Source organism: Cottoperca gobio, chromosome 7 (assembly GCF_900634415.1).
Source record: "Cottoperca gobio chromosome 7, fCotGob3.1, whole genome shotgun sequence".
NCBI classification, from domain to species: Eukaryota; Metazoa; Chordata; class Actinopteri; order Perciformes; family Bovichtidae; genus Cottoperca; species Cottoperca gobio.
In genome coordinates this window covers 10,422-82,510 of record NC_041361.1, presented here as the reverse complement: position 1 = coordinate 82,510, position 72,089 = coordinate 10,422, and the positions used below count along the sequence as shown (strand labels likewise).

The window sequence follows — 72,089 nt, the reverse complement described above, 5'->3', positions numbered from 1 at the left end:
TGTTGTTGTACACACTACAGGTGAACAGAGTCATACATGTTGTACCACACTACAGGGTGAAACAAGAATCTACACCATCTATACATCTACACCATCTATACATCTACACCATCTATACATCTACACCATCTATACATCTACACCATCTATACATCTACACCATCTATACATCTACACCATCTTACACCATCTATACATCTACACCATCTATACCATTCTATCATCTACACCATCTATACATCTACACCATCTACACCATCTAATACATCTACACCATCTATACATCTACACCATCTACACCATCTATACATCTACACCATCTATACATCTACACCATCTATACACATCTAACACCAATCTATCACACCACTATACATCTAATCACCATCTTATACCAATCATCTACAACCATCTATACATCTATACATCGACACCATCTATACATCTACACCATCTACCTACACCATCGATACATCTACAACCATCTACAACACATCTATACATCTACAACCTCTACACCATCATACATCTACATCTATACACCATCTATACATCTATAACATCTACACAATCTATACATCTATACATCTACACCATCTATACATCGACACCATCTATAATCACTCTACACCATCTACACCATCTATACATCTAATCTACACCAATCTATACATATATAGCATCTACTCCATCTATGACATCTACACAAAACCATCTATACATCTACACCCATCTATACATCTACACCATCTACAACCATCTATACATCTACAACCAATCTATAACATCTACAACAATCTATACAGCATACTATACATCCTATACATCTACACATCTATACATCTACACCATCTATACATCTACCCATCTATACATCTACAACCAGCTTACAAACAGACACCATCTACAACCAGCTATACATCTAACACCATCTATACATCTACACAATCTATACATTCTAACAACCATCTATACATCTACACCATCTATACATCTACACAACCATCCAGCAGTCTTTCATATGAAGGACACGCTTGAATAGCTGTGATGTAAAGTTTTTCACAGGAAGTGAAATGTTCGTTGCTGTGGAAACTGAAAAGATGTCCTCACGGCAGTTACAGTCATTTATATCCGTCCACCCTCCTTAGGAGTTATAGGAGTGCCATAAAAAAGAATCAATCTGTAAAGAATAAGCAAATAATGTGCAAATATAAAGAGAAATAAATAAAAAGAAGAACATTACATTAACAACGCGTCTACTTCCTGTTGTTTGCGCTAAAAAGTTCCCGCCAAAGCAAAATTCATGCGTGGAGGGAATTCAATACTCAGCCTGGGCAGGAAGGCCAGAGCCAGGTGAGTGACACCTTCAAGAAATGGCAAATATAATATGGAAAAGGATAAGGACAAATAAATTTATAAAAATACACAAATGGCATTATAGAAAAATAGAAACATTATAGAGTAATTATACAGAAAAAAGTAATTTATATGCAAAAAAAGAATAAATATATATTAAAAAAGAATATATATATATATATATATATATATATATATATATAGTTTCTTTATTTCCACATTTTATTTCCTATCATCTTACATATTTTATTTATTTATTATGGCACACCTATGACTCCATAAAAGGCCAGTTATACTGAAATAAATGAACAAATAAAAGTGAAAAATATATAAAAATGCTTCGGATTATTATTTTATATTTTGCCATTGGTCTTTATATCTAACATTTATTTATTCTTTATATATCCGTCCCTCCACCTCCAACTTACCTCACTTACCGCGGGGTGGGAGGGGAAGAGTAGGGGGCGCTATCCTGACCTGGACACAACCTCCTCTTCCTTCCAGCTGTGTACAGAGAACAGTGGTGTCCGAACAGCCGTGGTAAATTAGCGCAGAGATTAGTGGTCTTGCTTTGTTATTAGCGAGGATGGCAGATCGCCAAGTCTTTGTCCATTCATCCGGGGGTTAAACATCACTGTGCGTCTCTTCAACCCACCCTGCCGTGTATACTATGTTTATATAGTATGTTTACTGTATGTTTACAGTATGTTTATATAGTATGTTTATATAGTATGTTTACAGTATGTTTACATAGTATGTTTAAAGTATGTTTACAGTATGTTTACAGTATGTTTATATAGTATGTTTATATAGTATGTTTACAGTATGTTTACATAGTATGTTTACAGTATGTTTACATAGTATGTTTAAAGTATGTTTACAGTATGTTTACAGTATGTTTATATAGTGTGTGTGTGTGTGTGTGTGTGTGTGTAGTATGATCGCTCCCTCTACAGGTCAGTGTTTCCTCACCACAGGTGCATTGTCCACATTGTCCACAGTCTCCTCCCGGCTCTTGGCTTTACGGGTTCACATGCAGATAAGTGTCACTTCTCGAGGGTGTTTGTCAAACACGCGTTCCGCGGAGCAGAATAAGGAGACTGGTTACCGTGGGAACGCTGTGAGCTCTTCTGTGAAGAAGTCTGTGGGCGAGAGACGGAGAGAGAATAGAGAGGATGGAGAGGAGAGAGGGGTAGGAGTGGGAACAGGGTGAAGACAGAAGCAGGGTTGAATGACGGCTCGATGGGGATGGATGAGACATATTGGAGACAGACGAGCGCTTCATTTATTCATCACTTGTTGCAGGTTTTTCCGTCATTGAAAAGTTGTGTGATGTGGTTCCTCTGGCCCGGCAGACATTAAGCCATGCTTCATGATCCAGCTCTGTTTCAGGCTGCAGGAACATCATCTTCTTGGATTACTGTGTCGCCCACGTCACGTTCAAATGAACTGTAATTGCATGAATCATATCCAGCTGAAATCAAACGCACCTCTGCACACACAAACGCACAGCAGTAACTGTAACTGTGCCCCTCCTTGTCAGTGCTTTCGCCTGGCATTCAACGGCAAACGCCCACACAGGCAGTCCGCACTGTTGCCAAGCAGCAGGAGACTCAAGCTCACATTGGAAGAGCTGGTGAAAGGGGGGGGGTTGTGGAAGAGCTGGTGAAAGGGAGGGAGGGATATATAAAAAGTTAAATGTGTATTTATTTTAGTTAAAGCTACAACGCAGCATGTGCTTATCAAACGTCTCTGACTGAGCAGGAGTCAGCTGGTCACACGCTGGAGGTGGATGACGCAGTGCGCTCCTACACTCCTGTTCACACACAAAAGAAACACCAAAAGCACAATTTGAAGTGTGTTGCAGCGCGACTGAAGTGGCAGAGTTTTAATAATTGTTTTAATTATACCGCCAGAAAAGCCTCGTGGATGTAAATGGAAGTGCTTAACGAAACAGTTGTTGTGTGTGAACGTGCAGAGGAACGCTCCGCGGCGGACAGGTGAAGTCTTCCTCTCCTCGCTCGTCTATACATAGACTCACCTACGCGCTGACACCTCATGCCGTTTTCCAATCTCACATCCGTCCTCCCCTCTCCGTCCTCCCTTCCTCCTCTCTTGATTATTTTCACCCTTGCCCTCCTCCGTATTCAAGCTCTCCCACTCTCGCGTAGCTCGCTCTCCTCCCACTCTTCTTCCTGCCTCCAGCCTCTGTCAACTCACCGCTTTAAATACACGCCACCTCATACATCACAAATGTTTCTCTTCTGTCCTCTCAGGCTCGACTCCCTGCGTGCTCTCCGCACACTAAACATCACAAACCTCCTTGGACCTGCGTTGACTCACATCTCCATCTCTGTGTCATGTTGTTAATCTGCCTGCTAATGGCAGAAAGAGAGACGTGCACATGCTAAGAGTGTGTGTGGGTTGTATGTGTGCTTTGTTTTCTATGGCGGAGGAGGAGGGCGATCGGGGCATTGTGTTGGGTTGGTTTTGTTGGTGCTCAGGGATTCAGGCGTAACTGCTCATGAGGCAGAAATGAGATCGTAGATGAGTCTGGCAACACTCGGCACGTTGGGGAGGAAACAGTTACCGCCGGGGAAACACACACACGAGGATTTTCAGCAGCTTCCACATGAGGCCTGAAACTTCTCAAGGCTTCCACTTAACCTCGGTGTAATCTTTATGAATGGGAATCATCAAGCCACTGACGGTTGTTCTAATTTATTGTGACTTCTTTATCATGTGCGCTGAGAAGACGAGGTCTCTGCCGACATGATTACACCGCTGTCGTTCCTCTCCGTTTAGAAACCCTCGTCTCCTGCTAGCAGCTCCGTTTAGTTTGTGTGATCAGTCGGATTAAAGGATGAGGCTGATGATACTCTGTGTCTTTGGTATTTTTAACTAATCCCATGAAAAGGTCAAAAACCAACATTGCGTTTGTTTTTCTCTCACTATTTCTAACGTCCATGTCTGTTCCTCTCAGGAAGCTGAATCTTTAAACCTGCGAGAACTTATTTATTTGTATCTTTCGTGAATATTTTGTGGCGAAAAAGCGGCATCATTTATTTACGGAACAAGGTTGAGATTTTCCAAGAATAAACTGACCTCAACTGACCACCTGTATCACCTCTAAACGTATTTGTATTGTAACTTTATTGTATTTCACCTAATATAGTCATGAGGATTATAAAACAACATGGAGGCTCCAAAGCCAACCGTATTACTCCTTTCAACCTGGACAAAGGCAGTGCACTCCTTCAGTTCTTACCTTTCACAATAAAAGCCGCGGACATTTACACTGCCGAAGTGTTTACCAGAGGGAACTCACTGGAGAACCCGAGAAGGAAACTCAATGAAAATAGAGAATGATGTTGGATCCATCTTTGTTTATCTGAAGAAAGACGTGGCGCAAATCTTTTTGGAACCTTTTATTGAACAAGGCTTTTTACAGCTTTCATTCTGAAAAAGACGCGATGAGAGCAGCGGGAGTGAAGCATAACAGTGAAGCTTTGGGTCGGACAGATAAACAATGTTTGATAAACTGCTATCATAAAGATATTGGTTATAGTTATTTATTGGTTTCAAAAGGCTCAGTAATTTCCGTGTGTGTGTGTGTGTGTGTGTGTGTGTGGCTCATTGGCACTTTGACAACACTCGTTAAAAGAATCAATCCACTGTCGGTTTGTGTTTTTATTGATAATAAAAAGAAAATCACCAAACGTATTCTTTAGCAGAATTGTTTTTTAAGTGGATAACACATTCTGAAATCCAATTAAGTCTCCTCGTCTGACACAGCTGGCCATAAAACAAGCCGGTTAACTGCTTAAGTGTTGCAGTGTTTCGCTTCCTTTCTCGCTCTCTTTGCTGCGTCTCGTCTCAGAGTGCTTCCACGCTGACATGACGGGGACTGCGTGTCCTTGACAGCAGCTGGCCTCCAGTGAAAACCAGCCATTTACATGGTAATCTCAACCACTGTTCACTCTTCAGCTGCTCACTCACAATCTGCAGATGGAACATCTCTAATTCCTGCCAGAGTAGAAGGGGAGCTGAGAGGCTTTTGTGTTGGATGTGCACTTTTGCATCCATTACAGAAAGTGGTTTCACATTTTCATACAGGATGATCTTTATATAATCCATCAGAGTGGTTGGAAGTTTCTCGCAAAAAACTCTCATTTAACAACTCTTTCTTAAAAGTATAAAATGTAACTCTAGAAAAGACGAGACTTAGTTTATATATTTTGTGGAGTTTTGCACTTACATTACTTTTAGATTTCCACATCTGTATATATATATATATTGTAACATCCTGGTGGTTTTAACTCTATATTTGAAGCGGATGCGGATTTTAGTCCTCGGACGTCTAGATTTTAAATTCTCAGAGAAACAAGCTAAGTTAGCTTTTAGCTTGTAGCTGCTCCACCCAGGGTCCACCGGGAAAACACTGACTTTAATAGTGAAACTCCTTTATTCATTGTTTGTAGCGTTTTAATCAGCGGGTCTGTTTGTATTTGAGAGGAAGAGACCTCTGTGGAGGATTCTGCAACTGAACCAGGGACACTAAAGGAATCCTAACGGGAGAAGAACTCCCATGATGCACCACTGCTGCACCACTACAGCAAACTCCAGCTTTTACTGTTGTTTTTATTCAGAGACCCCGAGTGGCAGAAAGTTACATATTGTGCGTTAAAACCTTGAACGCTCCATCTTACACACTTAACTATGCAACAGGATTTCAGCAGAAGCTGGGTGGTGTTTGTGGCGGTGTTCGTCACCTTGGTGTCGTCAGAGTCTGTCACACATCTACTTCTCTTTTCTCCTTTTAAATGTGTCATTCATTGTGCTCCCATTGACGCTGTATGATTTGTATCAATGTGCAGCTTCAGATCAATGCTCTCTCTCTCTCTTGTGCCGTTTCTCTTTCTGCTTTGCCGCTGACTGTTTGTGTGTCTGTTTCTCTGCTTTCTCCATGTCTGTGTGTGTGTGTGTGTGTGTGTGTGTGTGTGTGTCGTCCGTCTCTGGTCCGTCAAGTGTCCGGCCGCTGTCTATCTCAGGGCAGCCCATCTCGGCTCCCGCCACTCCCACGGCAGCGGGCAGCTATGCCTCTCTGCTCCCCACCAGTGTGACTGTTCACAGCTTCGTCAGTCTCCATCAGTACTGCTGCCCCTCTACTGACCCAAGCTTTCAGCAGCAGGACAGGTAAGGGCCACGCAGGGCCTGAGTACAGTGAGTACGGCACCATGAGAATAAACAATACCCCTTCAACCTCCATAAGACTTCTTGCAAGTCCCCTCCGGATCTCTCCCCCACGCAGTAACATCACGTTCTTCACACTTCATCCTTTACCTCCCGCCCCCTCCCCTCTTAACCCTAATTTAAGATGGACATACACTGTACGATTTGAGCATTTTCTCCCCCGATTTGTGAGCCAAACTCACTTTCAGAGTTAAATTTCAGCTTTGGCGGACAATTTCCGAAGTTGTAGTCGGCCGTCATCTGTTGAAGCAGAGCCTCGAGTTGTCCGATGCAGTGAAACGCAGATAGCTGCAGAGATGACGGGTTTTTATTGGACGTCTGGAAGTTAGCATCGTCTTGGTTCCATCGACAAAAAGCCAATAAGTTTCTTTTTATTGGATTTTGAATTATTGCAGAAATAAACTCTGCGGCGAACAAACGTTTATGATCATTAGTCTAGTTCAGAAGTAAAAACGTTAATTATGATTATGATCGCCTGATTTCTACACCACCACTGAGCTAATGTGACGTTTAGTTTTGTTCAAACTTCACGAGCGGGGTATTTCGTGACATTTAAACCTCTTCATCTTGTGTTAACCACCGTCTCAGCACACGGGAGACACGTGGTTGTTAGCATTACTCAGCTAGCGAACAAACTTCTACCTGCCTTGGAGCTTTCAAACTAATCTTTATTGACAACTGTAAAAAGACAGAACGGCTCATTTAAATGTATATTTTACATCGTGAGCTTCGGCTTTACATCGCAGATGATTAACATTTACAACCGCATTTTTAAATCGTCCAGTGTATGCCCATCTTAAAGGGACAGTCCACCTCAAACTCAAATATACATATTTTTCCTGCAGTTTATAAATCTAGATGTCGGACTTCTCTGTAATAGAACTCGAGGGCACTCGGCATGTTTTGTTTTGGCACTTTTAGCACCACGAGTGCCCTGTAGCTTTATTATATTACAGAGAAGACTGACATCTTTACAGCTGATATCTCCGACACTAAAATAAGAATCAGAAATACTTTATTTATCCCGGGGGAAATAAGATTTCATCCCAATTGCTCCATTTTACAATAAAAAATGTAATTAAAGAAGTCAAAGTCTAAAGGTGCACACTGCACTACAGCATATAATAACATTATATATGTAAACGTATGTACATGACAATATATACAGCAGTGTCATAATATTAATAATGATATCAATGCTAGTACTGATGATAGTGATGTGAATAATTGTCCAATATTTCTGGAGTTACGGCTGCTGACGGGTGTAAGAAACATCCAGATTGATAAACAGCACTACAGGTAAGAGGAAAAGGGTGAACTGTCCCTTTAAGGCGCCTGTGCTTCAGTCTCCTTCCACTCCCAGGTGTGACTCCAGTAATATGTGGAGTTAAGCCCTTCTAGCAGCTTCACAGAGCGAGAGGACAGCTGAGGGAGCTGAGTCACAAACCTTCCTCTCACAGACACATCGTGACGCTCCAACACTGCCCTCTCATGGCACACGCCAGCTGTCATGTGCACACACCTCCCCGCCATCTTTAATAAAGGTGCCTGTTGTAGCTGAACATGCAACTGTTTTGCTTTCTGCTTTCTCTTCACGTGTCTCACTCTGTCCTCCTCTTTCTCTCTCCGTCTCATCCGTCTGCCTTCCTCGTGTTTGTGTTTTGACTCGTCCCGCGTTGCTTTCCAAGAGAGGGGGGCGAGGACGAGGGTGCCCATCAGTTCTGCTGTCCTGCCTCAGGCTGCAGCAGCCCCTCCTCTCGCTGAGGCTGACTTTACCTGTGACTGAAACCGGAGACCTCACTGTGACTGTGTTACCAAAAAGGCAAAAGTGTTGCTGCATTTCAGCCGGACAAAATAGAAAAGCATGCAGCTTGTAGTCGCTGTGAGCGTTGGTGTTCTACATGTGCTCTCGTGGATTTATTCATCGTGTATATGTTTTGTGCATTAATTCACATTTTGACGGAACTCGGTGTTGTCTTCTCTCTGTGTTCTTTGCTGTTTATTTCTTTTCTTGGAGCCATAACAAGCTGTCAGGACGCATCAGCATCGTCTGCTCATTACTGTCGCGCTCGTGCTTCTCGCTCGTGGGGTCACGTCAGTGCTCCGTGGTCACCGTTAGTTATCTGTGCAGATAAAGTCAGTTTGTATTACATGTTGGTGTGATCCATCCTTCACGTCTGATCATTAATGCTGTTATCTATCATGTTTATTCATAAAGAGATTTATCTTGTTGGTTTAGCTCTGAACAAAATAAAGATCTCTACTTCCTTCATTTCTGTCTTTTTAAATGTCTGCCGCTCAAGTGTTTGTTGTTTCAGTCCTGCAGGAATGCTGCTGGCCCCCACCTCCAGCACAGTGACACGTGTGCACATGCACAACGTGTGATATCATCAGTTATATCTTGAGTGTGAAAGGTTTCCCCTGCAGAACACAGTTATTGTTGGAAACCTGATCAGCATTCGGTGTAAAAAATATCTTTTCTTTTAAGCCAGAGGTTTTCTAAACGTACAGGAGTGTGTGTGTTTGAAGGTAAATTATTAAAACCTGTTGATGTTGTTTCTCAGGACATTTATCATCTGTTCTCTGCGGCTGCACTCGACTAACTCGACACATTATTAATATTTAATATTACAGAAGATACTTATTTGTGACACATCACGAGACAAAGAATATAAATAGTTGTTCTGCTGCTAGATTAATGGAAAACATTACTAACACTGTGACTTTCATCTCTTTAAAGGTAGATGTGTATATTTTCATTCATTATATTTTGCATTAAAGAAAAGTCTTGTTTTCAGCTGCCTTCCTGCAGACAGCAGCACAGACATCCAGGTGAACGTCACTTAATCTCCAGACTGGACGATGTAAAAGATAAACGAGCTCCAAACATTTCTTATATTTCTCCTTCCACATCTTCCCAATAAAGGAAAGCACTTCCTGTTCGTGTGTCTTCGTGTCTGCTCCCAGCATTGTGTTTCTGTTTGCTGTTATGTAATAAAAGTGACTGCATGCGTCGGTGATGTGGCGCAGGGAGGAGGAAGTTCATCGCTGTCAAAAGCCTGTCAAGAATGTAGCCTGTACAGGTGTGTGTGTGTGTGTGTGTGTGTGTGTGTGTGTGTGTGTGTGTGTGTGTGCAGAAGAGAGAGGGAGCGTGTGTTTGCTGTTACGATGCTCCAGTTAATGTGGAACCTTTCTTTGACTGAAGCAGGATGGTAAGAACTTTAATTTCACTTGTAAAACGGTCATAAAAGAACATGTTGTTGGTGACGTTACTCGTGACACCACGCTGCCCACTGTGTGTGTGTGTGTGTGTGTGTGTGTGCGCGTGAGACATGAACTAGTTGAACTTTCATGGGCTCATAAAAGGAAAGGAAGGATTAGTATTTTTTAATTAACCATTGCTGTAATGAAACCTCTTTGACTCTGCTCTGATCAGCTGTTCATACTGAGGGAAAAGCTGCAAGCTGAAGTTTTAGTCAGATGTTTCTCTATGACCTGTAACATGCTGCAATGTGACTTTATGTACATTGTCAATTTGATAAAGTTATTACAAAGCAGTACTTTTATCTAAACAGCGTTCTGGCGGAAGCTGTTGCTCCACTTCAGTGTGAAACAATTAGTATGAAGTATCTTCTCCAACGCTTTGTGTGTAAACTGAAGCTGCATCATCACAGACGGACAGAAAGAGCTGAGCTCATTCATACTGAAGATAAATAATGTGTTGATGACTAATGAGGGCAGTTTGGAACAGAAACAGACACATCACGGTGAGAACAGGTGTGTGTGAGAACAGGTGTGTGTGACACATCACATACCTGTCGTGGGTTTCGCCTGTCACCGTCATTAAATATCAGATTATTGTAGCATACATGACAACGACCTCGATCATTGTTACGTACTTACGTCCACAGCACTGGCATGGGAACATTTCAGGTTCAAGGTGAAAGAGTTGTTATTGTATATATATTTATTGTTATTGTAATTTCTTGAGATAATACTATAATAATAATAATAATAAGCTTTATTTGTATAGCACCTTTCATACAAGAATTGGAGCCCAAAGTGCTTCACAGCAAAACATAACAATTAGTACAAGATTAGACAGAATAAGAGCATTTACAGAACAATAATCACAGTGAAGATGTACATGAGTCTGAAGTACCATTATACAAATAGCAGAATTAAAATAGTATAAAATAACATTGGCACACCCTTCTTGTTAATGTTTTAAACTATCAGAGCCATGTTTTGAAAGCATGAGATCAACAATGGGCCCTGTGGCCCTTCAACTGGTTTACTCCCTTTGCGACACATTTTTTACGTTTACAGCGTCGACCTCTTTATTGACCTTTTAACGTATAAAACACAGACGTCTCCGTGAGTCCACATTCTTTTGGCAAAATCTTGGTTAAAGCCCGCTTCATAAACAAACCCCTGTTTGTTAAGTTTTATGAAACCTATCGGTTAAAGACAGTTCTTCTCCAATATATTCTTTAATCTTTCACTTTTCCACTAATTGTGTAAAGAACATGTAAACACATTTATCAGAGAAACTTCCTCTTGTTCTCGTGGTAACACCGTCTGTTTGATCTCAAGTTTTTCAAAAATACACAGATATAAAATATCACCATTAAAAGGCTAAAGTGAAGAGATATAAAATACCACTATTAAAAGGCTAAAGTAAAAAGATATAAAATATCACTATTAAAAGGCTAAAGTGAAGAGATATAAAATATCACCATTAAAAGGCTAAAGTAAAGAGATATAAAATATCACCATTAAAAGGCTAAAGTAAAGAGATATAAAATATCACTATTAAAAGGCTAAAGTGAAGAGATATAAAATACCACTATTAAAAGGCTAAAGTAAAAGATATAAAATATCACTATTAAAAGGCTAAAGTGAAGAGATATAAAATACCACTATTAAAAGGCTAAAGTAAAGAGATATAAAATACCACTATTAAAAGGCTAAAGTAAAGAGATATAAAATATCACTATTAAAAGGCTATTAAAAGTAAAGAGATTTACTTTTGAAGATATTGAGCGAGCTTGCCTCCCTAATGTCTGCAGGTAAAGTGTTTCATAGCTTTGGTGCATAATTGCACAAGTTATTGATGTTACATCTTTTCGAGATAGTTTTCTCGAGATGACAAAATGAACTTGAGATCACAAAGTAAACGTAAAAGGCTTAGTGAGAGTCTTATATCTCAGTATTTCAGGAAAACAACATTTGTTATTTCAGGATAATGACGTTAAATAACTTGTTATGACGGGAAACGGAGGAAATCAAATGTTTGAATCAGTGGCCATTCAGGGCTCCCGTAGATGTTATGTATATTATCAGACATTAGTGGCATAAAATTGTCTTAAGATGACAATACTGTTGTTTATCCTCCAACAAAATGCATGTACAGAAGTAGAATAATTGCTTCCTGCTAAATGTTTGCAAGTTTTTAAAGCCTGTTAGGAGGATGTGTCCGCTCCACTGGAGGTCTGCACTTTGATATGAGGCTGAAGCTTTGGTCTCAAACGTGTAATACAGACGGACCACCTGTGAAGTACCTGCCTGTTTACACAACACACGACTTATCTCTGCGTTCTGCTTCATGTGCCGGAGATCATCGGATAAGTTTGTGCTTATTACCAACTACATCACCCTGAAGCCTGCAGACAGCTCAGTCCTGCAGGGCTTTTTATGCGTGTGTGTGTGTGTGTGTGTGTGTGTGTGTGTGTGTGTGTGTGTGTGTGTGTGTGTATAGAAGTGGCAGAAGAGTGTTGGCGGTGGAGGAATGCTCCGATTTGACCCGTGAATGATTTGATTGTTTGCTTTTGGTTTCGCCTTTTGGAAGAATGGGATCATGAGACAAAGAGAACACAAAGTAGTTGTTCTGCAGCTAGATTTATTTTTGTGATGGTAAACATTACAAACACTGTGTTTTTTACATCTCTTTAAAGGTAGAAATATGTAACATTTCCGCATTGAAAAGTCTAAAAAGGACTAGACCTGTGTTATATATTTAGTTTAGTGTTCAGAGAAATGTGCAATGTTCCTGAAGGTAACGTTTCCTCTCTCACCTGTCATGGTGTCATCAGTCCTGTGTTGTATATGTAGTGAGACAGAGAAATGTGTAATGTTCCTGAAGGTAACGTTTCCTCTCTCTCCTGTCATGGTGTCATCAGTCCTGTATTGTAGTGAGACAGAGACATATGTAATGTCCCTGAAGGTAATGTTTCCTCTCTCACCTGTCACGGTGTCATCAGTCCTGTGTTGTAGTGAGACAGAGACATGTGTAATGTCCCTGAAGGTAACGTTTCCTCTCTCCTGTCATGGTGTCATCAGTCCTGTGTTGTATATGTAGTGAGACAGAGACATGTGTAATGTTCCTGAAGGTAACGTTTCCTCTTTCTCCTGTCATGGTGTCATCAGTCCTGTGTTGTATATGTAGTGAGACAGAGAAATGTGTAATGTTCCTGAAGGTAACGTTTCCTCTCTCTCCTGTCATGGTGTCATCAGTCCTGTGTTGTATATGTAGTGAGACAGAGACATGTGTAATGTTCCTGAAGGTAACGTTTCCTCTCTCCTGTCATGGTGTCATCAGTCCTGTGTTGTATATGTAGTGAGACAGAGACATGTGTAATGTTCCTGAAGGTAACGTTTCCTCTCTCTCCTGTCATGGTGTCATCAGTCCTGTGTTGTATATGTAGTGAGACAGAGACATGTGTAATGTCCCTGAAGGTAACGTTTCCTCTCTCCTGTCATGGTGTCATCAGTCCTGTGTTGTATATGTAGTGAGACAGAGACATGTGTAATGTCCCTGAAGGTAACGTTTCCTCTCTCTCCTGTCATGGTGTCATCAGTCCTGTGTTGTATATGTAGTGAGACAGAGACATGTGTAATGTCCCTGAAGGTAACGTTTCCTCTCTCTCCTGTCATGGTGTCATCAGTCCTGTGTTGTATATGTAGTGAGACAGAGACATGTGTAATGTTCCTGAAGGTAACGTTTCCTCTCTCTCCTGTCATGGTGTCATCAGTCCTGTGTTGTATATGTAGTGAGACAGAGACATGTGTAATGTCCCTGAAGGTAACGTTTCCTCTCTCTCCTGTCATGGCGTCTTCTCCCCTTTGAGCAGTGTCAGCATTGTGTTTGTCTGCAGAAGCTTCATAAACTGACTGTTTATCCAGTTTTAAGACACTTTTTACATCTTGGTGTTTTTAACTCTATATTTGAAGGATTAAGGATTTTAGTCCTCAGACGTCTGGATCTTAAGTTCTCAGAGAAACAAGCTGAGCGAACGTTGGTGGCAGCCGAACAGCGTGCAGGAGAAACTCTGATGTTTAACCTTTGAATCAGAGGAGAGAAGAAGACCTCTTTTTTTCTAAAATGTTCGACTTTTTTCTGTATATTTTAAAGAGTAGTAGCAGAAAGTTACATACTCTGTGTAGGGTTGTACTGAATAGGTTGAAGTGTTGTTCATAACGAGAGATAAAGACTATTCTACACTAATATTATTAATATTATACCATCTGTAGAGTTAGACTCCAGCGGTGCTGCGATTGTTTCAGATGTGATCCAAACATTTCTAATAACTCGTTTAAAGTCCAAAAGTCAACATTTATTGAAAACAGATGTCATCACCTAAATTCACAACATGTTTTTATTTTATGAAATATTCTGATTCAATCCATATTTGTTGGTGTTTAACCTCGAAAAGAAATCTCCCTGCAGCTCACAGAGAGAGAGACGCACCTGAATGAACTAACAGCACCTGAAATACTTTTATATAACCACAATAACAAACGACAGACGTGTGAAGCTTCATTCGAAAACCTCAATAGAAGCTTTGAATGTAACAAACATGACTTTGTGCGTTTAAGTGACATGAAGGTAAATATTATCACATCATTAAAGTAATTATCTGAGATCTTCTGCTCTCCACACTTACGTCGCAGGGGTTACTTATAATGGCAGAATATCTTTGGAGCAAAGGGCAAAGATTCCTACAGAAGTTGGCGATGACGGCAGACAAGAGAAGTAGTCGACGCTCAAGTGAGTCAACAGACAGGTCGATGCAATTCTTGGCTCCTCTGTGGCGAGTTAATCTCCCGGCCTCCTCGTCCTGCTGTGGGTTCGATGGCAGCGTCAGACCTACTGCTGCTCTTTCTCACACACACACACACACACACACACACACACACACACACACACACACACACACACACACACACACACACACACACAGCCCTTCAATAATATATGAGGGAGGGACAGGAGGGGACTGCATGGAGTTGACATTGTACTTCACTTTTCTCTCACTGGAGCTCTCGTCAATTTCCTGCCCACGTCTCTTATTCTCAGGACACTCAGCGATCACTTTTCTGCTTATTAGATTCACACCATCTGTTTCAGCTCCAATTAAATGGTTGGAGGTAGTTTACCTCTTTATGAGGGATCCTCTGGAGAGAACCTCTATCTGGTACTGTAACAGGAATACACGCTTTCTTACATTAGTAATGAGATGCCAGCTGCGATATGGCCACACTCATGTTTTATACAGCAAACTTTCTCCCTTGCATATCGCCCTCACCTCGCCACATCTTTTCTCGCTGCAGGCAAAAACAAATGCATGCACGCATGCGGGTGGGTTGCAAGGCCTCGCATAGAAGCACAGAGAAAGAAAATCAATGCTGAAACCAAATTCATTTATTTAGTTCACCCAGCTTGCAGAGTTTTAATCGGAGCCTCTCAACTCCGAATGATGCATGTAGACTGTGGAGATGAAAACCACAGAACACAGACTGACTTCTGCAGAAAATCACTGTTTTGGTTTTCCTCCTCTATGGGATGTGAGGTTTATGAGATGTGAGGTTTATAAGGATTATTATGGAGGTAAAAATCCACCCAAGGAACAGCTGTGAATATTCAGAGAGCAGGCTTGTGACTCTAATGTCGCGATGCATGTATTTCAGCTTTCTGTGAAAATACCATCTGCTCGTGCTGATGTGCAGGAAGCTACAGGAAGCTACAGTGAAGCTACAATGGAGCTACATAGAAGATACATGGAAGATACATGGAAGCTACAGTGAAGTTACAGTGGAGCCAGAGTGAAGATACAGGAAGTTACAGTGAAGATACAGGAAGTTACAGTGAAGTTACAGTGAAGCTACAGGAAGTTACAGTGAAGTTACAGTGAAGATACAGGAAGTTACAGTGAAGCCACAGTGAAGCTACAGGAAGTTACAGTGAAGCTACAAGAAGTTACAGTGAAGCTACAGGAAGTTACAGTGAAGCTACAAGAAGTTACAGTGAAGCTACAAGAAGTTATAGTGAAGCTACAAGAAGTTCCAGTGAAGCTACAGGAAGTTACAGTGAAGCTACAGGAAGTTACAGTGAAGCTACAAGAAGTTACAGTGAAGTTACAGTGAAGCTACGGGAAGTTCCAGTGAAGCTACAGGAAGTTACAGTGAAGCTACAAGCAGTTACAGTGAAGTTACAGTGAAGCTACGGGAAGTTACAGTGAAGCTACAGTGAAGTTACAGTGAAGATACATGGAAGCTACAGTGAAGATACATGGAAGCTACGGGAAGTTACAGTGAAGCTACAGGAAGTTACAGTGAAGCTACAGGAAGTTACAGTGGAGCTACAGGAAGCTACAGGAAGCTACCTGTTGGCAGTGTGCGGAGGCTCTCAGGTGTCTGCTTTTCAGTCCTTAAAAGGAGAGAAGACAGAATCTGCCAAATCACCACCAAATTTCAGATAAAAAGGATAAAAACTTAATTTATTAGACAGGTTTGTCCAAGAGTAACACCGGGCGTTCACCAACTGTGCAATATGTAAATGTACTGTACATATTATAATATTTATTAAATAATGTTATTTTTATCTTTTACATTTATAAATAACTATTATATACCCATATTCCCTGTTAGTAGTAATCACACAGAGTAAGTGAAGTATAAAGACATTTCTTTCTAATATTTGTATGTATTTTTTGTATTTTTTCTTTACAATAAATAATGAATATTATTTTGGAAATACATTTTATTTTGAAAAAACAAACCAAGGGAAGTGACGCATCTAACGAAAGAAATGCACGTTTCCTATACGATGCGCGCGCCACCAGGACGCTGAGCTGTTCCAGGGTCAGTCTGTAACAAAAGAAGTTCAAGTTGACACCCATTGGCTCATGAAGGTTGTAAAAAACCCATCGAAGCTCCGATTGGCTCAAATGAAGTGTCAATCTAACGCTAAACTTCCGCCTAACATTCAGGAAGTGGACAGCGCTGAACGCACGAGATATTCGTTATGACTGTTTATGATCACACAATGTAAACATCCATCAGCTGATTTCACAGATTGCAACAGCTGTTCATGGACTTTTATCGATGTGACGATGTTCACAGTGGATATCTTTTTACCGGAAACGAACGTGTGGACCTCTGGCAAAGCCTTAGGAGCGTCTTTTTCAAACTATTGCTGAAAAGAGAATATTTATGAGGCTTTATAGGTAAGTGGGCTCAAAGTTATGATTTTGATTTTGAGTGTACTTGCTAGTTTGGGGAGCTGATTGTACCGCTGTTGTGATTTTCATCTCCATATTAAAATAGACGAGATTCTAAGCTTTCCAAAAATATAATTTTGTTTTTTGTTTTTTCATAATTCAAAAATGTCCATGTACAGGCGCAATAAAACACCTGCTGGGCCCGCCGGCGGGCCGCACACGGGAAGAGGTTTTAACACCTCAATGGTGATAACAGTCAATGCATCGTCATGGCAACTATGCTTCTCGTCCTAACAACTGCCTCGCCACCCACAAAGGTCCCACGGCAACCGTTACTTAGCAACCCCCTTCCCGCTTCTCAGTTTCTCTATTTAAGGAGCAGAGGAGGAGGAATGATAAATGATGCTGCACAGAGACATGGAGTCGTCTTGTAGATGTAGATATGGGATGTTTGAGATGGTGTTTGTTTAACACCATCAAGAAGCAAACACAAGAAACACAAGAAGCAAGATGTGCAGGGGAGATTTTAAAAACAACCTCTGGAGTTAGAGGAGGATGTTCAATAAGACATCATCAACAAACATAAACAAACTTAAAGTAAGCAAAGACATCAAATAGTGTGTGTGTGTGTGTGTGTGTGTGTGTGTGTGTGTGTGTGTGTGTGTGTGTGTGTGTGTGTACGAGACAGTGTGTGGAGCTGCTGTTGGATATGTAGATGTGGTGATATGTTCTTTCCTGCAGATGTCAGACTTGTGTGGCTGCAGCTGGAGTCTTGTGTTGCGTAACAGAGTCGACCTCAGTGACCTCGTGTGCTGCTGCACGGCGCAGGATGTCCTGCTGCATTGTGCCACGTTTCCGCCTCCAACTGAGATTCTTTATAGGAATGGACATGTTTTTATTTCAGCACCACCAACAACAACAACCTTTATTCTTTAACTGAGTCATTGTATGGATCTTTCATATTATATTCAATGCATAACAAGTACAGATCAATTAATAAACTGTAACAATTCACCCAAATAATGATTATATCCTCTGAATAATGCATCTTTAGGACATTTTAATACAATTATCTATCTTTATTATGTTTATTTGTAACAATCATACACTCTAATTAAGCTCACTGATGCTTTTCTGTTTGCTCTTTGGTTGTTTGTGTCCAGGCAGTGAGCATGCAGTATAAATATATACTTATATATATTCAAGTTATACTTTAACTTACACCCCATAAAATCACGCCCTCACGAGCGCTGGTAGGTTGGGAACCAGTGACCGACAAGATTAAAACTAATTAAAATACCTACAAGTTACTTCCTGGTTCCCTGAGGAGCCTTTTCCTTCTTGTCCTGTGTTTTCCAACCAAACAGGAACACAGGAAGTGTGTGCGGTCCACAGGGAGGGGCCGACGCTCACAGTCTCCATGACATTACTGTGACACAGAGCTTCCACTATGCTCAGCTCCATGTGCTGTAACTGTAACGCTCCCACATCCCGACCTTCTGTCCCAGCTCGGTGTGCTCTGCCCTGTTATGGGACCGCTGACAGAAGGGGGGTGCGGCTAACACAGGGAGGAAATGTAGGCAGGAGCATGTGACTGCTGTCCCAAACTCAGACTGACGAGTTGACTCGGGGTGGATGTTGTCTAAGCAAACGTTCGTGACAGGATCTCTGGATTTAAAAAAGTTTTGTGGTTATTTGCTGTTTTCTTTTGAAACTTTGTCGGTCGTTTGCAAATCTTAGCTTTGACTTGTGACTGAGTGGAATCTGGGAGGAGATGTGCTTTGTCGTGTGTTTTAACGATATTTGAGCTGCTGTGTTTTACTCCTGCTCACCTACCTGGTGTTTCCTGTCAGCATGGTGCTGCTGGTGTGTGGCTTTAGTGTGTTTAGTGGTTGATGACTCCTCAAGATGTGCTGCTGTGTGTGTCACACAAAGACGTAGAAAGAAGGAAGCAGACAAAGACAGTCCATAAACTCTGGTAGTATATTAACTATCTAAAGGGAGGACAGAGACCTTTGTGTCTGTTGGATCATTCAGTCACAACGTAGACCATGAACGTGTAAGATCTTTGGCACTGCTCTGAAGAAGTTCACCATGAGTTCCAGGAAGAGATGGTTAACTCCCCGCCGCTCTAAACTTTACATGTAAGTCCTTTTCTGTAGCTCTGAAGGCGAAACACTACAGGATACAACATGTTTACAAGCTCTGGTCTATTCAGAGACTTTAGGTTATTTATCTTCTATAAGTCGTCTTCTTCAGACGAGAGGAAACATGAGAACATCAGAGTGTGTGTGTGTAACTGTGTGTAGATTTAACCTCTCCACAAATTTCCACTTCAGTAGCACTTACATACACCAAACTTTCCACTTTCATTCCTCTCTATATTCTGAAGCTTTGTGCAGAGGGCTTTGTTCACATGTCACTCACAGCTCATGTTATACACGCTACACTCACTACATGCAGGAGATGCACAGAGTTCTGTGTGTTGACAGGATTTAGTGATTTATGGAGTGATACAAAGACAGATCCAGAATCTGTACAAACCTTTGACATGTGAACAACATGAAACACTCTGAACCTGCTTCATCCAGACTTCTCTTTAGATCTGGACATGGAGCACATCAGCACAAATGTAATAATAAGATTAATAAGAAGGAAGTTTCATGCTGATATCTATTAGAGATGTTTCAGCCTGTTCACCTGCAGAGTCTCCTCTTAAGTACTACGCTACATAATTTAGTGAACTTACTCAATCATTCATTCAGTCTGTAATTTGCACTTAACAAACTTCAGAGTGTTTACTGTAATATGTTCTCAAGCTTTATGACTCCTTCTGAAAGTGTCTGCTCCCCCCCCCCCTCCCCTGCAGTGTGGAAGGGGACGCCCAGTGTCCGGAGACGGGCGCCCGCAAAGACAGCTCGTTCAGCCAGGCGCCGTACCTGCGCGGCTTGGATCGCTACACTGACAGCAGCACCGCAGCCCCTGGACCCAGGGAACCTTCGTGCGTGTCGGTCTCCAATTCGGCCAGCTTGGCCTGGGCGCTGCGAACACGCCACCAGCCTGCGAGTCTGGCTCTCCGCAAGCAAGAGGAAGAGGAGAACAAGAGATGCAAGGCGCTGTCAGACACCTACGAACTGTCCACAGATCTGCAGGATAAGAAGGTAACAATACCGAGGACATTTACTCCAGAACTGAAGAGGCAGATATTTATATTTCATTTATCATCTATTGTTATAGGTTAAGATAAAACATTTTTGATACCTGGGGGGGAATCCACAAGGTACCTGGTAGTATGTCGTTGTTTATACACAAAGGCAATTTTATCTTAATTAAAAACAGACGGGAAACACACACATGCACATCCAGACATTTACACGCAGAAGAGCTGTTTATTGTCGGGCTGATTAGTTAATAATTAAGCATAAAGTCCTCCATATTAATGAATCAATAACATATATTATGTTATTCTTTCTCCTGGTAAACTCATCCCCCTCATTTGTATTGCATCTTGTGCGTACATCTTTCAATGTATTTGCATTTATGTTTCTTTGTATGCTTGTATGAAATATTTTTCTATTGTAAAGCGTATTTAAATGAAATATATTATAATAATTATTATTATTATTATGAAATGTCCTGTTGTGCAGAGTGAGCACATGTTGATGCTGATACTAAAGTGCTTTTATTTGAGTAAGGTTTTGAATGCAGGAACTACTTTTACTTTAGTACTTCGTCCATCTTTATCTAAAACTTTAAAAACAACCAGAATCACGAGGTTGTTTTATTTAAACCCTGAACATCATGACATGAGAGGAAAAGGCTGTGCTTGACATGTCATCCGCGTTAAATCAATTCATATTTATTTATACAGCCCAATATACCAAATTGCACGTTTGCTTCAGAATGAAATTGAGAATAAACAACATAGTAAAAATACGGAGACTGAAAAGAGGATGTGATCGTATATGAAAAAGATCCTGGAGGATGTCGCAATAAGCTTCCCAGTGTCTCCAACAAAATAAAAATGACATTTTTTTGAATGCAGGACTTTCAGAGTATCTTACTTCTCAAGATTTGAATAGTTCGTCGACTTCTGGCTGAGGATGCTGTTGGTCAGAGGGTTTGTGTCGTTGAGTAGGAGCAAACAATATGCAGATGATGCAGCCCTCTCAGTAACACATGTTCCTCTTCCCTCTGCCAGGTGGACATGCTGGAGAGAAAGTACGGTGGCTCCTTCGTAAGTCGCAGAGCAGCCAGGATCATCCAGACAGCCTTCAGACAATATCGTATGAACAAGAACTTCGAGCGTCTCAGAAGCTCCGCGTCGGAGAGCCGCATGACCCGCCGCATCATCCTGTCCAACATGAGACTGCAGTATTCCTTCGACGAGCGCCAGCCTCAGCAGCAGGCCCAGACACAGACCAGCTTCACCCACAACGTGGCCATCGGGCCTCCTCACTCCCCCGACCCAGACCGCCCAGGAGACTACACCCACTTGGAGGACTCCTTCTCCAAACAGGTAACATTTATTTACACAACTCTTTAGGACACGCACGTCTTAAAGGTCTTTACAGGGACACAGGAAGAACAGGAAGACAGGCTAAACTGGCCCTCAAAGCAGACACGGATTGTATTACAGATAAATAATAATGTACAATAATAACAAGTCATAGCGTGCGTGCGTGCGTGCGTGCGTGCGACGTGGGTAGGAAATTGACGGGAGCTCCAGTGAGAGAAATTGAAAAGTGAAGTACAATGTCAACTCCATGCAGTCCCCCCTGTCCCTCCCTCATATATTATTGAAGGTGTGTGTGTGTGTGTGTGTGTGTGTGTGTGTGTGTGTGTGTGTGTGTGTCTCATGACAGATGCATTATACTTGTGCAACAGATGGATGCATTGTACTTTGCTAAACTATGTTTTGTTTTTCACTTTGTCTAAATGTATATATAGAGACACATGGTGTGTATGACATTACTGTTATTATTATTATTATTATTATTATATTATTGTGATGCTACTTTTCAAGCCCCAATTTTCTCCTGTAACTTATATATTGTATTTTGTTTAATATTTTTATACATGTAAATAAAAAAACAAACCCCTCTTTGTGTCCCCTGCAGGTCAAGTCCTTAGCTGACTCCATAGACGACGCCCTCACCTGCCGCGGGGGTCGCGATGACTCCCAGGAGGGCAGCAGGGAGGGCGGAGGGATTAGTGAAGACTTTGGAGAGTGTGTGTGGAGCAGCAGCAGCAACCCCTCCTCCCAAAGAGGTCTGGGAGAGCGTGCCAGGGGAGCAGGTGGAGGACTCAGCATGCACGGCGACAGCACCGCCACCTCGTACAGTGACGTCACGCTTTACATGGATGATGGCATGCCGTCATCCCCGCTGTCCCTGGATCGGGCTCCCAGCAGCACAGATACAGAGTACTGGGGCCCCGGTGGGGGTGTGGGAGGGCGTGAGGACAGCAGGGACACAGAGGGAGGGGGCAGCAGCAACAGTCGGCGCAGCACCCCGTGCACCGAGTGCAGGGATTATCGTCTCAGGGGCGCACATCTGCCTCTCCTCACTATCGAGCCGCCCAGCGACAGCTCAGTGGACATGAGTGACCGCTCAGATCGTGGCTCTCTGAACAGACAGCTGGTGTACGAGCAGGAGCCGGGGGTCGGAGTCGGCTCCCCTCAGGGAACCCTCAAACACTCCCCCAACACAGGCACCCGCCCTCCCTCCACGGCAGCTGCCCAGGGTCAGACCCGGGCGCCTGGCAGACCCATACCCACACACATCCCTCAGCAGGTGGCGGCACACCACCACCACCACCACCACCCCATCCACCACCATCAGTACCCTGACACACCCTCGTCCTCCTCCTCCCCCCCAGCAGCCCCCCACCACCCCTCTGTCCTCCTCCTCCTCTACAGCGCTGCCCCCTGGTGGCCTGGAGCAGCCGTGCTGCTCGGACGGAGACAACGACTCGCTCAACTCCACCACCAACTCCAACGAGACGGTAAACTGCAGCTCCGGCTCCTCGTCCCAGGACAGCCTGAGGGAGCCTCTGCCTCCCTTGGGGAAGCAGACGTACCAGAGAGAAAGTCGCCATAGCTGGGACTCCCCGCCCTTCAACAGTGATGTGGTGCAGAGACGCCAGTATCGCATCGGCCTCAACCTCTTCAACAAGTGAGATGCTTGAAAACATTAACCCGCATAGTTTCTATCCAAACCCGTCCCGTGCCTGAACCACGGCAGCAGTTTTGGATCCGAGCCCGATTTAAAAATCTGAATTTCCACTGTAAAATAACTGGTGACGTTGTATTGAGAAAGTTATTTTTCATCCACTCTAGGAAACCAGAGAAAGGGATCCAGTACCTGATAGAGAGAGGCTTTGTGTCGGACACTCCGGTTGGGATTGCTCGCTTCATCCTGGAGAGGAAAGGCCTCAGCAGGCAGATGATCGGAGAGTTCCTGGGAAACAGACAGAGACAATTCAACAAAGATGTTTTAGAGTGAGTATGGGAATAGAAAGCACAGAAAAGATCATTTCATCTTCGTTGTGTTAGTTTAGAAAATGCAAACATGTCAAAACAAGATTCAGATGAATGTGTGTCTGTATCTACAGAAGGGAAGAACAATTTCACCCTTTAAATGATCAATTATATATCAATTACTCGCCCTGTGTTGAATTATTTAAGAACACAAATGATTAAAAAAACATGTGACTTTCCACTAAAACCTTACTATTTATTCAGTTTAAATATAATAATATAATATAATAAATAAAATGTGTTAATTTAAAACACTTTGGACTTGAAAGGACGAGCAGCGGGCCTATTTAAGCGGAAGTGTAGAGTTTTACCAAGATCTGTATGTTTGTGAAATAGTAGCATTATTATTAGTAGTAGTAGCAGTAGGAGTAGGAGTAGCAGTGGTAAACAGCAGTAGCATTAGAAGTAAGCTAGTAGTAGCCTACTTCTAATGCTACTGCTACTACTGCTACACTACTACTACTACTGCTACACTACTACTACTTCTAATGCTACTGCTACTACTGCTACTGCTACTACTACTACTACTACTACTACTACTACTACTACTACTACTACTACTACTACTACTACCACTACTAGTAGTGGTAGTAGTAGTAGTTGCATTAGCAGTAGTAGGCTAGTAGCAGTAGCATTAGAAGTAGTAGTAGCATTAGAAGTAGCCTAATAGTAGTAGTAGTAGTAGTAGTAGTGGTAGCATTAGAAGTAGTAGTAGTAGTAGTAGTAGCATTATAAGTAGTAATAGCAGTAGCATTAGAAGTAGTAGTAGCATTAGAAGTAGCCTAATAGTAGTAGCAGTAGTAGTAGTGGTAGCATTAGAAGTAGTAGTAGTATTAGTAGTAGTAATAGCAGTAGCAGTAGCATTAGAAGTAGTAGTAGCATTAGAAGTAGCCTAATAGTAGTAGCAGTAGTAGTAGTGGTAGCATTAGAAGTAGTAGTAGTAGCATTAGTAGTAGTAATAGCAGTAGCAGTAGCATTAGAAGTAGTAGTAGCATTAGAAGTAGCCTAATAGTAGTAGCAGTAGTAGTAGTGGTAGCATTAGAAGTAGTAGTAGCATTAGTAGTAGTAATAGCAGTAGCAGTAGCATTAGAAGTAGTAGTAGTAGCATTAGTAGTAGTAATAGCAGTAGCAGTAGCATTAGAAGTAGTAGTAGTAGCATTAGTAGTAGTAGTAGCAGTAGCATTAGAAGTAGTAGTAGTAGCATTAGTAGTAGTAATAGCAGTAGCAGTAGCATTAGAAGTAGTAGTAGTAGTAGCATTAGTAGTAGTAATAGCAGTAGCAGTAGCATTAGAAGTAGTAGTAGTAGCATTAGTAGTAGTAATAGCAGTAGCAGTAGCATTAGAAGTAGTAGTAGTAGCATTAGTAGTAGTAATAACAGTAGCAGTAGCATTAGAAGTAGTAGTAGTAGTAGCATTAGTAGTAGTAATAGCAGTAGCAGTAGCATTAGTAGTAGTAGCATTAGTAGTAGTAATAGCAGTAGCAGTAGCATTAGAAGTAGTAGTAGTAGTTTTATCTGTTTTTTGATTCTTCATTCACCGTGGAGGCATGCGATTAAAAACTATGTTTTCTTCAGGTAACATGGCGGTTAGTAATTAATATACAAATGATCATTTTGTGGGTGAAGTACACATCCTTTAAAGTCAGTTTGTACACAGATCAGAATATGTGAACACCACATTTTCAGATCACATGTTTCATGCATAAGTCTGAATGGATGCAGCCTTCAGGCAATCCGCTACACACACACACACACACACACACACACACACACACACACACACACACACACACACACACACACACACACACACACACACACACATATGGTATATAACAAGATGTGACTGAGCTTCCAGAGGAGAGGGGAGCCTGACCTCTGCTGTGTGTGTTTCAGCTGTGTGGTGGATGAGATGGACTTCTCAGGGATGGACCTGGATGATGCTCTCAGGAAGTTCCAGGCTCAGATTAAAGTTCAAGGAGAAGCCCAGAAAGTGGAGCGGCTCATCGAGGCTTTCAGGTTTGTGTTGTGTTGTATGTAGAGGAGTTACAGTGCAGAGAGGCCTGACTGATATACAACTAAAGATGATGTTCTGTCTCTTCTGCAGTCAGAGATACTGTGTGTGTAATCCAACACTGGTTCGGCAGTTCCAGAACCCGGACACCATCTTCATCTTGGCCTTCGCCATCATCCTCCTCAACACAGACATGTACAGTCCCAACGTGAAAGCTGAGAGGAAGATGAAGCTGGAAGATTTCATCAAGAATCTGAGAGGTGCTTCAGGACAGAAAAGACACTTGATACACAACACACATTAGGCAGTAATAATAATGTCTTTATGCAATATGTAAGGAAGGGGACTTTTAAACATTTAAGTATAATAATACATCTGATTTATAGAGAGAGGAGTTCTCAGAGATGTTTTACCTACTGTAGGATAAGAAAAACAAGCTGTCAACTTTCATATGGAATAGAATGGTGTCGACTTGGATAGAATTAGGGGGGAAGAAGTTGGGTTTAGTAGAAAAGACAGCAATGTAAAAATAATAAAATCACACAAGCTGGATAGAAACGGCGCCAGCGTCCTCTCACAGATGCCTCAGATTAATAAGAAAAGTGATTAAAGTCCAACTGAAATGACGTTTCTCTGTCTGCTGCAGCTGCTCTGTAAATCTGTGTTCTCCTTTTGAGAAACACAAAACATTTACATTTGTTTCATGAGTTTATACCGTTCCAGTATCATATCTGCCGACGTAGATGGAGATCTTGATGCAGCCAATCAAATCTTCATGAAGCAGTAACGCCGCAGATCACAAGATTGTTGTTTAACCTGCAGACGTGAACACACGTCTTCTCCTGCAGCGCGTTGAACTGAGCTCAGCAGCAGCAGCACATTAAACAACACGTCTTTACTCTGCAGGATCATAAACAACATGGTGGCATGTTGGTGACATTGCAAGTTTGTTTACTTTCTCTCGTGCTCCCTACGGTGCGACACCGACGCTTGCCTGCTGGCTGCTGTCAATCAAACAGACAAAAAGAGTATTTCTAATATTTCCCCAAAAATACCTTTTCTTCCTTTTGATAAACTATTTACATTATTTAGCTATTCGGCAATAATTACTCAGTTAAACGTATTATTTAAATATTATTATTTAAATTATTATTATTTTAGGGCGAAAATGGATCAAAGGTGACGTCTCGTGAAATAGGCATTTAAACACGATTTATTCATAAACAAATGTCTAAAGATTTTAAATGGCTCTTATAATATGTGCAATATTTCTTCTGACAATGTTTGACATTATAGATCAAATTGTGCTGAATTCTGACATTCAAAGTAGTCCAGCGGTCCCCAACCTTTCTATCATTGAGTAAACGGATGACTTCTGACCAAGTGAATTATATTTTATGGATATTTCAATGCTTAACAATGAGAGTACACACAAACTGATAAACTGCGCAATTAACTGGAATAGTGAACGCACTAACTGCAGGAGGTTTTGTTCATTTTGAGCAGATTTCTTCCTGTGAAGATTCTCCAGATTATCTGATTTACATCTAAATTAATCCAGACTTCAGAAATAAAAAGACTTCACAGAAATCTTGCGACCCCCCCTTTGAAGCTTTGGCGACCCCTAATAGGGGTCGGGATCCCCAGGTTGGGAACCAGTGAAGTTTAAAGGTCATTAGGAACGTCCCGAGACTAAACGTGATTTCAGTTGGACTTTAAGTGTTAAGCTTTCATGCGTCTCGCTGCCTCGTGTGTGTGAAAACTGCGAAACGTTTCGCACCAGATAAACTGTTTTGTGATTTTGTTTTTCGATAAACAATCATTTCCTAAAAACCCCCCTTCTCCCTGTCTCCCCCAAGGTGTAGACAACGGTCAGGACATACCCAGGGACCTGCTGGTTGGGATCTACCAGCGGATACAGAAATGGGAGCTGCGGACCAACGATGACCACGTGTCCCAAGTGCAGGCAGTGGAGAGAGTCATTGTGGGCAAGAAGCCTGTGAGCAACATGCAATGCTTTGTAATATGTTGTCACTACCAGTTTAAATTTTATTCATTTATTTGTACTGTCTTTGTCTATAGGTGCTGTCCCTTCCTCACCGCAGGCTGGTATGTTGCTGCAGCTGTACGAGGTGCCTGACCCCCAACAGACCTCAGAGGACAGGAGTTCACCACGAGAGGTCTTCCTCTTCAACGACCTGCTGGTGGTAAGACTCACATTCACTACAGAGGAATAGAGTAAAAGATTAACTGACAGATATCAGCATGAAGCTTCCCCACTCATGACTCACATCAACACAAGTTTATATTACAAGTGTTTAATATGTACATGAGGCGTTATGTAATGTAGCTGTGGAGAGTTTACATCTACACACACAGTTACAAACACACACTCTGATGTTCTCATGTTCCTCTCGTCTGAAGAAGACACCGTTTAAGCAACATTTAAAAAGTTGACCAGTGCATAATAAAGGATGTTTCTGACTGTAAAGGCAGATAAGAAGTCTATTTAATTTAAATCCCGTCTATTTCTCCCCACAGGTGACCAAGATCTTCCAGAAGAAGAAAACCTCAGTGACTTATAGTTTCAGACAATCGTTCCCTTTGGTTGAGATGCAAGTGCACATGTTCCAGAACTCTTGTAAGAAACTTTTACTTCCACTATTACTTAATTACCCTTCCTGATTATTATGATTATCATAAAGTGTTTTATTCTGTGCATCTCTCAGACTACCCTCACGGTATCCGCCTGACCACAGCGGTGCTGGGCGGGGAGAGGAAGGTCCTTATCGAGTACAGGAAGTTTACAGTGAAGCTACAAGAAGTTACAGTGAAGCTACAAGAAGTTATAGGAGCTACAAGAAGTTCCAGTGAAGCTACAGGAAGTACAGTGAAGCTACAGGAAGTTACAGTGAAGCTACAAGAAGGTTACAGTGAAGTTACAGTGAAGCTACGGCGAAGTCTCAGTTGTACGTACAGGAAGTTACGTGAAGCTACAAGCAGTACAGTGAAGTTACAGTGAAGCTACGGGAAGTACAGTGAAGCTACAGTGGAGTTACAGTGAAGATTACATGAAGCATACAGTGAAGATACATGGAAGCTACGGGAAGTTACAGTGAAGACTACAGGAAGTTACAGTGAAGCTACAGGAAGTTACAGTGGAGCTACAGGAAGCTACAGGAAGCTACCTGGTTGGCAGGTGTGCGGAGGCTCTCAGTGTCTGCTTTTCAGTCCTAAAAGGAGAGAGACAGAATCTGCCAAATCACCACCAAAATTTCAGATAAAAAGGATAAAACTTAATTTATTAGACAGGTTTGTCCAAGAGTAACACGGGCGTTCACCAACTGTGCAATATGTAAATGTACTGTACATATTATAATATTTATTAAATAATGTTATTTTTATCTTTACATTTATAAATAACTATTTATACCCATATTCCCGTTAGTAGTAATCACACAGAGTAAGTGAAGTATAAAGACATTTCTTTCTATATTTGTATGTATTTTTTGTATTTTTCTTTACAATAAATAATGAATATTATTTGGAAATACATTTTATTTTGAAAAAACAAACCCCAGGGAAGTGACGCATCTAACGAAAGAAATGCACGTTTCCTATACGATGCGCGCGCCACCAGGACGCTGAGCTGTTCCAGGGTCAGTCTGTAACAAAAGAAGTTCAAGGTGACACCCATTGGCTCATGAAGGTTGTAAAAAACCCATCGAAGCTCCGATTGGCTCAAATGAAGTGTCAATCTAACGCTAAACTTCGCAACATTCAGGAAGTGACAGCGCTGAACGCACGAGAATATCGTTATGACTGTTTTGATCACACAATGTAAACATCCACAGCGATTTACACAGATTGCAACAGCTGTTCATGGACTTTTATCGATGTGACGGTTCACAGTGGAATCTTTTACCGGAAACGAACGTGTGGACCTCTGGCAAAGCCTTAGGAGCGTCTTTTTCAAACTATTGCTGAAAAGAGAATATTTATGAGGCTTATAGGTAAGTGGGCTCAAGTTATGATTTTGATTTTGAGTGTACTTGCTAGTTTGGGGAGCTGATTGTACCGCTGTTGTGATTTCATCTCCATATTAAAATAGACGAGATCTAAGCTTTCAAAAATATAATTTTGTTTTTTGTTTTTCATAATTCAAAATGTCACGGTACAGGCGCATAAAACACCTGCTGGGCCGCCGGCGGGCCGCACACGGGAGAGGTTGTTAAACACCTCAATGGTGATAACGTCAATGCATCGTCATGGCAACTATGCTTCTCGTCCTAACATGCCTCGCACCCACAAAGGTCCCACGGAACCGTTACTTAGCAACCCCTTCCCGCTCTCAGTTTCTCTATTAAGGAGCAGAGGAGGAGGAATGATAAATGATGCTGCACAGAGACATGGAGTCGTCGTAGATGTAGATATGGGATGTTGAGATGGTGTTTGTTTAACACCATCAAGAAGCAACCAAGAAACACAAGAAGCAAGATGTGAGGGGAGATTTTAAAAACAACTCTGGAGTTAGAGGAGGATGTTCAAAAGACATCATCAACAAACAACAAACTTAAAGTAAGCAAAGACATCAAATAGGTGTGTGTGTGTGTGTGTGTGGGGGTGTGTGTGTGTGTGTGTGTGTGTGTGGTGTGTACGAGCAGTGTGTGGAGCTGCTGTTGGATATGTGATGTGGTGATATGTTCTTTCCTGCAGATGTCAGACTTGTGTGGCTGCAGATGGAGTCTTGTGTTGCGTAACAGAGTCGACAACTCAGTGACCTCGTGTGCGCTGCACGGCGCAGGAGTCTCTGCTGCATTGTGCCACGTTTCCGCCTCCAACTGAGATCTCTTAAGGAATGGACATGTTTTTATTTCAAGCACCACCAACAACAACAACCTTTATTCTTTACTGAGTCATTGTATGGATTTTCATATTATATTCAATGCATAACAAGTACAGATCAATTAATAACTGTAACAAATTCAACCAAATAATGATTATATCCTCTGAATAATGCATTTTTAGGACATTTTAATACCATTACTATCTTCTTATTAGTGTTATTTGTAACAAATCATACACTCTAATTAGCTCACTGATGCTTTTTGTTTGCTCTTTGGGTGTTTGTGTCCAGGCGCAGTGAGATGCAGTATAAAATATACTTATTATTCAAGTTATACTTTAACTTACACCCATAAAATCACGCCCTCACGAGCGCTGGTAGGTTGGGAACCAGTGACCGACAAGATTTAAAAATATAAAATACCTACAAGTTACTTCCTGGTTCCCTGAGGAGCCTTTTCTTCTTGTCCTGGTTTTCCAACCAACAGGAACACAGGAAGTGTGTGCGGTCCACAGGGAGGGGCCGACGCTCACAGTCTCCATGACATTACTGTGACACAGAGCTTTCCACATGCTCAGTCCATGTGTGTAACTGTAACGCTCCCACATCCCGACCTCTGTCCCAGCTCGGTGTGCTTGCCCTGTTTTGGGACCGCTGACAGAAGGGGGTGCGGCTAAACACAGGGAGGAAAGTAGGCAGGAGAGTGTGACTGCTGTCCCAAACTCAGACTGACGAGTTGACTCGGGGTGGATGTTGTTAAGCAAACGTTCGTGACAGGATCTATGGATTTAAAAAAGTTTTGTGGTTATTTGCTGTTTCTTTTGAAACTTTGTCGGTCGTTTGCAATCTAGCTTTGACTTGTGACTGAGTGGAATCTGGGGGAGATGTGCTTTGTCGTGTGTTTAACGATTTTGAGCTGCTGTGTTTTACTCTGCTCACCTACCTGTGTTTCCGTCAGCATGGTGCTGCTGGTGTGTGGCTTTAGGTGTTTAGTGGTTGATGACTCCTCAAGATGTGCTGCTGTGTGTGTCACCAAAGACGTAGAAAGAAGGAAGCAGACAAGACAGTCCATAAACTCTGGTAGTATATTAAATCTCTAAGGGAGGACAGAGACCGTTGTGTCTGTTGGATCATTCAGTCACAACGTAGACCATGAACGTGTAAGATCTTTGGCACTGCTCTGAAGAGTTCACCATGGTTCCAGGAAGAGATGGGTAACTCCCCGCCGCTCTAAACTTTACATGTAGTCCTTTCTGTAGCTCTGAAGGCGAAACACTAAAGGATCAACATGTTTACAAGCTCTGGTCTATTCAGAGACTTTAGGTTATTTATCTTCTATAAGTCGTCTTTCAGACGAGAGGAAACATGAGAACATCAGAGTGTGTGTGTAACTGTGTGTAGATTTAACCTCTCCACAAATTTCCACTTCCGTAGCACTTAATACACACAAACCTTCCCACTTTCATTCCTCTCTATATTCTGAAGCTTTGTGCAGGGCTTTGTCAACATGTCACTCACAGCTCATGTTATAACGCTACACTCACTACATGCAGGAGATGCAAGAGTCTGTGTGTGACAGGATTTAGTGATTTATGGAGTGATACAAGACAGATCAGAATCTGTACAAACCTTTGACATGTGAACAACATGAAACACTCTGAACCTGCTTCATCCAGACTTCTCTTAGATCTGGACATGGAGCACATCAGCACAAATGTAATAATAAGATTAATAAGAAGGAAGTTTCATGCTGATATCTATTAGAGATGTTTCGCCTGTTCACCTGCAGAGTCTCCTCTTAAGTACTACGCTACATAATTTAGTGAACTTACTCAATCATTCATTCAGTCTGTAATTTGCACTTAACAAAATTCAGAGTGTTTCTGTAATATGTTCTCAAGCTTTATGATCCTTCTGAAAGTGTCTGCTTCCCCCCCCCTCCCCTGCAGTGTGGAGGGGACGCCCAGTGTCGGAGACGGGCGCCCGCAAAGACAGCTCGTTCAGCCAGGCGCCGTACCTGCGCGGCTTGGATCGTACACCGACAGCAGCACCGCAGCCCCTGGACCCAGGGAACTTGTGCGTGTCGGTCTCCAATTCGGCCAGCTTGGCCGGGCGCTGCGAACACGCCACCCGCTGCGAGTCTGGCTCTCCGCAAGCAAGAGGAAGAGGAGAACAAGAGATGCAAGGCGCTGTCAGACACCATCGAACTGTCCACAGATCTGCAGGATAGAAGGACAATACCGAGGACATTTACTCCAGAAACTGAAGAGGCAGATATTTATATTTTTTTATCATCTATTGTTATAGGTAAGATAAAACATTTTGATACCTGGGGGGGAATCCACAAGGTACCTGGTAGTATGTCGTTGTTTATACACAAAGCAATTTTATATTAATTAAAACAGACGGGAAACAACACACATGCACATCCAGACATTACACGCAGAAGAGCTGTTTATTGGGCTGATTAGTTAATAATTAAGCATAAAGTCCTCCATATTAATGAATCAATAACATATATTAGTTATTCTTTCTCTGGTAAACTCATCCCCCTCATGTATTGCATCTTGTGGGAATCTTTCAATGTATTTGCAGTTATGTTTCTTGTATGCTGTATGAAAATTTTTTCTATTGTAAAGCGTATTTAAATGAAATATATATATAATATATTATTTATTATGAAAGTCCTGTTGTGCAGAGTGAGCACTGTTGATGCTGATACTAAAGTGCTTTATTTGAGTAAGGTTTTGAATGCAGGAACTACTTTTTCTTTAGACTTCGTCCATCTTCTATTAAAAACTTAAAAACAACCAGAACCGAGGTTGTTTTATTTAAACCCTGAACATCATGACATGAGAGAAAAGGTGTGCTGACATGTCATCCGCGTTAAATCAATTCATATTTATTATACAGCCAATATACCAAATTGCACGTTTGCTTCAGAATGAAATTGAGAATAAACAAAATAGTAAAAATACGGAAGACTGAAAGAGATTGTGATGTATATGAAAAGATCCTGGAGGATGTCGCAATAAGCTTCCCAGTGTCTCCAACAAAATAAAAATGACATTTTTTTGAATGCAGGACTTTCAGAGTATCTTACTTCTCAAGATTTGAATAGTTCGTCGACTTCTGGCTGAGGATGCGTTGGTCAGAGGGTTGTGTCGTTGAGTAGGAGCAAACAATATGCAGATGATGCAGCCCTCTCAGTAACACATGTTCCTCTTCCTCTGCCAGGTGGACATGCTGGGAGAAGTACGGTGGCTCCTTCGTAAGTCGCAGAGCAGCCAGGATCATCCAGACAGCCTTCAGACAAATCGTATGAACAAGAACTTCGGCGTCTCAGAAGCTCCGCGTCGGAGAGCCGCATGACCGCACGCATCATCGTGTCCAACATGAGACTGCAGTATTCCTTCGACGAGGCGCCAGCCTCAGCAGCAGGCCAGACACAGAACAGCTTACCCACAACGTGGCCATCGGGCCTCCTCACTCCCCCGACCCAGACCGCCCAGGAGACTACACCCACTTGGAGGACTCTTCTCCAAAAGGTAACATTTATTTAACAAACTCTTTAGGACACGCACGTCTTTAAAGGTTCTTTACAGGGACACAGGAAGAACAGGAAGACAGCTAAACTGGCCCTCAAAGCAGACACGGATTGTATACAGATAAAAATAATGTACAATAATAACAAGTCATAGCGTGCGTGCGTGCTGGTGCTGAGTGCGTGCGGCGTGGTTAGAAATTGACGGAGCTCCAGTGAGAGAAATTGAAAAGTGAAGTACAATGTCAACTCATGCAGTTCCACCCTTCCTCCCTCATATATATTGAAGTGTGTGTGTGTGTGTGTGTGTGGTGTGTGTGTGTGTGTGTGTGTGTGTGTCTCATGACAGATGCACTTATACTTGTGCAACGATGGGTGCATTGTACTTTGCTAAACTATGTTTTGTTTTTACTTGTCTAAATGTATATATAGAGACACATGGTGTGTATACATTACGTTATTATTATTATTTTATTATATATAATTGTGATGCTACTTTCAAGCCCCAATTTTCTCTGTAACTATATATTGTATTTGTTTAATATTTTTATAATGTAAAAATAAAAAAACAAACCCCTTTGTGTCCCCTGCAGGTCAAGTCCTAGCTGACTCCATAGACGACGCCCTCACCTGCCGCGGGGGTCGCGATGACTCCCAGGAGGGCAGCAGGGAGGGCGAGGGATTAGTGAAGACTTTGGAGATGTGTGTGGCAGCAGCAGCAACCCCTCCTCCAAAGAGGTCTGGGAGAGCGTGCCAGGGGGAGCGGGGAGGACTCAGCATGCACGGCGACAGCAAGCCACCTCGTACAGTGACGTCACGTTTACATGGATGATGGCATGCCGTCATCCCGCTGTCCCTGGATCGGGCTCCCAGCAGCACAGTACAGAGTACTGGGGCCCCGGTGGGGGTGTGGGAGGGCGTGAGGACAGCAGGGACACAGAGGGAGGGGGCAGCAGCAACAGTCGCGCAGCACACCGTGCACGAGTGCAGGGATTATCGTCTCAGGGGCGACATCTGCCTCTCCTCACTATCGAGCCGCCCAGCGACAGCTCAGTGGACATGAGTGACCGCTCAGATCGTGGCTCTCGAACAGACAGCTGTGTACGAGCAGGAGCCGGGGTCGGAGCGGCTCCCCTCAGGGAACCATAAACACTCCCCCAACACAGGCACCCGCCCTCCCTCCACGGCAGCTGCCCAGGGTCAGACCCGGGGCCTGGGAGACCATACCCACACATCCCTCAGCAGGTGGCGGCACACCACACACCACCAACCACCCCATCCACACCATCAGTACCCTGACACACCCTCGTCTCCTCCTCCCCCAGCAGCCCCCCACCACCCCTCTGTCCCTCCTCCTCTACAGCGCTGCCCCCTGGTGGCCTGAGCAGCCGTGCTGCTCGGACGGAGACAACGACTCGCTCAACCACACCACAACTCAACGACGGTAAACTGCAGCTCCGGCTCCTGTCCCAGGACAGCCTGAGGGAGCCTCTGCCTCCCTTGGGAAGCAGACGTACCAGAGAGAAAGTGCCATAGCTGGGACTCCCCGCCCTTCAACAGTGATGTGGGCAGAGACGCAGTATCGCATCGGCCTCAACCTCTTCAACAGTGAGATGCTGAAAACATTAACCCGCTAGTTTCTATCCAAACCCGTCCCGTGCCTGAACCACGGCAGCAGTTTTGGATCCGAGCCGATTTAAAAATCTGAATTTCCACTGTAAAATAACTGGTGACGTTGTATGAGAAAGTTATTTTTCATCCACTCTAGGAAACCAGAGAAAGGGATCCAGTACCTGATAGAGAGAGGCTTTGTGTCAGGACACTCCGGTTGGGATTGCTCGCTCATCTGGAGAGGAAAGGCCTCAGCAGGAGATGATCGGAGAGTTCCTGGGAAACAGACAAGACAATTCAACAAAGATGTTTAGAGTGAGTTGGAATAGAAAGCACAGAAAGATCATTTCATCTTTCGTTGTGTTGTTTAGAAAATGCAAACATGTCCAAACAAGTTCAGATGATGTGTTGTCTGTATCTACAGAAGGGAAGAACTTTCACCCTTTAAATGATCAATTATATACAATTACTCGCCCTGTGTTGAATTATTTAAGCACAAATGATAAAAAAACAGTGTGACTTCCACTAAAACCTTACTTTATTCAGTTTAAATATAATAAATATAATATAATAAATAAAATGTGTTAATTAAAACACTTTGGACTTGAAAGGACGAGCAGCGGGCCTATTTAAGCGGAAGTGTAGAGTTTTACCAAGATCTGTATGTTTGTGAAATAGTAGCATTATTATTAGTAGAGTAGCAGTAGGAGTAGGAGTAGCGTGGTAAACAGCAGTAGCATTAGAAGTAAGCTAGGAGTAGCCTCTTCTAATGCTACTGCTACTACTGCTACACTACTACTACTATGCTACATACTACTACTTCTAATGCTACTGCTACTACTGCTACTGCTACTACTACTACTTACTACATACTACTACTAATCTACTAATACTACTACTACTACCACTATAGTAGTGGTAGTAGTAGGAGTGATTAGGCAGTAGTAGGCTAGTAGCAGTAGCATTAGAAGTAGTAGTAGATTAGAAGTAGCCTAATAGTAGTAGTAGTAGTAGTAGTAGTGGTAGCATTAGAAAGTAGTAGTAGTAGTAGTAGTAGCATTATAGTAGTAATAGGTAGCATTAGAAGTAGGAGTAGCATTAGAAGTAGCCAATAGTAGTAGCATAGTAGTAGTGGTGCATTAGAAGTAGTAGTAGATAGTAGTAGTAATAGCAGTAGCAGTAGCATTAGAAGTAGTAGTAGCATAGAAGTAGCCTAATGTAGTAGCAGTAGTAGTAGTGGTAGCATTGAAGGTAGTAGTAGTAGCATTAGTAGTAGTAATAGCAGTAGCGTAGCATTAGAAGTAGTGTAGTATAGAAGTGCCTAATAGTGTAGCAGTAGTAGTAGTGGTAGCATGAGAAGTAGTAGTAGCATTGTAGTAGAATAGCAGTAGAGTAGCTTAGAAGTAGTAGTAGTAGCATAGTAGTAGTAATAGCGTAGCAGTACTTAGCGTATAGTAGTAGTATGTAGTAGTAGTAGTAGCAGTAGCATTAGAAGTAGTAGTAGTAGCATTAGTAGTAGTAATAGCAGTGAAGTAGCATCTAGAAAGTGTAGTAGTAGTAGCATTAGTAGTAGTACTAGCAGTGCCAGTATTAGAAGTAGTAGTAGTAGCATTAGTAGTAGAATAGCAGTAGCAGTAGATTAGAAGTAGTAGTAGTAGCATTAGTAGTGTAATAACAGTAGCAGTAGCATTAGAAGTAGTAGTAGTAGTAGCATTAGTAGTAGTAATAGCAGTAGCGTAGCATTAGTAGTAGTAGCATAGTAGAGTAATAGCAGTAGCAGTAGATTAGAGTAGTAGTAGTAGGTTTTATCTGTTTTTTGATGTCTTCATTCACGTGGAGGCATGCGATTAAAAACTATGTTTTCTTCAGGTAACATGGCGGTTAGTAATTAATATACAATGATCATTTGTGTGGTGAAGTACACATCCTTTAAAGTCAGTTGTACACAGATCAGATATGTGAACACCACATTTTCAGATCACATGTTCATGCATAAGTCTGAATGGAGCAGCCTCAGGCAATCCGCTACACACACAAACACACACAAACACACACACACACCACACACACACACACACACACACAACCACACACAAACACACACACACATATGGTATATAACAAAAGAGTGAATGAGCTTCCAGAGGAGAGGGGAGCCTGACCTTGCTGTGTGTGTTTCAGCTGTGTGGTGGATGAGATGGACTTCTCAGGGATGGACCTGGAGATGCTCTCAGGAAGTTCCAGGCTCAGATTAAAGTTCAAGGAGAAGCCAGAAAGTGGAGCGGTCATCGAGGCTTTCAGGTTGTGTTGTGTTGTATGTAGAGGAGGTACAGTGCAGAGAGGCCTGACTGATATACAACTAAAGATGATGTTCTGTCTCTTCTGCAGTCAGAGTACTGTGTGGTAATACAACACTGGGTCGGCAGTTCCAGAACCCGGACACCATCTTCATTCTGGCTTCGCCATCATCCTCCTCAACACAGACATGTACAGTCCCAACGTGAAAGTGAGAGGAGAGGAAGCTGGAAGATTCATCAAGAATCTGAGAGGTGCTTCAGGACAGAAAAGACATTGATACACAACACATGGTGTCATCAGTCCTGTGTTGTATATGTAGTGAGACAGAGACATGTGTAATGTTCCTGAAGGTAACGTTTCTCTCTCTCATGGTTTGCTCATCAAGTCCTGTGTTGTTATATGTAGTGTACAGGACATGTGTAATGTCCCTGAAGGGTAGTAACGTTCCTCTCTTCCTTGTTATTGTGTAATCAGTCCTGTGTTGTATATGTAGGTGAGACAGAGACATGTGTAATGTCCCTGAAGGCGTAACGTTTCCTCTCTCATCCTGTCATGGTGTCATCAGAATCTGCTGTTGTATATGTAGAGTGAGACATGAGGACATGTGTAATGTCCCTGAAGGTAACGTTTCCTCTCTCTCCTGTCATGGTGTCATCAGTCCTGTGTTGTATATGTAGTGAGACAGAGACATGTGTAATGTCCCTGAAGGTAACGTTTCCTCTCTCTCCTGTCATGGCGTCTTCTCCCCTTTGAGCAGCGTCAGCATTGTGTTTGTCTGCAGAAGCTTCATAAACTGACTGTTTATCCAGTTTTAAGACACTTTCTACATCCTGGTGTTTTTAACTCTATATTTGAAGGATTAAGGATTTTAGTCCTCAGACGTCTGGATCTTAAGTTCTCAGAGAAACAAGCTGAGCGAACGTTGGTGGCAGCCGAACAGCGTGCAGGAGAAACTCTGATGTTTAACCTTTGAATCAGAGGAGAGAAGAAGACCTCTTTTTTTCTAAAATGTTCGACTTTTTTCTGTATATTTTAAAGAGTAGTAGCAGAAAGTTACATACTCTGTGTAGGGTTGTACTGAATAGGTTGAAGTGTTGTTCATAACGAGAGATAAAGACTATTCTACACTAATATTATTAATATTATACCATCTGTAGAGTTAGACTCCAGCGGTGCTGCGATTGTTTCAGATGTGATCCAAACATTTCTAATAACTCGTTTAAAGTCCAAAAGTCAACATTTATTGAAAACAGATGTCATCACCTAAATTCACAACATGTTTTTATTTTATGAAATATTCTGATTCAATCCATATTTGTTGGTGTTTAACCTCGAAAAGAAATCTCCCTGCAGCTCACAGAGAGAGAGACGCACCTGAATGAACTAACAGCACCTGAAATACTTTTATATAACCACAATAACAAACGACAGACGTGTGAAGCTTCATTCGAAAACCTCAATAGAAGCTTTGAATGTAACAAACATGACTTTGTGCGTTTAAGTGACATGAAGGTAAATATTATCACATCATTAAAGTAATTATCTGAGATCTTCTGCTCTCCACACTTACGTCGCAGGGGTTACTTATAATGGCAGAATATCTTTGGAGCAAATGGCAAAGATTCCTACAGAAGTTGGCGATGACGGCAGACAAGAGAAGTAGTCGACGCTCAAGTGAGTCAACAGACAGGTCGATGCAATTCTTGGCTCCTCCGTGGCGAGTTAATCCCCCGGCCTCCTCGTCCTGCTGTGGGTTCGATGGCAGCGTCAGACCTACTGCTGCTCTTTCACACACACAACACACACACACACACACACACACACACACACACAGCCCTTCAATAATATATGAGGGAGGGACAGGAGGGGACTGCATGGAGTTGACATTGTACTTCACTTTTCTCTCACTGGAGCTCTCGTCAATTTCCTGCCCACGTCTCTTATTCTCAGGACACTCAGCGATCACTTTTCTGCTTATTAGATTCACACCATCTGTTTCAGCTCCAATTAAATGGTTGGAGGTAGTTTACCTCTTTATGAGGGATCCTCTGGAGAGAACCTCTATCTGGCACTGTAACAGGAATACACGCTTTCTTACATTAGTAATGAGATGCCAGCTGCGATATGGCCACACTCATGTTTTATACAGCAAACTTTCTCCCTTGCATATCGCCCTCACCTCGCCACATCTTTTCTCGCTGCAGGCAAAAACAAATGCATGCACGCATGCGGGTGGGTTGCAAGGCCTCGCATAGAAGCACAGAGAAAGAAAATCAATACTGAAACCAAATTCATTTATTTAGTTCACCCAGCTTGCAGAGTTTTAATCGGAGCCTCTCAACTCCGAATGATGCATGTAGACTGTGGAGATGAAAACCACAGAACACAGACTGACTTCTGCAGAAAATCACTGTTTTGGTTTTCCTCCTCTATGGGATGTGAGGTTTATGAGATGTGAGGTTTATAAGGATTATTATGGAGGTAAAAATCCACCCAAGGAACAGCTGTGAATATTCAGAGAGCAGGCTTGTGACTCTAATGTCGCGATGCATGTATTTCAGCTTTCTGTGAAAATACCATCTGCTCGTGCTGATGTGCAGGAAGCTACAGGAAGCTACAGTGAAGCTACAATGGAGCTACATAGAAGATACATGGAAGATACATGGAAGCTACAGTGAAGTTACAGTGGAGCCAGAGTGAAGATACAGGAAGTTACAGTGAAGATACAGGAAGTTACAGTGAAGTTACAGTGAAGCTACAGGAAGTTACAGTGAAGATACAGGAAGTTACAGTGAAGCCACAGTGAAGCTACAGGAAGTTACAGTGAAGCTACAAGAAGTTACAGTGGAGCCAGAGTGAAGATACAGGAAGTTACAGTGAAGATACAGGAAGTTACAGTGAAGTTACAGTGAAGCTACAGGAAGTTACAGTGAAGTTACAGTGAAGATACAGGAAGTTACAGTGAAGCCACAGTGAAGCTACAGGAAGTTACAGTGAAGCTACAAGAAGTTACAGTGAAGCTACAGGAAGTTACAGTGAAGCTACAAGAAGTTACAGTGAAGCTACAAGAAGTTATAGTGAAGCTACAAGAAGTTACAGTGAAGCTACAGTGAAGCTACAGGAAGTTACAGTGAAGCTACAAGAAGTTACAGTGAAGTTACAGTGAAGCTACGGGAAGTTACAGTGAAGCTACAGGAAGTTACAGTGAAGTTCCAGTGAAGCTACAAGAAGTTACAGTGAAGTTACAGTGAAGCTACAGGAAGTTACAGTGAAGCTACAGGAAGTTACAGTGAAGTTCCAGTGAAGCTACAGGAAGTTACAGTGAAGCTACAGGAAGTTACAGTGAAGTTCCAGTGAAGCTACAGGAAGTTACAGTGAAGCTACAGGAAGTTACAGTGAAGTTCCAGTGAAGCTACAGGAAGTTACAGTGAAGCTACAGGAAGTTACAGTGAAGTTCCAGTGAAGCTACAGGAAGTTACAGTGAAGCTACAAGCAGTTACAGTGAAGTTACAGTGAAGCTACGGGAAGTTACAGTGAAGCTACAGTGAAGTTACAGTGAAGATACATGGAAGCTACAGTGAAGATACATGGAAGCTACGGGAAGTTACAGTGAAGCTACAGGAAGTTACAGTGAAGCTACAGGAAGTTCCAGTGGAGCTACAGTGAAGTTACAGTGAAGATACATGGAAGCTACAGTGAAGATACATGGAAGCTACGGGAAGTTACAGTGAAGCTACAGGAAGTTACAGTGAAGCTACAGGAAGTTACAGTGGAGCTACAGGAAGTTACAGTGAAGCTACGGGAAGTTACAGTGAAGCTACAGGAAGTTACAGTGAAGCTACAGGAAGTTACAGTGGAGCTACAGGAAGCTACAGGAAGCTACCTGTTGGCAGTGTGCGGAGGCTCTCAGGTGTCTGCTTTTCAGTCCTTTTCAGTCCTTAAAAGGAGAGAAGACAGAATCTGCCAAATCACCACCAAATTTCAGATAAAAAGGATAAAAACTTAATTTATTAGACAGGTTTGTCCAAGAGTAACACCAGGCGTTCACCAACTGTGCAATATGTAAATGTACTGTACATATTATAATATTTATTAAATAATGTTATTTTTATCTTTTACATTTATAAATAACTATTATATACCCATATTCCCTGTTAGTAGTAATCACACAGAGTAAGTGAAGTATAAAGACATTTCTTTCTAATATTTGTATGTATTTTTTGTATTTTTTCTTTACAATAAATAATGAATATTATTTTGGAAATACATTTTATTTTGAAAAAACAAACCAAGGGAAGTGACGCATCTAACGAAAGAAATGCACGTTTCCTATACGATGCGCGCGCCACCAGGACGCTGAGCTGTTCCAGGGTCAGTCTGTAACAAAAGAAGTTCAAGTTGACACCCATTGGCTCATGAAGGTTGTAAAAAACCCATCGAAGCTCCGATTGGCTCAAATGAAGTGTCAATCTAACGCTAAACTTCCGCCTAACATTCAGGAAGTGGACAGCGCTGAACGCACGAGATATTCGTTATGACTGTTTATGATCACACAATGTAAACATCCATCAGCTGATTTCACAGATTGCAACAGCTGTTCATGGACTTTTATCGATGTGACGATGTTCACAGTGGATATCTTTTTACCGGAAACGAACGTGTGGACCTCTGGCAAAGCCTTAGGAGCGTCTTTTTCAAACTATTGCTGAAAAGAGAATATTTATGAGGCTTTATAGGTAAGTGGGCTCAAAGTTATGATTTTGATTTTGAGTGTACTTGCTAGTTTGGGGAGCTGATTGTACCGCTGTTGTGATTTTCATCTCCATATTAAAATAGACGAGATTCTAAGCTTTCCAAAAATATAATTTTGTTTTTTGTTTTTTCATAATTCAAAAATGTCCATGTACAGGCGCAATAAAACACCTGCTGGGCCCGCCGGCGGGCCGCACACGGGAAGAGGTTTTAACACCTCAATGGTGATAACAGTCAATGCATCGTCATGGCAACTATGCTTCTCGTCCTAACAACTGCCTCGCCACCCACAAAGGTCCCACGGCAACCGTCACTTAGCAACCCCCTTCCCGCTTCTCAGTTTCTCTATTTAAGGAGCAGAGGAGGAGGAATGATAAATGATGCTGCACAGAGACATGGAGTCGTCTTGTAGATGTAGATATGGGATGTTTGAGATGGTGTTTGTTTAAATAAAACTGCAGAAACACAAGAAGCAAGATGTGCAGGGGAGATTTTAAAAACAACCTCTGGAGTTAGAGGAGGATGTTCAATAAGACATCATCAACAAACTTAAAGTAAGCAAAGACATCAAATAGTGTGTGTGTGTGTGTGTGTGTGTGTGTGTGTGTGTGTGTGTGTGTACGAGACAGTGTGTGGAGCTGCTGTTGGATATGTAGATGTGGTGATATGTTCTTTCCTGCAGATGTCAGACTTGTGTGGCTGCAGCTGGAGTCTTGTGTTGCGTAACAGAGTCGACCTCAGTGACCTCGTGTGCTGCTGCACGGCGCAGGATGTCCTGCTGCATTGTGCCACGTTTCCGCCTCCAACTGAGATTCTTTATAGGAATGGACATGTTTTTATTTCAGCACCACCAACAACAACAACCTTTATTCTTTAACTGAGTCATTGTATGGATCTTTCATATTATATTCAATGCATAACAAGTACAGATCAATTAATAAACTGTAACAATTCACCCAAATAATGATTATATCCTCTGAATAATGCATCTTTAGGACATTTTAATACAATTATCTATCTTTATTATGTTTATTTGTAACAATCATACACACTAATTAAGCTCACTGATGCTTTTCTGTTTGCTCTTTGGTTGTTTGTGTCCAGGCAGTGAGCATGCAGTATAAATATATACTTATATATATTCAAGTTATACTTTAACTTACACCCCATAAAATCACGCCCTCACGAGCGCTGGTAGGTTGGGAACCAGTGACCGACAAGATTAAAACTAATTAAAATACCTACAAGTTACTTCCTGGTTCCCTGAGGAGCCTTTTCCTTCTTGTCCTGTGTTTTCCAACCAAACAGGAACACAGGAAGTGTGTGCGGTCCACAGGGAGGGGCCGACGCTCACAGTCTCCATGACATTACTGTGACACAGAGCTTCCACTATGCTCAGCTCCATGTGCTGTAACTGTAACGCTCCCACATCCCGACCTTCTGTCCCAGCTCGGTGTGCTCTGCCCTGTTATGGGACCGCTGACAGAAGGGGGGTGCGGCTAACACAGGGAGGAAATGTAGGCAGGAGCATGTGACTGCTGTCCCAAACTCAGACTGACGAGTTGACTCGGGGTGGATGTTGTCTAAGCAAACGTTCGTGACAGGATCTCTGGATTTAAAAAAGTTTTGTGGTTATTTGCTGTTTTCTTTTGAAACTTTGTCGGTCGTTTGCAAATCTTAGCTTTGACTTGTGACTGAGTGGAATCTGGGAGGAGATGTGCTTTGTCGTGTGTTTTAACGATATTTGAGCTGCTGTGTTTTACTCCTGCTCACCTACCTGGTGTTTCCTGTCAGCATGGTGCTGCTGGTGTGTGGCTTTAGTGTGTTTAGTGGTTGATGACTCCTCAAGATGTGCTGCTGTGTGTGTCACACAAAGACGTAGAAAGAAGGAAGCAGACAAAGACAGTCCATAAACTCTGGTAGTATATTAACTATCTAAAGGGAGGACAGAGACCTTTGTGTCTGTTGGATCATTCAGTCACAACGTAAACCATGAACGTGTAAGATCTTTGGCACTGCTCTGAAGAAGTTCACCATGAGTTCCAGGAAGAGATGGTTAACTCCCCGCCGCTCTAAACTTTACATGTAAGTCCTTTTCTGTAGCTCTGAAGGCGAAACACTACAGGATACAACATGTTTACAAGCTCTGGTCTATTCAGAGACTTTAGGTTATTTATCTTCTATAAGTCGTCTTCTTCAGACGAGAGGAAACATGAGAACATCAGAGTGTGTGTGTGTAACTGTGTGTAGATTTAACCTCTCCACAAATTTCCACTTCAGTAGCACTTACATACACCAAACTTTCCACTTTCATTCCTCTCTATATTCTGAAGCTTTGTGCAGAGGGCTTTGTTCACATGTCACTCACAGCTCATGTTATACACGCTACACTCACTACATGCAGGAGATGCACAGAGTTCTGTGTGTTGACAGGATTTAGTGATTTATGGAGTGATACAAAGACAGATCCAGAATCTGTACAAACCTTTGACATGTGAACAACATGAAACACTCTGAACCTGCTTCATCCAGACTTCTCTTTAGATCTGGACATGGAGCACATCAGCACAAATGTAATAATAAGATTAATAAGAAGGAAGTTTCATGCTGATATCTATTAGAGATGTTTCAGCCTGTTCACCTGCAGAGTCTCCTCTTAAGTACTACGCTACATAATTTAGTGAACTTACTCAATCATTCATTCAGTCTGTAATTTGCACTTAACAAACTTCAGAGTGTTTACTGTAATATGTTCTCAAGCTTTATGACTCCTTCTGAAAGTGTCTGCTCCCCCCCCCCCCTCCCCTGCAGTGTGGAAGGGGACGCCCAGTGTCCGGAGACGGGCGCCCGCAAAGACAGCTCGTTCAGCCAGGCGCCGTACCTGCGCGGCTTGGATCGCTACACTGACAGCAGCACCGCAGCCCCTGGACCCAGGGAACCTTCGTGCGTGTCGGTCTCCAATTCGGCCAGCTTGGCCTGGGCGCTGCGAACACGCCACCAGCCTGCGAGTCTGGCTCTCCGCAAGCAAGAGGAAGAGGAGAACAAGAGATGCAAGGCGCTGTCAGACACCTACGAACTGTCCACAGATCTGCAGGATAAGAAGGTAACAATACCGAGGACATTTACTCCAGAACTGAAGAGGCAGATATTTATATTTCATTTATCATCTATTGTTATAGGTTAAGATAAAACATTTTTGATACCTGGGGGGGAATCCACAAGGTACCTGGTAGTATGTCGTTGTTTATACACAAAGGCAATTTTATCTTAATTAAAAACAGACGGGAAACACACACATGCACATCCAGACATTTACACGCAGAAGAGCTGTTTATTGTCGGGCTGATTAGTTAATAATTAAGCATAAAGTCCTCCATATTAATGAATCAATAACATATATTATGTTATTCTTTCTCCTGGTAAACTCATCCCCCTCATTTGTATTGCATCTTGTGCGTACATCTTTCAATGTATTTGCATTTATGTTTCTTTGTATGCTTGTATGAAATATTTTTCTATTGTAAAGCGTATTTAAATGAAATATATTATAATAATTATTATTATTATTATGAAATGTCCTGTTGTGCAGAGTGAGCACATGTTGATGCTGATACTAAAGTGCTTTTATTTGAGTAAGGTTTTGAATGCAGGAACTACTTTTACTTTAGTACTTCGTCCATCTTTATCTAAAACTTTAAAAACAACCAGAATCACGAGGTTGTTTTATTTAAACCCTGAACATCATGACATGAGAGGAAAAGGCTGTGCTTGACATGTCATCCGCGTTAAATCAATTCATATTTATTTATACAGCCCAATATACCAAATTGCACGTTTGCTTCAGAATGAAATTGAGAATAAACAACATAGTAAAAATACGGAGACTGAAAAGAGGATGTGATCGTATATGAAAAAGATCCTGGAGGATGTCGCAATAAGCTTCCCAGTGTCTCCAACAAAATAAAAATGACATTTTTTTGAATGCAGGACTTTCAGAGTATCTTACTTCTCAAGATTTGAATAGTTCGTCGACTTCTGGCTGAGGATGCTGTTGGTCAGAGGGTTTGTGTCGTTGAGTAGGAGCAAACAATATGCAGATGATGCAGCCCTCTCAGTAACACATGTTCCTCTTCCCTCTGCCAGGTGGACATGCTGGAGAGAAAGTACGGTGGCTCCTTCGTAAGTCGCAGAGCAGCCAGGATCATCCAGACAGCCTTCAGACAATATCGTATGAACAAGAACTTCGAGCGTCTCAGAAGCTCCGCGTCGGAGAGCCGCATGACCCGCCGCATCATCCTGTCCAACATGAGACTGCAGTATTCCTTCGACGAGCGCCAGCCTCAGCAGCAGGCCCAGACACAGACCAGCTTCACCCACAACGTGGCCATCGGGCCTCCTCACTCCCCCGACCCAGACCGCCCAGGAGACTACACCCACTTGGAGGACTCCTTCTCCAAACAGGTAACATTTATTTACACAACTCTTTAGGACACGCACGTCTTAAAGGTCTTTACAGGGACACAGGAAGAACAGGAAGACAGGCTAAACTGGCCCTCAAAGCAGACACGGATTGTATTACAGATAAATAATAATGTACAATAATAACAAGTCATAGCGTGCGTGCGTGCGTGCGTGCGTGCGTGCGTGCGTGCGTGCGTGCGTGCGTGCGTGCGACGTGGGTAGGAAATTGACGGGAGCTCCAGTGAGAGAAATTGAAAAGTGAAGTACAATGTCAACTCCATGCAGTCCCCCCTGTCCCTCCCTCATATATTATTGAAGGTGTGTGTGTGTGTGTGTGTGTGTGTGTGTGTGTGTGTGTGTGTGTGTGTGTGTGTGTGTGTGTGTGTGTGTGTGTGTGTGTGTCTCATGACAGATGCATTATACTTGTGCAACAGATGGATGCATTGTACTTTGCTAAACTATGTTTTGTTTTTCACTTTGTCTAAATGTATATATAGAGACACATGGTGTGTATGACATTACTGTTATTATTATTATTATTATTATTATTATTATTATTATTATTATTATTATTATTATATTATTGTGATGCTACTTTTCAAGCCCCAATTTTCTCCTGTAACTTATATATTGTATTTTGTTTAATATTTTTATACATGTAAATAAAAAAACAAACCCCTCTTTGTGTCCCCTGCAGGTCAAGTCCTTAGCTGACTCCATAGACGACGCCCTCACCTGCCGCGGGGGTCGCGATGACTCCCAGGAGGGCAGCAGGGAGGGCGGAGGGATTAGTGAAGACTTTGGAGAGTGTGTGTGGAGCAGCAGCAGCAACCCCTCCTCCCAAAGAGGTCTGGGAGAGCGTGCCAGGGGAGCAGGTGGAGGACTCAGCATGCACGGCGACAGCACCGCCACCTCGTACAGTGACGTCACGCTTTACATGGATGATGGCATGCCGTCATCCCCGCTGTCCCTGGATCGGGCTCCCAGCAGCACAGATACAGAGTACTGGGGCCCCGGTGGGGGTGTGGGAGGGCGTGAGGACAGCAGGGACACAGAGGGAGGGGGCAGCAGCAACAGTCGGCGCAGCACCCCGTGCACCGAGTGCAGGGATTATCGTCTCAGGGGCGCACATCTGCCTCTCCTCACTATCGAGCCGCCCAGCGACAGCTCAGTGGACATGAGTGACCGCTCAGATCGTGGCTCTCTGAACAGACAGCTGGTGTACGAGCAGGAGCCGGGGGTCGGAGTCGGCTCCCCTCAGGGAACCCTCAAACACTCCCCCAACACAGGCACCCGCCCTCCCTCCACGGCAGCTGCCCAGGGTCAGACCCGGGCGCCTGGCAGACCCATACCCACACACATCCCTCAGCAGGTGGCGGCACACCACCACCACCACCACCACCCCATCCACCACCATCAGTACCCTGACACACCCTCGTCCTCCTCCTCCCCCCAGCAGCCCCCCACCACCCCTCTGTCCTCCTCCTCCTCTACAGCGCTGCCCCCTGGTGGCCTGGAGCAGCCGTGCTGCTCGGACGGAGACAACGACTCGCTCAACTCCACCACCAACTCCAACGAGACGGTAAACTGCAGCTCCGGCTCCTCGTCCCAGGACAGCCTGAGGGAGCCTCTGCCTCCCTTGGGGAAGCAGACGTACCAGAGAGAAAGTCGCCATAGCTGGGACTCCCCGCCCTTCAACAGTGATGTGGTGCAGAGACGCCAGTATCGCATCGGCCTCAACCTCTTCAACAAGTGAGATGCTTGAAAACATTAACCCGCATAGTTTCTATCCAAACCCGTCCCGTGCCCGAACCACGGCAGCAGTTTTGGATCCGAGCCCGATTTAAAAATCTGAATTTCCACTGTAAAATAACTGGTGACGTTGTATTGAGAAAGTTATTTTTCATCCACTCTAGGAAACCAGAGAAAGGGATCCAGTACCTGATAGAGAGAGGCTTTGTGTCGGACACTCCGGTTGGGATTGCTCGCTTCATCCTGGAGAGGAAAGGCCTCAGCAGGCAGATGATCGGAGAGTTCCTGGGAAACAGACAGAGACAATTCAACAAAGATGTTTTAGAGTGAGTATGGGAATAGAAAGCACAGAAAAGATCATTTCATCTTCGTTGTGTTAGTTTAGAAAATGCAAACATGTCAAAACAAGATTCAGATGAATGTGTGTCTGTATCTACAGAAGGGAAGAACAATTTCACCCTTTAAATTATCAATTATATATCAATTACTCGCCCTGTGTTGAATTATTTAAGAACACAAATGATTAAAAAAACATGTGACTTTCCACTAAAACCTTACTATTTATTCAGTTTAAATATAATAATATAATATAATAAATAAAATGTGTTAATTTAAAACACTTTGGACTTGAAAGGACGAGCAGCGGGCCTATTTAAGCGGAAGTGTAGAGTTTTACCAAGATCTGTATGTTTGTGAAATAGTAGCATTATTATTAGTAGTAGTAGCAGTAGCATTAGAAGTAGTAGTAGCATTAGAAGTAGCCTAATAGTAGTAGTAGTAGTAGTAGTAGTGGTAGCATTAGAAGTAGTAGTAGTAGTAGTAGCATTATAAGTAGTAATAGCAGTAGCATTAGAAGTAGTAGTAGCATTAGAAGTAGCCTAATAGTAGTAGCAGTAGTAGTAGTGGTAGCATTAGTAGTAGTAGTAGTAGTAGTAGTAGTAGCATTAGAAGTAGTAATAGCAGTAGCATTAGAAGTAGTAGTAGCATTAGAAGTAGCCTAATAGTAGTAGCAGTAGTAGTAGTGGTAGCATTAGAAGTAGTAGTAGCATTAGTAGTAGTAATAGCAGTAGCAGTAGCATTAGAAGTAGTAGTAGCATTAGAAGTAGCCTAATAGTAGTAGCAGTAGTAGTAGTGGTAGCATTAGAAGTAGTAGTAGCATTAGTAGTAGTAATAGCAGTAGCAGTAGCATTAGAAGTAGTAGTAGTAGCATTAGTAGTAGTAATAGCAGTAGCAGTAGCATTAGAAGTAGTAGTAGTAGCATTAGTAGTAGTAATAGCAGTAGCAGTAGCATTAGAAGTAGTAGTAGTAGTTTTATCTGTTTTTTGATTCTTCATTCACCGTGGAGGCATGCGATTAAAAACTATGTTTTCTTCAGGTAACATGGCGGTTAGTAATTAATATACAAATGATCATTTTGTGGGTGAAGTATTCCTTTAAAGTCAGTTTGTACACAGATCAGAATATGTGAACACCACATTTTCAGATCACATGTTTCATGCATAAGTCTGAATGGATGCAGCCTTCAGGCAATCCGCTCCACACACACACACACACACACACACACACACACACACACACACACACACACACACACATATGGTGTATATAACAAGATGTGACTGAGCTTCCAGAGGAGAGGGGAGCCTGACCTCTGCTGTGTGTGTTTCAGCTGTGTGGTGGATGAGATGGACTTCTCAGGGATGGACCTGGATGATGCTCTCAGGAAGTTCCAGGCTCAGATTAAAGTTCAAGGAGAAGCCCAGAAAGTGGAGCGGCTCATCGAGGCTTTCAGGTTTGTGTTGTGTTGTATGTAGAGGAGTTACAGTGCAGAGAGGCCTGACTGATATACAACTAAAGATGATGTTCTGTCTCTTCTGCAGTCAGAGATACTGTGTGTGTAATCCAACACTGGTTCGGCAGTTCCAGAACCCGGACACCATCTTCATCTTGGCCTTCGCCATCATCCTCCTCAACACAGACATGTACAGTCCCAACGTGAAAGCTGAGAGGAAGATGAAGCTGGAAGATTTCATCAAGAATCTGAGAGGTGCTTCAGGACAGAAAAGACACTTGATACACAACACACATTAGGCAGTAATAATAATGTCTTTATGCAATATGTAAGGAAGGGGACTTTTAAACATTTAAGTATAATAATACATCTGATTTATAGAGAGAGGAGTTCTCAGAGATGTTTTACCTACTGTAGGATAAGAAAAACAAGCTGTCAACTTTCATATGGAATAGAATGGTGTCGACTTGGATAGAATTAGGGGGGAAGAAGTTGGGTTTAGTAGAAAAGACAGCAATGTAAAAATAATAAAATCACACAAGCTGGATAGAAACGGCGCCAGCGTCCTCTCACAGATGCCTCAGATTAATAAGAAAAGTGATTAAAGTCCAACTGAAATGACGTTTCTCTGTCTGCTGCAGCTGCTCTGTAAATCTGTGTTCTCCTTTTGAGAAACACAAAACATTTACATTTGTTTCATGAGTTTATACCGTTCCAGTATCATATCTGCCGACGTAGATGGAGATCTTGATGCAGCCAATCAAATCTTCATGAAGCAGTAACGCCGCAGATCACAAGATTGTTGTTTAACCTGCAGACGTGAACACACGTCTTCTCCTGCAGCGCGTTGAACTGAGCTCAGCAGCAGCAGCACATTAAACAACACGTCTTTACTCTGCAGGATCATAAACAACATGGTGGCATGTTGGTGACATTGCAAGTTTGTTTACTTTCTCTCGTGCTCCCTACGGTGCGACACCGACGCTTGCCTGCTGCTGCTGTCAATCAAACAGACAAAAAGAGTATTTCTAATATTTCCCCAAAAATACCTTTTCTTCCTTTTGATAAACTATTTACATTATTTAGCTATTCGGCAATAATTACTCAGTTAAACGTATTATTTAAATTATTATTATTTAAATTATTATTATTTTAGGGCGAAAATGGATCAAAGGTGACGTCTCGTGAAATAGGCATTTAAAACACGATTTATTCATAAACAAATGTCTAAAGATTTTAAATGGCTCTTATAATATGTGCAATATTTCTTCTGACAATGTTTGACATTATAGATCAAATTGTGCTGAATTCTGACATTCAAAGTAGTCCAGCGGTCCCCAACCTTTCTATCATTGAGTAAACGGATGACTTCTGACCAAGTGAATTATATTTTATGGATATTTCAATGCTTAACAATGAGAGTACACACAAACTGATAAACTGCGCAATTAACTGGAATAGTGAACGCACTAACTGCAGGAGGTTTTGTTCATTTTGAGCAGATTTCTTCCTGTGAAGATTCTCCAGATTATCTGATTTACATCTAAATTAATCCAGACTTCAGAAATAAAAAGACTTCACAGAAATCTTGCGACCCCCCCTTTGAAGCTTTGGCGACCCCTAATAGGGGTCGGGATCCCCAGGTTGGGAACCAGTGAAGTTTAAAGGTCATTAGGAACGTCCCGAGACTAAACGTGATTTCAGTTGGACTTTAAGTGTTAAGCTTTCATGCGTCTCGCTGCCTCGTGTGTGTGAAAACTGCGAAACGTTTCGCACCAGATAAACTGTTTTGTGATTTTGTTTTTCGATAAACAATCATTTCCTAAAAACCCCCCTTCTCCCTGTCTCCCCCCAAGGTGTAGACAACGGTCAGGACATACCCAGGGACCTGCTGGTTGGGATCTACCAGCGGATACAGAAATGGGAGCTGCGGACCAACGATGACCACGTGTCCCAAGTGCAGGCAGTGGAGAGAGTCATTGTGGGCAAGAAGCCTGTGAGCAACATGCAATGCTTTGTAATATGTTGTCACTACCAGTTTAAATTTTATTCATTTATTTGTACTGTCTTTGTCTATAGGTGCTGTCCCTTCCTCACCGCAGGCTGGTATGTTGCTGCCAGCTGTACGAGGTGCCTGACCCCAACAGACCTCAGAGGACAGGAGTTCACCAACGAGAGGTCTTCCTCTTCAACGACCTGCTGGTGGTAAGACTCACATTCACTACAGAGGAATAGAGTAAAAAGATTAACTGACAGATATCAGCATGAAGCTTCCCCACTTCATGACTCACATCAACACAAGTTTATATTACAAGTGTTTAATATGTACATGAGGCGTTATGTAATGTAGCTGTGGAGAGTTTACATCTACACACACAGTTACAAACACACACTCTGATGTTCTCATGTTCCTCTCGTCTGAAGAAGACACCGTTTAAGCAACATTTAAAAAGTTGACCAGTGCATAATAAAGGATGTTTCTGACTGTAAAGGCAGATAAGAAGTCTATTTAATTTAAATCCCGTCTATTTCTCCCCACAGGTGACCAAGATCTTCCAGAAGAAGAAAACCTCAGTGACTTATAGTTTCAGACAATCGTTCCCTTTGGTTGAGATGCAAGTGCACATGTTCCAGAACTCTTGTAAGAAACTTTTACTTCCACTATTACTTAATTACCCTTCCTGATTATTATGATTATCATAAAGTGTTTTATTTCTGTGCATCTCTCAGACTACCCTCACGGTATCCGCCTGACCACAGCGGTGCTGGGCGGGGAGAGGAAGGTCCTTATCGTCTTTATGGCGCCCAGTCAGCAGGACCGCACCCGCTTTGTCAGCGACCTCAGGGAGAGCATTGCTGAAGTGCAAGAGATGGAGAAGTACAGAGTGGAATGTAAGTCCGCCATCTACTGGCCGTCACTGTGAACTATAACCACATGTACTCGAGTACTGCACTTAGGTACAAGTCTGACATACTTGTACGTCACTTGAGTATTTCCATTTAATGCTACTTTATTCTTCATGTTTAGAGGGAAACATTCTGCTTTTTACTGCCAATTTAAACAAAATAACACTAAAACTGGTATTTGTAAAGTAATAATGTTCGACACAACTTGGTGTGTCGGATTCCTGTCCATCAGTAGCATTAGCTAGCTTCTTTAGCTCATAATACTTGTACTTTTAGTTACGTAACATTTTGAATTCAGGACTTTTACTTGTAGTATGTTTTAGACTGTAGTATTTCTACTTTGCCTTAAGTAAATGATTTCAGTATTCTTCCACATCGGACCATAACTTCAGCGGGCGCGATGCTTTGAACGATAGCACATTTGATCAAGAAATGGCGTGTTGGTTGTTCTGGTGTGTTCGTCTCCGTACTGTCTCCCTCTCATTTTGCCCTTTTGTGTTGTTTTTTTTACAGCGGAGCTGGAGAAACAGAAAGGTGTGATGCGACCCAGCTTGCTCACTGGAGGTGTCGGTGGGAAGAGCGATGTTGTGAATGGCACCCTGGGAAGGACAAGTTTTGATGACTCAGTGGGTGATGGTCTCAAACGCACAGCGCTCAGCTCATCTCTCAGGGACCTATCGGACGCAGGTGAGAAAACAGCACCTCAGAGACGGTTCGGCTTCTACAACGGTTTAGTTTTCTCTCTCTATTACTACTTCCTGTTTCTTTTTCTCTCTGACATTCAGACACAGCTTATGCAGTTTCTTGCTTCTTCTTTTTTTAAATGCATGTGAACAAACTTTCCGATCTTCCACTCTTTGCTAACCTTACTCTTCCTGGTGGGGTGCAGGGAAACGTGGTCGCAGGAACAGTGTTGGTTCTCTGGACAGTACCATGGAAGTAAGTCTGAAAGACTAGATGTTGACCTGTAACCAAGGCCAGTCACGATAATTACGACTTATCGTACGATATGTGGACATGAACTCGATAATTTTTACATTATCGACTTATTGTACGATATTTGGAAATTACTTAATAATGTTTACGTTATTAATTTATCGTACGATATATTGGCTTTAACTCGATCGTTTTCACGTTATCGATTTATCGTACGATAAATGGGCATGAACTAGATTGTTTTTACGTTATTGATTTAACACACGATATACGGACATGACTGCGATAATTTTTACGTTATCAATTTATCGTACGATATATGGACATGACCTCGTTATAACGCATTGTGTTTACATGCTATCATATTGCCATGTTATTGTATTGTCATTATATCATTGTCTTAAAATGACAATATTATCGTTTATTGCAATTATTTCCGCGACAATATATCGTCCAACAAAAAGTAGTTATCGTGACAGGCCTACTGTAACCTTTAACAGACCGCCATTCCCCCGTACTGGTGCTTCATCTTCCCGAGCATGCTCAGTGTGTGTACAGTGTGCAGTCTATACTGTAGATGACGTGTGCGTGTCCATGCACGCTTGTGTCCACATGTCCTGCACTGACACGCTTTACATGGATGTGTGTGTTCCTTCTTGTCCGAGCATGTACGTCACCTCCACACACACACACACACACACACACACACACACACACACACACACACACGAGTCACCTGTGTGTGATGATGTGAACACTTTCTATGACATGTCTATAATACATTACACACATACTTATAGCACTGCATTCATACAAATACATAATGCTTTATAACATATATTTTAATGACTTATAAAGTGTAACAATTCATACTTTTTGCTAGGATCATAGTGTTTTATAATTCCCATAGTTGTAATACGTAATAATATTTTTTATAATGCATTATCGTGTGACTATAAATTAATCTAAGTGGTGGTTTTTCCTTTAAATTTAAAAGTAAAAATTAATTGAATGTTTTGTGTGTTGTTCCTACATAAATGTATTTTCTTCTTAAAGCAAACGATGACCACTTGTAGAGTAACTCATGATGACATTATAAAGCATTACAACAGTGATTATACTGCATTATAAACATGTTATAATGTATTACAACTATAGGATCTTAATGTTATCATTAAGCTTTATAATGTGTTATATGTGAGTGCTTATATTGCACTCTAAGTGTGTTTATATTACATTATCGACAGTCATAGAAAGTGTAACGTGAAGTGTGAACGGGGGTTTTAGTGCGACCCTAAACCACGACGATGCTTTGTCCTCGCAGGGCTCCATTATTAGCAGCCCGCAGCCTCACCAGCGCTATCAGGTGCCAGGCGTTGTGCCCGGCTGTTATGGCACAGAAGACTTCCGGCCTCACCGCCCCATCCTGAGCCCCGGATCGGGGGTGGGGGGTGGGCCGGGGCAGCAACATACCACTGCTGGGACAGGAGTGGGGGGAGTCTCCAGCAGTGTCGAGAGAACAGGAGCGGGGAGCGGCCCTGGGGGGAGCAGCAGCAACAACAGCGGCTCCTTCCTGGGATCTCTATTCGGCAGCAAACGTGCCAAACCACCAGGGCCCCTTATTCCACCGGGGCCACCTTACCCCGCACCTGTACCCCCACCGACTACGGGAGGGCCCCCTCCTCACTCCCCTTCATCGCTGTGCCAGTTGGACGGGGGGCCTTCCAAGATCCAGGCACTGCACGCACAGTACTGTCACGTGGGCACCGTGCAGCCCCCACCACCTTACTACCATCACCATCGCTACCACGTCCAAACTGTCCCTCCTCCTTTGCAAGGCGTGCCCCCTCACACTATACAGAGAGGCCCACTACCCTGTCGTCCACCACTCGGCGCCCCGTACGCCCCGCACCCGCAGCTGGCCCATCTCTCCCAGCTTTCCCAGCATGGGCTTGCGGGTCGCTACGCCAACATGGTGGTGGGATGTCCCCCCCCCCTTTCTCCTCTCTCCCAACATTCCCAGAACCCACAGTTTGCCCTGTACCACGCGCAGCCCACACACTCTATCAGAGGGGGCGGCCTCCCCGGTACCAAACTACCACTAACCATGTCTCACTCCCACCCGCACCCCCACGCACACTCCCAAACCCACCCCGGACACGTGCACACACCACACCCAGCCAGCCACTCCACCCACCAAACACACTTTATATTCGGCACTCTGCCCCACAACCTGCCGTCCGCCTCCGTAAATGCACATCACGCTGTGACCGTCGGCCCGTATCTGCCCCAGTACCCTCCTCTTTCTTCTATCCCCCCTCCCCCACCACATTCCCCTTTACCCCCCCCTTTGTCCCCCCTTACCCCTCTTACACCTCTCTCCCCTCTCCCCCCCCTGCACCCCGGGCAGCCTCAGCAGGGGCCGCAGGTGACGGGGGCTGGAGCGACAGGTACAGGGGGCAGCTCCAAGTCCAAGCCTATCAACCGGATAAGTACCGTGGTGTGAGCAGGATGTGGGGCCACAGGGGTCAGAGGTCAGATTACAGAGTGGAGGAGGTTGGCAGAGCTCGGTCTCGGACCAAGTCAGCCAGGACGGAAAGTAACAGCAGCAGCGCGAGTGACAAGAGGAAGCGCAGTTTGCTTCGCCTCTGTTACTTTCACCTCCGTTTCCCACACATGTAGGAGATCAAGAGCACAGCTGGGGGAGGAGCGGCAGGGGCACACACGTAGGAACAAACACTGCACACACTATATATAAAGAAAAAGAAGTCTATAGCCATATAATTTCAGAAGAAACTAAATCTATATCCAGATATATCGCCTCAGTTTGAATAGTTTGAAGTCTAGTTGAGTCTGTCTGAGACTATGTACATGTACAGTACCCAGAAGTGATGACGTGACACTGGCAGAGAGCACATGTCCAGCTGCTCACACGGGGATGTAAATAACGACTAAACCACCAAATGCATTCCAGCGGAGTTTGGCATTTATAACGGCAGAGATTTGCAAAAAAAAATGTCTTTTGACTTTGCAATAATTGACTTGGCTTCACGATGTCTGCGTCCACTTTTGCAAGTTCCGCTTTGCTAACAGACGACCGCAGATATGTTGCTTCGTCTTAAACTTCTACAAGCCAGTGTCCGGTTTCCTGACGGTCCTTTTTGCTTAATGGTCTTTTACATGTCAGCAGGAGCCGCCTGGCTTCACGACGGGGAAATACAATCAATCATATATTTTCAATGTTTCTGAAGCTTCTTGCTGTTTTATCGATATTATAATATACCTGCTACGAGTATGATGAATATTGTACAATAATTGTTTTGATCAGTGATTAATTATATCAGCAGATGTTTGTACATGGTTATAGAGAGTTTCACTGCTCGGGGGTGCACCATGCTTTACCTTGAGTTCACCTTTTGAATCATTTGTATTATTAGTTGTTTAAAATCAATGAGGTTTAGTTTTCTTCCTTCAGTTGGATGTGAGCACATCACAAAACCTTCGTTTAAAGAATGAATCTGAGTTTAATTTGTCTTTGTTTTAGATTTACGAGGCTCCCAGCATTGGAACAAAATAAAACAACATAATCACACGTGCTCACGTCACACAGTCGTCAGGTTGAATCATTGTGTGTGTTCCTGTGTTTTGAAGAAGCACGCTTTTACATGAGGTTTTGTGGTTTTGCACACGTGATGTCTTAAGTCAGAAATGACCTTCTTCTAGTCCTCCCCCCTCCCTGCCACATCCCACTGAGGGCTTCTTGTTCAAAAACACGACAAGAGTCAAGAATGTAAAATAGCCTTTCTTCATGTATTTCCTCTTTTCTTTTCTGTGGGCCTCGTGTAACTGTCCCCCCCCCCCCCCTTTATTTTTTTTGCTACTGCAATTCTTGAGGTTGTAATTGATCGCTGATGTCGTTTACCTTCAGTGCCGTTGAGAGAAAACTACATAATATTCTGAATTAGGAGCGAATGAGGACAAAGCAAAGAATTACCGAGAGAGACGGCGAAGTTTAAGAAGACTCCAGGAAACAAAAGGGTTTTAAGGAGGTGTGGAGAGATTTTATATGTGTTGGCTAGCCTTTTCTTTTATCGTGACTCTTCTTGCATGAATATATCTGCACTTATTGAATAGATTGTACTGTATAAATCTGAATGTACATATTATACTATACATAGGCTTCTGGGATGAACGTGTCCCAGTCTGTGTTCAGGTGCGTGCATGTGAGTGCCACTAAGTCTGTACATACTACAGAGGGATCGGAGATGTTGAGGAATATGGACTTTCTTCTTATTATTTCTGACTGAAGGTGAGAGAATGAGTTACCATGATATCAATTAAAGCCTAAAAAACAGTGTATATGTCAGTGCACTTATTGAAATCATTTAAAACTAAATGATTATATTTTTTCTTTGTGTGTGTAATATGTGAACTGAAAGAATAGAGATTTGAGATGTGAATATTTATTGCTAAATTAAAGTGTCCTTGCAGTGAATTGGTGTGTGTTTACTTTGTGTGCAGCTTCACACGTGCTCGGTAAGTAACAACAACAATGACTTGTAAACTACTTTGCAAATCAACTCTTCACAGAAGACAAATACATTTTTAATAATAATTCTTCGGAAGTACAATTGCAATTGTTGCATAATATTAAAAAACAAAGAGACCGGAAGTGTGGGGGGCTTCAGACCCTGTAATCAGTTTATTAGTTTTCTTTTGTGCTTTTTACTTTGACAGCTAGAAAACATGCAAAACAGAATATAAAGAAGATTTCACTGCAGCTCTACCAGATCTGCCTACAAAATAATATTACAATAATAATATTATAATAGGATGACACGACAAAAAAGGGGGCATGCTTTTTTTTATACTACGTATTTTTTCAATCAAATTAAATAGATTTAATTTACATTTGTATTTGTTTCAAATGTTTGTATTATGAAGCATAGATTTCAAAACAAAACGGTGTTGACTGGTTTACTCATTAATACTGCATTTAAACTTTACATTTACACTTAGATAGATTGATAGATAGATAAATACTTTGTTGATCCTGAGGGAAATGTAGGCATCCAGTGGCTTAAAAGACATATGACATTACACATCTGCCCCCCCCCCCATTAAAAAGTAAGTAAAAATAAGAGATACAGGCTGATATAAATACAAAAATACAGGCTTATATCCTTATTTTACTATTCGTGCATTATAACACACCTACTCATAGATCCCATATTTTATTATTATTATTAATAATAATAATAATAATATCATCAATATATATATTTTTTAATAAATTGTAAATAAACATTTATTTAATTAATTTTTACATATTTCAAAATTCAATTTTTCCACATGTATTGTTGATAAATATTGTAGTATAATATACATATTTTTACATTCTCATTTCTATCATTCTTCTAACTTCTCTATGTTTTAAATATATATTTGTTAGAATGGGAGAAACTGTAACGTGACCTAATTTCCCCTGGAATCAATCAAATGTCTGATTCTGATGTGAAGACACAAAAACACAAACAATTAATTAATAAATCGTAAAATTGAAAACAATTATTCCTAAAATAAACTAATTAAAAACATACCAACGTTATACTTAGTTTTGGGTAACGTGATGTTTACATGACGTAGCTGCACAGCTGGCCCACATCCACTTACATGACTTGAATTGGCGTACGTGGGGACTACTTTCAGGGAGTAAACGTGAGGGACGTGGTGTGAAGATCCGAGGGTTGTGCTTCGGTCGTGAGAAAAAACTAAGATGGCGTCTCGTCAAGAAAGATAGGATGGCTTGAAGAGAGTGATGATGTTGGTCGGGAAATGATTGATAACGACATAATTGATAAAGTTTGAGACTCTGGCTTACAATCAAACGAAACCCCGCCATTCATGTTTTGAAGCCGTGTGTTTGAACTGAGCGGAGTATATGGAGAACTGAGGCTGACAAACGGTCAACTTTGCTAGCAGCGTTAGCTAGCCAACTGGACCGAGCACAGCTGGCCAACGTTAGCTAACCAACAGTCATCACAACAACAGAGGAAGGAGAGCGGCCACCAGCCCTGTCATACCCCGGGACATCGAGGTGTCTTCGGGTCAGTTACGGGGAATGCAACGACATAGTAGTGTAAAGGGGTCAACTAATAACTGCATGTGGCATTTCTTATTTCACATACATGTATATGAATAACAAAGGGTAGCTGGGTGTTAGCTTCAATTTGAGTATATAAGCTAGGTTAGCTTGTTTGCGGTTGTATGGTTGACTTTTTCCCTCAGCCTCCAGTCAACGTTAGCCAACTAATGCTAGTTACCTAAACCCGTGGAGGCCTCGATGCTAACGTTAGCTGGAAGCGTTATCGCCTCTGATAGCTGAACAATAGACACAAATGGACTTCATGATGACCGGAAGAATAGACATTAATGACACCTAGCTAACACAATATCAAAAAAATAAATTTGAGACATTTTATTTTTCTTAATGATGTTGTTATGGCTGTGTCTGGAAGGTAATGTTAGTTTTAACGCCAGTTCCCCCAAGTTAAGTAGCTAGTAGTTAGCTAACAGTTGCCAGCTGTGTATTATTGTGAACTGTTAACTAGCTGAACATCGACATATAAATGTCACTATGAAGCTTCTGCACTTGAGTGATTGTGTATTTGTTGTCATTTGTCTCTTTAAAGCGAACTAATTAATGAATGTAGTCCAGCCCACTTGCGAGTAGTGATGCTTTCATGGCCTTCTAGGGTTCATGGCCTCCACGCCATTGTTTGTCTGAAGGCCTTTGAAGAATCTGATAAATAGGACAAGTGTCACTAAAGTCCCACAATTTAACTTGTTTTTAAACATGTATATTTTATAAGGAATGTCCAATAGAAGACGATTCTATGAAGACTTTTCTGCAAACATGACATGAAACGATGCTTATTTATCAAGTGCATACACACATGTTTCCATAACTTCTGTATTTAAATAATTAAATAGTTGCTCTGTACTTCGACTGATCATGCATCACTTAAACCTTTTGCCCTTTTCCACGCTGGGCCTTGTTGATTCAACAGAGCATGGCATTTGTTTTGTTGCGTCTAACGTTGGGGGAGGGGTTTTTAACCAGGACCACAAAAAAATCCTTATCCTGGGATTATCTATGTCTCTCTTGAGTGACTTGTGTAAAGTTCTTGGGGACGTCATCAACTATGAAACATGCAGAGGATTCATATATACACTGATCAGTTAAATAAGTTGACTTATTAACTTTGCATTGCCTTTCGTAAAATTAGTTTCAGTATCATTGGAAACATTTACTGGGAGACATGTGCGTCATGTAAATGTCTTTTCTGAAGACAAAATGTTGTCCGGTGAACTTACTTGTCACAAGTATCAGTTTCACACAACGTTCTGCCCTTACAGCACTATGTACTGCCCCACGCTATCAGGAAGAACATGTGGATCAATTCACCAGAACAAGGCTTTCATTCGTCTTTTAAAAGAATGCAACGTGTTCGGGATTTTAAATGTTCTCTACAAATTACACACAAGCCCTGCATACACAAGATACTTTCTAGGATGTAATATTAATGCTGTCCTGCCCGTCGGTGAGTCTGCTGGAGTTCTTTAACTTGCTTTGCATTGTGGGTCTTCAGGGCGATGGAAGGGGAAGAGTTTGTACCTCCTCCGGAGTGTCCAGTGTTTGAGCCGTCATGGGAGGAGTTTCAGGACCCGCTGGGCTACATCGCCAAGATTCGTCCAATCGCAGAGAAGTCTGGAATCTGCAAAATTCGACCTCCGGCGGTAAATATTTGCTTGGATTACGTTTCTAGAAATGCCACGTTCACTGTGCTCTACGTGTAACATCTGTAGCATGCGTGTAAAGTGTTTACAAGTCTCGGCGATGACGACTCTTATGTGCGACGTTAAAAACAACAACAGAAACGGCAGTTTTGCAAACATATCAGCAGGATGAGATGTGGAGAATCTTTACACACAACGGATTATAAAAACTAAACGGCTCTAAGAAGTCATTTTCTTTTTACATACTTTTATGTTCAGTTGCATTTTGTGCTTCTCAGTTGTAACAAATGCGTTTACATACGTAAAACAAAGCATAGACAGGATTACAGAGTGCAAGTGTGTAAAGTAAAGCCTTATTACGTCTCATCATGCCGTTCCACATCCTGTACTGTGACCTCGTCACTACTGACTGCAGTGTTTTATTAGGTGTGAGCGTCACCTGCTCCTGAGTCGACGACCTTGGTTAACCTTCCTGGTTAAAGCTGGGACAAGGTCTTGAGCCTGAAAGCCAGAATTAAACTAATGTTAAGCCCAAACTAAGCTCACCGTCTCATTAATCTCTGTTGTCCATGTTCATTAGTGTTTTTCTTCTGCTCAGCTTGACTTCATGGCTTTGCTTTTGTCAACAGGACTGGCAACCACCGTTTTCAGTGGAGTTGGACACTTTCCGCTTCACACCGCGCATCCAGAGGCTCAATGAGTTGGAGGTACGTTCTTCTCTTTCCCCCGAATGTAACGGATAATTAAAGATGTCGGTGGGACCGGCCTCAGTAATCACGGTTGTCCCTCATGCATCTCTTTGTAGGCGGAGACCAGAGTGAAGCTTAATTTTCTGGACCGCATTGCCAGGTTTTGGGAGGTCCAGGCATCGTCCTTGAAGATCCCACATATTGAAAGGCGCATCCTCGATCTCTTCGGCCTGTCGAGGGTACATACGAGTTGAATTGTTTGCACTTTGAAAGCAGATTTGTGTTCCTTACCTGAAGAGTTTGTAAACTTGCTTCTCTCCTCCAGATTGTGACGGATGAAGGAGGTTTTGAGATGGTGTGTAAGGAGCGGCGCTGGGCTCGTGTGGCCCAGAGGCTCGGCTACCCTCCAGGCAAGAACATCGGTTCTCTGCTGCGCTCGCACTACGAGAGGATCGTCTACCCCTTTGAAATGTTCCAGTCCGGTTCCAGCGTGCCGGTATCTCTCTACACATTCTCCTCTTCCGTTCTGTGTTTCCACGGTGATCAGTTTACAGATGGCACTGAAGAGTCTTTGAAGCTTTTACCTCGTCGTGCTCTGTTGCCTGCAGACAAGCAGAGAGAGGCAGGGAGGAGGAGGGAGTGAGGAGGAGGAGGAGGGAGTGAGGAGGAGGAGGGAGGGTAGCAAATGAGGTGTGGGTACAAATTATGGGGGACTAGAAAAGAGAGCAAGTGCCCAGCCCTGGAAATGGGAGAGAGAGAGAGAGAGAGAGAGAGAGAGAGAGAGAGAGAGAGAGAGAGAGAGAGAGAGAGAGGAGAGGCGAGAGAGTGAACGAGGTGAGAGAGAGAGGAGAGAGAGAGAGAGAAGGAGAAGAGAGATAGAGAGAGAGAGAGGAAAGAGTGTAGAGAGAGAGAGAGAGAGAGAGAGAGGAGAGAGAGGTGAAACAGAGTGAGAGAGAACTACAGTGCATAGTAGATGAGTCAGTGGTTCAAGAGACATAGTTCGGGTAGGGGGAACAGGCTTTCTAGACCTAGGGAGTGAGAGAGAGAGATAGAGTAGCGAGAGAGAGAAGAGAGAGAGTGAGAGAGAGGAGACAGAGAAAAAAGAGAATCAGATGACCGATAGAGAGAGAGAGATAGAGATTAGAGAGAGAGGTATGGGTGAGGAGAGCTTAGACAGAACGAGAGAGCGACTGTTTATTATATTATTTTATGGTATATATAAAATTATATATATATATAGATTATATATATATATTATATATTATATAATATATACATATATTTATATAGATATAAATAGATATATAGTATCTATATAGATATATATCTATACTATGTAGCTATATATATCTATATAATATACTATTTATAGATAATTCCTATATATATATATATATATCTCGTACCTCTCATACCTATCACCTATAGATATATCATATAAGATATTATTAAATATAGATTATAATAGAAATATATATAGATAACTATATAGATGATATATATAGAGATATAATATACTATATTAGATCATACATTAATATATATATAGTATTTCTATATAATATAATATATTCTATATAGATATATAATAAGCCTATTTAGGTACTATATAGGTATAGTATAATATATATTATATCTATAAATATAGATATATTATAATATATAATATAATATATATATATATATATATATATTATATATATATAGAGATAGAGAGAGAGAGAGAGAGAGAGATTATTTCAGAGTACGATCCTTGCAGCAGCTTCAGTTGTAGTGCAGAGTCCAGATCAGCAGGATCCTCCACTGCTGGGGAACAACCGCCTTTTGTGTTCACCCCGCTGCAGTGGGGGAGTGCATTTACCGTCGCGCCCAAGGGGAGAAGCCAAGAAGTATCCTCCAATCAGCCGCTGCTGCTGATGAGATTCATCACTGACCTGAGACCAGCGCTGCTCTAACACCCAGAAGCACCTGGAGTACTCACCATGCTTTTCGTTTCTTTCCTTCGACACAAACACCCTCCGGTGGATATTTGTAACGACGTGAGGACCAGAGGAGGATCCAGATCTTTCCCTGCTGCAGACTGAAGATGGACTAACTTTTACGGGAGCGTTTGCGCCACATGAGGACATCGTTCCCACGCTTCACTAGAAGAGAAGAGACTTTTGTTTTTGTGTATTTGTCACACTTTCTGAAAGCATGTCAAGCTGAGGATGATCGTAAACACTCCACTGCAATATCCATGTAGGGCTGATACTCGGGGAGATCGAGGTACAAGGTGATGAGACGGAGAGAAGGGGGGGGCATACGCAGCACACCTGCTGAGCATGTCTGACACCTCTCAGGTCGTCTGAATCCAAGTTATCGTGCGTCTCCCTGAGTGGAGCGTCTGTGTGTGTGTAACTGAGTGTGTGGAGTCTCTGGAGCAGGATACAGGTGGAGCCTTGAATGAGGATTAGAGGCTCTAACACCTTGTCGCTGGCGGCACACGGGGCGATGGACATTACAGACAAGGCTCTCACGTCTCGCTGGAGGATTAAAGACGAAGGTTTAACCGACGGGATGAGACGCAGAGGGCGAGGAAGGAGACAGAGACACAGTGAGGAAGTCATGTTGAGATTCTTGTTGAACTGAGGATCAGAAGACAGTTTGATGCAGAAGCATGAGCGTGATGGCGATGAACAGAAGCACAAACACTTGATCCATGATGTCAGGACGGAGTCTCGTCTGATCTCTGCTGAAAAGCTCACAGATGTCATTATAATCCGTCGTTCTGAGCCTGTGAAGAGAATCAATGTTCTCTTCCTCGTCCTCTGACAACAGATCAACAGCATTACAGCTCCGCCATGTGTTATTTCCATCATTAGAAGGAGGGCCGTGTGAGAAGTGTCCGTCCTGCTGACAGTTACAGCTCGTAGTTGTTTCCTGTCTGGCTGCGTGTGCAGGTGCTCGTGTTCCTGGCATACATCTTATCTTCGCTGCACAGCGAGGGCTCACAGATCCTGACTAATGGGCACCACTCACGCTGCCCCCACTTAAAAGTTAAATTAGGAAATACTTTTAACAATGCATTGACCGTGAAGTGGAGGACGAGAGCAGGAGGAGAAGTTGTCTCTGCAGACGCACTCCTGGGGAAGCAGGCGGGGAGACGGGACTCAGGCGAGTTCTTTGATAGCTGTATTGTTTGCATCTACTGTGTTCAAAGAGCGCTGCAGTTTGGAGGTTTACAGGAACAGCGTGAGGGAGCTGGAGTTCTGCAGGGAAGGAGCTGCTCTCTTCTGCAGTTTGCAACACTAAAGCACAGACGAGCAGGTCCACTGATCAGAACTGAAACCACACGAGCACAACACCAGAGTCAAGCTCATCTACAAGAAGCAGGTTCCTCGTGATGGAGACAGAAACCAACACGTGCTCCTGCAGCTCTGAAACCATCTCCACCTTTCACTTTGCTCGGGACACTTGAACTGTGAAGAAGAAGAAGAAGAAGAAGAAGAAGAAGAAGAAGAAGAAGAAGAAGAAGAAGAAGAGACAAAGAAACTGTGTGTGTGTGTGTGTGTGTGTGTGTGTGTGTGTGTGTGTGTGTGTGTGTGTGTGTGTGTGTGTGTGTGTGTGTCCGGCAGAGATGTGCTGCTCTGAGCAGGAGCAGTAGTGTAGTGGACCACACGCCTGCGAATGAGGGTGGGGCTCTCCTACGACGACAGACAAAGCCCTTCAGAGAGAGAGTTCTGCTGCGGGAACAAGTGAGGAAGTTTTGGACCGGCACCGTCCGGCACCGTGTCCAAAGAAAGTCACAATGGGGTGCAACATGTGCGTGGTTCAGAAGCCTGAGGAGCAGTACAGGGTCATGTTCCAGGTGAGCACTCCTCTCTTCTCTCTGCTGTGTTTTCAGTTCTGTGTGTCGATAAAGTTTTATAAACAGCTCTGGTGAACATGTCATGTGCTTCTCATTTAACGTCTAATAACATCAGGAAGTCAAGTCAAACATCAGAACCTGTAACCACAGAACTCACGTACACAAAGTGTTTGTTTCTGGTGGTTAATGACATTTAAGTACAATCCCAGAACATCGTGACACTCTCACCATCGTTACATCGATTACAGATAAAACATGATCGTTCCATAACCACGAGCAATTACTTCAAATCAATGAGGTGAATTAAACATGGCGGATGTTCAAAGCTGCAGATCATGTGACTCACGCTGGACTGTAGATGTTATTATGTACCTGTAGAGCGCGGCGTCAGGGATAATTATGATGATGACACGTCACAGTGATCACGGTGATTACTGGAGGGAGCACATGAGAGACAAGCTGTGTAAGATTGAGAGATGCACGCCGGCGTGGAGGAAGAAGGGGCGGCGCAGACCTCGCAGGCAGCAGGATGGATGGGCTGTTAAAGCTAAAGTGTTATGGGAGAGAGGGGTTGCCACGGTTACAGCCTCAGCACCACCTGCCAACTGGGACCGCAGACTGTATGTGAGCGAGCTCATCTGGCGGCGCCGCAGGAAGATCCTGCTCGGCGACTCCACGATGCACGAGCTGAACCTCAAGAAGTCCGCCTGCTCGCGAAGCACGAGACGTGACGTGCTCAGCACTATGCAGAGCAACACTTCCAGCATCTGTGGCAGCAGCAGCCTTCAGCTCTGCAGCAGCAGCAGCCTTCAGCTCTGCAGCAGCCTTCAGCTGCAGCAGCAGCAGCCTTCAGCTCTGCAGCATGTTGCAGGCGAGGCTGGACGGAGCAGCAGCATCTGCTGCCAGAGGAGACGCCAAGAGAGAGAAACATGGAGGGAGGGCGGCGTGAAGAGGCACCATGATGAGTCAAAGAGGGAGATAGAGTAGAAGTAAAACTTTCGCCCTTGTGGCTCCTCTACACACACACACACTCACACACACACACACACACACACACACACACACACACACACACTCACACACACACTCACACACACACACACACACACAGACACACACACACACACACACAACACACACACAAACACACACTCACACTCACACACACACACACACACAAACACACACACAAACACACACACACACACACACACACATCACACACACACACACACACACACACACAAACACACACTCACACTCACACACACACACAGGAACCACGGCTGTTCTCAACTACACATCTGTAAAGTTTACTGAATGTATTGTACACAATCTGTCAACACACACACACACACACTCACACACACAGACACACATACAGACACACACACAGACACACACACACACACACACAGACACACGCCCACAGACACACACCACACACACAGACAACACGCCCACAGACACACACAGACACGCCACCGACATACACATCACACACAACACACACAGAACACACACACAGACACGCCCACAGACACAACACACAGACAAACACACACACACATACAAACACACAGACACACAAACACTCACACTCATCACACTCACACATCACACACCACATACACCCACAGACACACATACAGACAAACACACACACCAACGCCACTAACACACACAGACACTCCCACAAACACACACACACACACGCACACACATACCACATAACAGACACACACAGACACACACACATCACAACAACGACCCATCAGACACACACATACAAATACTCCCAAAACACACCAACACCACGACACACACCAGCACATACAACACAGCAGACACAAACACCAGACAACCACAGACACACCGACCATACACACACACACACACATACACACACCCACACACACACCATCATACACACACATACAAACATCACAGACACACAACCACCAACACAACACACAACCACACAACCAACAACACACACTACACCACACACACCCACACACACACACACACACAGACACACACACACAAACACACACACACAGAACACACACACAGACACTCACCACAGCGACACCCACACCTCACCTACAACATCCCTAACACAGAAACCACACACACACCCGACACAGACCACACACAGACACATACAGACACTACACAACACACACAACAATACACACAGACAAACACACACACACGCACCATACACACTACACCACACCACACACACACAAACACACCTCACACACACATCACACACAAACAACACATCCCAATAACACACCACCACACACACACACAAACAAACACCACCACACTCACACACACCCACACAAACACACAACCACAACACCCACAGCACACACACATCCTCACACACACACAACCACCTACACAACACACACATACCACCACACACACACACACACACACAGACAACTCACAACAGACACACACACATACACACACACACAGACAAACACACAGACACACCACATACACACACACAGACACACAGACACACACACATACACACACACACCACACACACACAGACACACACAGACAAAACACACAGACACACATAACACATACACTCCCAACCTACCCAGCACAAAAACGCCCACAGACATACACATGACACACACAGACACAGCACCAGACACACACACAGACACACGAAACCACTACACCCACAACACACACAGACAAACACCAGAACACACACACACCACACACACATACATACACACACACACATACCACCACACAGACACACACAACACCCACAGACCACACCATACACACACAGAACACACACACACATACACCCCACATACACCACATTAACACACCACATACCACACGCACACAGCACACAGACCACAATTAACACACACAGTAACACACACAGACACACCCACACATACACACACACATACACACACATAACACATCACCCCAACACGCCCACAACATACACAGACACACACAGACACAGACAACCAGACCATCACGACAACACACAGACCCACACATACCACACGACACCATACCCATAAACAAACACACAGTAAACACACACACCCACACACACATACACACACACACACAGACACACACAACAATACACACACAGAACACACACACATACACACACGACAGACACCACAGACACACACACAGACCACTCAGCACACAGAACACACATAACACACACAACCACACCCACCGACACACACACATACACACACATAACACACACTATAACCAACACCCGCAACTACACACAGACACAACACAACACACACACATAACACAACACATACACAACACACACACCAACAGTCATACACCACAGACCACACATACACATACACATACACAACACAACAACACACACATACAACCACCTACACACCATACACAACCACCCCTACACTCCACCATACACGACACACACACACACGCCCCAGACTACACACATCTACACATCACTAACACAACACGTCCCACATACACACACACACCATACCACTCCCACGACCACACACAACACAGACACAAGACCAGACACCACAGATACACACATAATACACACACACACACATACAAACACCAGACACAGACAACTCCCACAAACACAGCAGCATACACATACAACTCCACATACACACACACATACACACACGACACAACACAGACCTCAACACAGACCTCAACACAGACACAACACAGACCCCAACACACACACTCCGCCCACAGACTACTCAACTCCACACTCAGACACAGTACACCATACACACACATCACAGACACACAACACACCAGACCCACACAGACCATCACAGACAATACAACTAAACACACAGCACACACACACACACATACACACACACACCGACACACACACACACACAGATCACACACACAGTACTACACAGACATCATACATTCGACATATACACACAACACAGCACACATAGACACACAGACACACACACACACACAGACACACGCCCACAGACCACAAATACACACACACATACCACACACATACAACACAAAGACACACAACAAACTGCACACAGGAACACTACCAGAACACCACCCACACAACAGACACACAACACGACACACATCAGACATACACACACAGACACACACAGACACCAACACACATGAACCCACACACACACCCACATACCATACAACACACAGAGACACACACAGTAATACACACCACGGGACATCACACACATGACAAACCACAGACACACAGACACGCCCACAGACCCACACATACACATACCACTGCCCACAATACCCACACACAGACACCACCAGACACAGACACAACACAGACCCACCACACAACAGCAAAACGCCACCAGACACACACACCGACAACACAAGACACACCCCAACAATCACCCAACCACCCATACAGACACCCCACAACACACAACCCCCACAGACAGACAACTCAGACACAGAACACCACCAGACACTACAGCACACAGACACACAGACACACACACAGACACAGACCCCACACTACACACATCACACCACACCTACAAACACTACACAGACACGCCCAACAATACACACCCACAACAACAACACACACGACACAGAACGTCCCAATACACCACACATACACACCAACACCCAGACACACCCCACACACACATACACCACTCCAGACACACACAAACAACACACCGACAACGTCCACAACACACACACACAGACACACCACACAGTACCACACATACACCACACACGACACATACAGCAACGACACCAACACACACATACACGCACAGACACACACACAACACACACAGACCGCACCCATACACCACACACAGCAACACAGCACACACACAGACACACACACATACACACGACACCACAGACACATCACATACCGCACTCGCACACCACACAAACACACACTACAGCACTACCACAGACACACACAAGACAACCACCACAACACGCCCACAACACATACACAGACAACACACTACACCCGACACACACAACAAACACACATACCACCACACAACCCCACATACACACACACTACACAGACACGCCCACAGACACCACAGACCACACTACACACACACACACACACACGCACGACCAGACATA

At 43.0% G+C, this 72,089-nt stretch overlaps 3 protein-coding genes across 3 annotated transcripts; all 3 read left to right on the top strand.

Annotated features, from left to right (window-relative positions):
* The first annotated feature begins 18,716 nt into the window (after positions 1-18,716).
* On the top strand, positions 18,717-34,886 carry LOC115010941 (IQ motif and SEC7 domain-containing protein 1-like). Its single transcript, XM_029435872.1, is given in 17 exon segments — positions 18,717-19,255; positions 19,981-20,272; positions 21,313-21,630; positions 22,232-22,962; positions 22,964-23,287; positions 23,452-23,613; positions 25,547-25,669; positions 25,758-25,924; positions 27,524-27,663; positions 27,747-27,834; positions 27,837-27,871; positions 28,206-28,305; positions 28,394-28,549; positions 32,460-32,701; positions 33,748-33,765; positions 33,857-34,058; positions 34,648-34,886. Coding segments are annotated over 17 exon segments (3,387 nt in total). The 5' UTR covers positions 18,717-19,205.
* A 9,842-nt stretch (positions 34,887-44,728) lies between these two features.
* Positions 44,729-59,058, top strand: iqsec2b (IQ motif and Sec7 domain ArfGEF 2b). The gene is given in 15 exon segments (XM_029435169.1): positions 44,729-44,800; positions 45,527-45,818; positions 46,859-47,176; positions 47,874-48,928; positions 49,093-49,254; positions 50,598-50,720; positions 50,809-50,975; positions 52,577-52,716; positions 52,800-52,925; positions 53,262-53,361; positions 53,451-53,612; positions 54,141-54,314; positions 54,517-54,566; positions 55,888-56,949; positions 56,952-59,058. Coding segments are annotated over 15 exon segments (4,275 nt in total). The 5' UTR covers positions 44,729-44,750; the 3' UTR covers positions 57,246-59,058.
* A 1,223-nt stretch (positions 59,059-60,281) lies between these two features.
* On the top strand, positions 60,282-65,007 carry LOC115010939 (lysine-specific demethylase 5D-like). The gene is made up of 6 exons (XM_029435866.1): positions 60,282-60,670; positions 62,216-62,363; positions 62,993-63,070; positions 63,169-63,291; positions 63,378-63,674; positions 64,897-65,007. Exons 2-6 carry the CDS (start codon positions 62,220-62,222, stop codon positions 65,005-65,007), a joined length of 753 nt encoding a protein of 250 aa, XP_029291726.1. The 5' UTR covers positions 60,282-60,670; positions 62,216-62,219.
* The last annotated feature ends 7,082 nt before the right edge of the window (positions 65,008-72,089 follow it).

Coding starts and splice junctions, on each gene's coding strand:
- LOC115010939 (XM_029435866.1), top strand. CDS start 62,220: ATGGAAGGGGAAGAGTTTGTACCTCCTCCGGAGTGTCCAGTGTTTGAG. Junction 63,071..63,168: donor AGAGGCTCAATGAGTTGGAG/GTACGTTCTTCT, acceptor ATCTCTTTGTAG/GCGGAGACCAGAGTGAAGCT. Junction 63,292..63,377: donor ATCTCTTCGGCCTGTCGAGG/GTACATACGAGT, acceptor TCTCTCCTCCAG/ATTGTGACGGATGAAGGAGG.